The following is a 72,089-nucleotide window of genomic DNA, read 5'->3' on the forward strand; positions in this document are numbered from 1 at the left end:
GGCTCAGGGCAGGAAGGGAGGTCCCACCCCTTCCCTTTCAGTCCTTATCTTCCTTTCCTCTATCTATCTTTCCCTTTCGCTGTCCCTTTCTTTCTCCTCTCTCTCCTCTTCTCTATGAGAGGTAGGAAGAGGAGAAGGGACTCAGGGCTGGAAAGGAGGTACCACCCCTCCCTTTCAGTCCTTAGCTTCCTTTCCTCTCTCTTTATCTGTGTCTGTCTGTCTGTCTGTCTGTCTGTCTGTCTGTCTGTCTCTCTCTCTGGGTGATACAAACTTATGCGACATACACTCAACCGATCTCGGCGAAAAAACTTTTAAAGGAACAATAAGCGGTGCCAATATAGACCTTATACGGAGTTGGGTATCTGAAGAATTAAACTGGACACCTGTAAGATGTATTTTAGTATGCGGTATCTATGAAGTTTTTGGATGAAACAGCAACATCGAAAATCCTGGATAACTTAAAGTAGTCTCGTTATGGAGCTTAAGTACGTTAAAAGAAAATATGGAAATGAACAAACGTTCTGTGATAGCCTGTTAAATAGAATCCCCGACCTTAATACAACTCTAAGTACTGACAACGTACATACTCAAGTTCCTATATTTAGTAGCATTTTTACTGAGAGTTTAAATGAGTGTGCCCCATCTGCAACAAAAGTAATTACCCGGACCCCGGTTCCTTGGATAAGCCATGACCTTAAAATACACATTGAAAGCAAGAGACGAACTGCATGAAAGCGTCAAAAGGGATACATCAAACTCAGAATTAAGAAATACTTATAAAAACCACAAAAAACGAGTTAATCAACTTATTAAAACAAAGAAGGAAGAACATTTTACAGATAAGTTTAAAATCTGTCTTGGTAATTTGTCTACTTAATGGAATATTGTTCAAGAAATGATCTCTGCCACAAACAGTAACGGAAGCATCCATGATTATAAAGATAAGAAAGATAAAGCAGAAGAATCTAACGAATATTTTGTAAATGTCGGTCGACAGGCCTCCGAAAATTCTCAACAAGCCTTGAATACAAATAATAATCTGCCCACATTAGATACTATTATACCCCAAGGTATGGCTAATAACCAGTTCAATTCTTTTCTTAATCTATATCACTGATATGTCTACTTCATGACAGGATTGTCTCTTAATAGAGTATGCAGATGACAGTCAAATCCTAATCACCGGAACAATAAAAGAATGACAAATCTTAGAATATGCTAAATATTATTTCCAAAGTAATGGATTAAATGTAAACGAATCGAAAACTCTCAATATATTTTCCTTGGCTCAAGACAATACATTTCTTAAATTCCTGATAATATAGTTATAAATTTTAATGGCCATGCTATTAGAAAAAGCGACCATGTAAAAAACCTTGAAGTTTACTTCGATCAGTACATGCTTTTTGACGTTCATATAAATGAAGTCAGTAGGAAAGTGAATGGAACACTGATTTACCTAAACAGAATAAAAGACAGATTTGAAAATGAAATGAGCAAAATGGTCGTTCAGTCTCTTGTGTTAAGCATAGTAAACTACTGTTTGAAGATATGGGGCACTACGTCTAAACAACAACGACATGGAATACAAAAGCTCCAAAACTTTGCGGCAAAAGTGACTGATAGGAAGGCAAAGAAATACGGTCATGTAACCCCAATTTTAAAGAAATTGGAATGGCTAAATATAGAACAAAGAATACAGTACGAGGTATGTCTATTAGTTTATGAAATATGAAATAACTTATTACCAACATGGATTTTTCCTCTGACACTAGTTGGATTTAGAATTGACAGGACAACAAGAAATAGCAACGATCTTTACATTCCAAGGACAAATACCGAGTGGGTAAAAGATCGTTCGTTCACTGCACAGGGTCCTTTAAATTGGAATAAGCTACCAACAGGTATAAAAGCAATACTTAATATAAATTCTTTAGAATCAGCGCTATACTTAATATAAATTCTTTTGAATCAGCGCTAAAGAAACATATTTGCCAATAGGTTGATAACTCTTTATACTGTAACATCATTGCATTTCCAGAAGTGTAACAATAGGAGTACAACTTTCTAAATCATGCGTGTATTAAAATGCACGTTATCCTTGTAAGATGCAGAATAGCCAGTGTAAATATTGGAAATAAAGCTTATTATTATTATCTCTCTCTCTCTCTCTCTCTCTCTCTCTCTCTCTCTATCTACTATCTATCTATTTCCCTCTCTCTGAATCCTTCTTGCTTCCTTTCTCTGTCTCTTTCTCTTTCTCCTTCTCTCTATGAGAGTTGGGGCAGGAAGGGAGGTCCCACCCCTCCCTTTCTCTCTCTCTCCAAAAATGAAATGACTGTTAAAAGAACTCGCGAATAATGTAGAATCTTAAAGGATATTACATGGCCTAATATTCCGACTTATTACCAAATTAGCTTTATTTCCAGTAGTTAAGATCACCAATTAGGGCTGACTTAACATACAAACGCGACTTGAAAACAAAATCACACGTTCATCAAAACCACAAGCAGTAAAACTACAAGCAAAAGATTTCGACCAAGACTTCAAACTGAAGATTATTTATTTTCAAGGAAATATAATTTCGATTTCTTTTTAAAAACCTTGAGTGAAGGTGTAACCTTAATATTAGTTGGGATGTTGTTCCAGACTCTTGGCCCCTTAATCGACAGCGATTTAGCTCCCATGTCAGAAGTTGCTTGTCTTACAAAAAGGTCGTTCGACTGACTAGTAGGTCACCCATGGTTGGGAATTCAAGAAGCCAGTCGGGAATTAAATGATTGCAAATTTTGTAAGCATACAAACAAAGGTCAAAAGTGATTCTAGTTTCAATGTTCATCCATTCTAACTCTTTCCAAATTGGTGTCACATAATCATATTTTCTAGCCCCGCCATAAGCTATTTTAGCTGCGAAATTCTGAGCTGTCTGAACCCGGTCTATTTGTTCCTTAGTTGTCATTCCCTATATTCTGCTGCAGTAGTTGATTTCGCTCAAGGCCAATGACTATGATTGCTAAGCTCTATGATTGTTACTGATGTGGTGATCCATAAGGACGCCTAGGTTTTTTACCGTTTGAGATGGCACGGGGAAGTCCCACCCATGGGCGCCCGCACGTATGGGCAAGGGGGAGCCACTTGCCCCCTGAAATCCTGGGCAAAAATTATATATAAATATATATATATAATATATCATATATAATATATATATATATATATATATATATATACATATATATATATAGATATATTATTTAATATATAATATATATATATGATATATATACATATAATATTATATATATATATATGTATTATTATATATTAATATATAATTATATATATATATATATATATATATATATATATATATATATATATATATATAGAATAATATGTTGTAAAAGACATGTTTGTATTCCTTCCATTCTACAGTAAATTCTTTCAGTTTAAGCTAATTAAAGGTACCCATATTATATTGTATAACTACGTTATTCTTTCAAAAAATGTTTGAATTTAGTTGAACAGTATAATGCAACTATTAAAAAATTGTAACTTTCCGTATTTTTTCCTTTTTCGCATCTTGTTTCACATCGCAAACCATTGCACATAATATATATATATATATATATATATATATATATATATCTATATATATATATATTATATATATATATATATATATTTGTTTTACTTATTAGATAAATGCAGGTGCTGATGTTGCTTTTGGAAAATATGCTGGGGGCGCCCATGCGGTTCATCTTGATATAATATGTACTAATAAATTTTTTTTCTCTTTTTCTGTGTGAAATACCCCGGCACGAAATACAACTTGCCACGCCAATGCCAGTCCGTTATGATTAAGCAGCCGTTCAATCTGCTATAGAACTGACAATCTTCGTAAAACTAGTCACATCAAACGGGATTGCTCGCTCATTCTGTAGCTCCCACCCCACTACTGAAGGGGATGGGGGTACGCATACAATGTGCCTTGAGTGGCGCACTGTAGACATTGTTTGCATCGATCCTAAGTATCACCTATCATTGAAGAAAACATCCTTACTATAAAAACATTTCTGCAATATGTCAACATCAGCATTGACGAAGATTTTGCTCAAAACTTCTAGAATTTTTTTTTATGCATCATTCCCTCTCTTGTGTAATTTTTATTTCCGCTTAGAATTAGTTTTGGTTATGTTGTATAGGAATTTCCCGTATAAAAACCATAAGAAAAAGAGCTACGAAACTATAGAAAAAAGTCTACAGAGTTTTAGTAAAGAAATCGTATGATGAAATACGAGTATGTCCTTAATCCGAAAGTAATCGAATGTCTCATTCACATTTTGAATTTGTAGAATTTACAAAAAACCGCATGCGGGAGAACAATTCCTCCTCCTCCTCCTCCTCCTCCTCCTCCTCCGCCTCTTCTTCTTCTTTTTCCTGTTCTTCTTCTTCTTCTTCTTCTTCTTCTTCTTATTCTTCTTCTATAAAGGAAAGCAATTCCAAAGCATGGCACTTACTCAGCGCACAATATGGAGTTCACTACAAATCATTTCTAATTCTTCCTTTCCAACTCCCGCATCTCTCTTAATAATTCTTCTTTTCCTCTCTTCCTCCTTCTGAACTTCTTCCTCTTTTTTTTATTAATCCCAAAATCTCCGTTAATCGCAGGAGCGATTTCCTGAGTGCTAGTTAAGTAGGGCGCATGGCATGTTATTACAGCCATCATTAGCATTTCTCTCATTATATACGCCCGGTGCGAAAGTCATTTACCATTGCTAAATGAAGCATTTAGCTATGCTTCCTCATTTGTATTCTTATAAGCTTTAGCCTCCAAACATATCTCTGGTCCTTAGGCAAATATTTTTCTCTTTAACAGAAGAAGTTGAATATTTTTGGTAAACACGATAAACATGTACGTAGCACAGAATTTAATGTAGGTCTTTGTTATATGAGTGAATGACAGAATTTCTTGAGTAAGACTTATATGACTGTATGAGTAACAGGATTTATTTTGAGATTTTGTTATATGAATGTATGAGTATGCAGATGGCGAGATTATGTATTATATATATATATATATATATATAAATATCTATATATATATATATATATATATATATATATATATATATATATAATATATATATACACACACACACACACACACACACACACACACACACACACACACATATATATTATATATATATATATATATATATATATATATATATATATATATATATATTCAAGTGTACTACGTACATACGTTTTTATAAAGCATAATCATGTGTTTGGCTTTTCTTGTTTTGAAGTGCCGTAACAACATTCACATTTTTGTTTTGCATTTTGCCAATAGTATTGCTATTTGCTCATTGCATAACAAGTTCCTATTCAGCATCACACCAAGGTCTTTAACTGTTTCCTTATTAGTGGTTGTCTCGTTATTAGGTCCCCTATATGCATATAACATTCCTTCTCAGTAGAAGAAGGGAGGTTCCACCCCTCCCTTTCAGTCCCTAGCTTCTCTCTCTCTCTCTCTCTCCTCTATCTCTCTCTCTATCTCTCTCTCTCTCTGTCTGTCTCCTTCTTTTTCCCTTTCTCTGTCTCTTTCTCTCTCTCCTTCTCTCTAATACAGGTAGGAAGAGGAGAAGCAGCTCAGGGGAGGAAGGGAGGTCCTACCCCTCTCTTTCAGTACTTAGCTTCTTTCTTCTCTACTCTGCTGATGACTTTCCCTGTGTAGATGACGCTCTTGACTTTTTGAATACAATGATGTTCTCAGCTGGTCTTCAATCTATACCTAGGACTTCGGGCAAATTTGTCCGCCGACCAGTTCCCTGGTGGACACGTAAATGCCAGGAAACTCATAGAAATATGAGATCTGCCTTCACCAGATACCGCAGACGAAAATGTGAGTATTATCGTGTAGAATTTCGAAAAGCGAGAGCTCATTTTCGCATGGAAATCAAAAAAGCACGAAAAGAATCTTGGACGATATTCATATCTTCACTAAATTCGAAAACTCCTCTGACTCTAGTTTGGAAGAGAGTTAGAAAAATAGCAGGCAAGTTTACTCCTTGTCAACCTCCCGTTATCAAGGTGAATGGTTGTGAGGTAGCAGACCCCCAGTTAGTGGCAAATGAGTTTGCTAATCATTTGCTAATGTTGCGAAGAAAAATGATGATAGACCCTATTCAGCTCAAAGACGGATAATAGAACAGGTCGAAATTGATTTTAATACCTTAAGACATGAGCAGTACAATGCTCCTTTTACTATTAGAGAATTTGAATCAGCCTTGAATAAAGGTAATGAATCAGCTCCTGGACTGGACGTATAAACATATTCAAGGATAGCATACCCTGAAAATACCAGACTTTTCATATTAAGCCTAATTAACAGAATTTACAGAGAACATATCTTCCCCAAGCTTTGGGAGAAGTTGAAATTACTGCCATTTGTGAAACCTGGAAAAGATCCATTCAAGACAGAAAATTATCGTCTATCGCATTAACTTCTTGTTTGTAAGATCATGGAAAAAATGGTGAACACACGATTGATGTGGTACTTGGAAAGAGGTAAATATCTGTCGCCTGCTCAGTGTGGTTTTCGGAGTATGCACTCCACAACTGATGTATTGGTACGAATGGAATCTTCAATATGTGAAGCTTTTGCCAACAAGCAACATCACATCACTGTTTTCTTTGACCTAGAGAAGGCTTATGATACAACATGGAGATATGGCATTTTGAGGGTGCTTTATGAATGTAACCTGAGAGGCAGTTTGCCCCTCTTTATTAAGGCTTTTTTAAAAAATAGGATATTTCAGGTTCAGGTTGGAGCAATAATGTCAGATGTATTCAATCAGGAAGAAGGAGTACCACAAGGAAGTGTTTTAAGTGTAACCTTGTTTGCCTTGGTAATCAATGGGGTTTCTAAAATAATTCCCCCAGATATAACATATACCCTTTTTGTTGATGACCTATCGATTTCCTTTGCAGCATCAAGGATGGCAGTGGCTGAACGCCGCCTTCAGCTCTGCATTGATAATATAATAAAGTGGGCTGAGGTTAATGGTTTTAGATTTTCCGCCAGTAAAACTGTAACTATGCACTTTTGTCGTATAAGGGGAATCCACCCTGATCCAGATCTATTCATTCATAGGCAGAGAATTCCATGTGTTGGTGAAACAAGGTTTCTTGGCTTGATTTTTGATAGCAAGCTGACCTGGATTCCACATCTGAAATATATTAAGGCAAAATGCTTAAAAGCAATGAATTTGCTGAAAGTTGTGTCTCACACTTCGTGGGGTGCAGACCGAACTCAGATGTTGAGATTATATAAAGCCTTGGTCTTTTCAAAATTAAGTTACGGGTGTGAGGTGTACACTTCTGCAAAACCAAATAGCCTTAAAATGCTCAACTCAATTCATCATGGAGGAATACGGTTGTGTACTGGAGCATTTAAATCATCTCCCACCGAGAGCATGCTTGTAGATGCTGATGAGGTGCCACTGGATCTTCATTACAAGCGTCTGCTGGTTCGGAGCTGGTATAGATTCCAGAGGCTACCTAAGTCTTTAACCAGCATTTGTATGAGAAATGTAAGGCATTGGCAGTTTTATGAAAATCACCCAAGCAACCTCATCCATTCGCTTTTAGAGTCAATACCATTGTTCGTGAATTAAACATGCCAAGGGTCGAGATTTTACCAGCAAAATATTCAGTTAGTCCCCCCTGGAACTTCCCAGAGGTAAAATTCTGCAGATATTTCAATTTTACCAAAACAGAATTGTCCAGTGAGGCCACGCGGTCAATATTTTTAGAACATTCCTTGCAACATGACGATTCCACTGCAGTTTTCACAGACGGCTCAAAGTCAGATGCTGGCGTCGGCTTTGGTGTAGACTTCCCTGATGTAGAGAGGAGTGGCAGGTTATCATCTGTTGCATCAATTTTTACAGCAGAGTTATATGGAATTTTAAAGGCTTTAAAGGAAGTTTTAATTCGGAATGAAAGTAATTTTATTATATATTGTGACTCAAGAAGTGTTCTCCAGTCACTGGAATCTTTTAACCCTTTAAACCCTCTGATTTTAGATATATTGGAATGGCTGCTTTTATTAAAAAGAAGAAGAAAAGAAATAAAGTTCTGTTGGGTGCCTTCTCATGTTGGGGTGGCTGGGAATGAGAAAGCTGACCAACTTGCAAAGTCTGCGGTCAGCTCCCCAGAACCCACAAGATGCCTACTACCATATCGGGATTTGTATCCTCTAGTAGGTCAGAGAATTAAAAAATGTTGGCAGTCCCAGTGGGAGGATATTTTAAACAATCAAAAAATGCGTAGTATCACATCTTCAGTGTCTCCTTGGTCATATCCATATTTGCCAAGGAGACAAGAAACGATGTTGTGCAGATTGAGGATTGGACATACAAGACTCACCCATGGGTTCTTGATGTCTCGTGAAAATCCTCCGTTTTGCGAGAACTGTACTGTGCCCTTGACTGTGAGACATTTGCTGGTTGAATGTCCCAGACTTGGGAATTTGAGACATAGGTTCATGTCTTGGGGTCGTGACAGAGTAGGCCATTTTATCCTAGCTACAATTCTTGGAAAGGATTGTAATATAGAGCAGTTATATATTTTATGAGGGAGGCGGGCCTCCTTAACCAAATTTAAATTATACATAGATTGTCTATGTAAGAACTTTTATATTATGAAAAAAAAAAAATTTCTATATATATTTATAGATTTTATATGAAATTTATCAAAAAATTTAAATTTTTTTTATATTTAATTTATTTCGGTGTCAATTACCCAGATGTTGTGACGCCAGATATAATACACAATCAATCAATCAATCTTTCTTCTCTCTCTCCTTCTTTCTTTCTTTCACTGTCTCTTTCTCTCTCTCGTTCTCTCTATGAGAGGTAAGAAGAGGAGAAGGGGATCAGAGCAGGAAGGGAGGTTCCACCCCTCCCTTTCAACCCTTATCTTCTTTCCTCTCTCTCTCTTTCCCTTTCTCTGTCTAATTCTTTCTTCCTTTTTCTGTCTCTTTCTCTCTCTCGTTCTGTCTATGAGAGTTAGGAAAAGGAGAAGGAGCTCAGGAGAGGAAGAGAGGTCCCACCCCTCCCTTTCAGTCCTTAGCTTCTTTCCTCTTTCTTTCTCTTTATCCTTCCCTTTTTCTGTCTCCTTTCTTCCTTTTTCTAGAACTTTCTCTTTCTCTTTCTCTCAGGGTAGATGGACCATACTTGAAAATCCTACTTGGGACTACCTTTTTGAAAAATTCTACAAAACTGAACTACAGATACATTGCCGACAACTAGGATTTTCGAAATTGTGGGTAACAAAAGATAAACTAATAGATATGATAATGGGGCATCATTATCTTTACATCCAAGAAGAGTACCCAGCGAGGACCAAGAAATGGACCGGCTTGAAAAAATCCAATTAGAAGTAGAGGAAATAGGAGAGCTCATGTATAAGAAAGACCAGGAACTAGCAGAATTGACCACTGCAATAAAATCAGCTCACGTAACTATTAACAAGCTGAATGAGCGTATCCCTTCGTTGGAAGAGCAAGTTCGGGAAAAAGAGGAGAGAAGATCGAAAGTGCCATATACATCAGGTGAAATAATTCTACTGATTGGCGACAATCAGTAGAATTATTCTACTGATTCTACTGATTGGCGAAAGTTTGAGTGATGTCAAGAAGACGGATTTTGAGGACGACTGTGCTATCAGAACTATACCGGAGGCTAAGCTGGAATTGAAAAAATGTTGGGTAGATGAGAAACTTTCTTGGACACCAGATAAGTGTATAATATATTGTGGGTTACACGACTTGATGGAAAATCGAAATGTAGATATTTTATTAAATAAATTGGGTTCTGTAGTCACTAAACTAAAAGATGAAATTGACATTATTGTAATAAACGTATGTGAGCTTGTGCCATCTTTGAATGTTGATCTAAATTCTGTTATAGAAGAATACAATGTAAAATTGATAGAATGGTGTTATGCAAATGGGATTTCAGTAGTTAAGACGAATTTAATGTTCGAATTTGGCACAGGAGGCATTGATGAACTATGTTTTAAGGAAGGGAATAAAAATTCCAGAATATTTATTAAATAGGATGGGGGTAGTACGACTGCTTTTTGTACTGAAATAACAAGTTGTTTTTTGAAAGTAAATACTAACAGCAATGCAACCTACAAACCAAAATTGCCACCTAGTCGCTTTGATAATGCAAATACACACCAGCAAAGGCGTACACCTTTGTATCCCCGAAATCAAAAACAGCAAATGTAAATAGGGCAAACCTCACCGATTACCATAGTAAGCATGATATACACAGACCCTCCAAAAACTACCACAGCATAAATAGCTCAAGAAATTTAAAGCAAGGGAGTGTTGATAGAATTGGTTGTTATAACTGTGGAGAGCTCACCCACAGAGTATCAAACTGCAGGTTTGATCATACGATTTAATGTAATAACTACAACGCTTTTGGTCACAAGAGAAAATTATGCAATAACTATGTCTATTAGGTTAATGGCCAAGAAGAATGCGCCGTAGAAGGTAGCTATAATAAATCAAGAGATTTTGTGAATATATTTTTATCTAAATGCACAATCACTGTTGTACCATAAGAATGAAATAGAGACTATGTTAATGGATTTGAAGGTGGACGCTTTATGTGTCAGTGAGACATGGCCTCTTCCGTGCATGGATGATGCCTTTGTAAACATTCCTTTATATAAGATGTTTCGTTATGATCGAGGCCGCGGTGGAGGTGTTTGTTTATATGTTAAGGATTATCTAAAGTGACCGAAATAAAAATGAATATCGAAGGAGTTGAAGGAATCGAATACATATGGATATCTGTTCAACATCCTAAGTTGCTCTCCATTGTGATTAGCTGCGTATATCGACACCCCAAAGCGGATGCGACCTCGTTCAATTATATTTTAGAGACCATTAAAAATGCTGTTTTACGTAACAAGCCAATGCTTACATTTGGTGATTTTAATGATGATTTGTTGTCTGCAGGTAATAAAATGGAGAAAATTATACGTAACGTCAAACTTCATCAGATTATTAACAAGCTTACTTGTAATTCTACAACGCTCATTGACCTTTTGATAACTAATAGAACTGATATGATTAAGCACTTTGACGTGGTCCCCTGCCCAATAGCAGACCACTAGGCAATTACTGCTATTCTAAATCTGCATAAACCAAAAGGAGAACCTGTCTTTAAAACTTACCTATGTCTAAAAAATTACTCTTCTCAGACACTATGCGACTTGTTACTAAATAAAGTCGCCCTGTTAAATGAAATACTAAACGCTGATGATGTAAATTGCCAGGTGTTTATTTTAACTGAAGTATTTGTTTCTTGCATTAACTAATGTGCTCCAATGGTGACTAATAAAATCAAACGACACCCAACCCCCCTGCCCCCCTGGATAACCCAAGATGTAAAAAAAGCGATGAAAGAAGAGATCTCGTGCAGAGAAATCTTAAAGCAATATGCACTACTGGCAGAAAGTTTTAGAAAATTGAAGAAAAACGTAAAAGTCATGATGGACTCCAGTAGAAAAGAACAGCGCAGACAAGAATTCCAAGATACAAGAAATAACTACGTAAAACATGGAAAGTAGTTTTAAAAATGCTCCATATTGTTAGCAGCGAAGCACAAATACCTGAAAGCAGAAGAGTTTAATAAGTATTTTGCGAATGTAGGAAAACTAAACGTACGAGAAAACTCAGCAGGTGGCATCAGCAAATCACTGGTCAATAAATCTAGATAATCCACGCGGATTCAAACTTTCTCCAGTAGACTGGGAGACAGTTATATTAACTATTAAGGATTTAAATAACTCGAACGCATGCGGATCTGATGGTATTACTCTGAAATTTATCAAGGATACACTATTTATAATACATTTTACATTACAATAATCATCAATACTTCCATCGTAGCTAGCACCATTCCTGATCTATGGAAACACCCTTTCGTTATTCCTGTTTTAAAAAACGGAGATAGAGATGATATAAAAAACTATCGGCCAATCTCACAGTTACCTACTCTGTTAAAGGTACTCGAAAAGATTATTGCTAATCAATGAACACCAGCATGGCTTTAGGCCTAAATTATCTACTGAGAGAGCTCTTTTGAAGGTAACTGATCGAATATATAACATAGAAAATAAAAAGATATCACTGCTCCTCCTACTGGATATCTATCCAAAGCCTTTGATAGCGTGAATCGCAAAATCCTATTAGAGAAAATTGTATAAACCTAAGAATAGATCCATCTTAGTTTGATAGTTATCTCACCAATCGAATCCAGTCAGTTAAGTTAATGGACACGTTGTCATCTAGATGTGAGGTAATATTTGGGGTCCCTCAAGGATCCCTTTTAGGACCAATATTGTTTGTTAGTTTTGTTAACAATTTGGCGGAATCTCTACCTGGTATTTTCATTATCCAGTATGTTGATGATACACAAATCATATTTGAAGGGGACATAAGCAACATAAATGATTTATTAAGAAGGGCTGAAGCAGTTTTGGAGAAGGCCAAGACATATTTTCAGAGACATGGCCTTCCATTAATCAAGATAAAAAAAACTCAGTGCATTCTTATAGGGTCAAGACAATATATATCGGCCATAGATGATAATGTGAGGGTAAATTTCAATGGCAATCTTATCAAGCCTATGAAAGTTGTGAAAAACTTGGGCGTCTATTTTGACCGTTTTATGACTTTTGACTCTCATATTGATGAGGTATGTAAAAAGGCGACGAGCATACTTATTTACTTGAACAGAATAAAAGATAATTTTGAACCTTCCACGCACCTGATTGTCGTTCAGTCACTAGTCATGAGCTTCATCCACTATTGTTTTAAGGTATGGGGGTACACTGATAATGTCCATCTTTAGGAAGTATGGTCATATTCCTCCTGTTCTGAAAAAGCTGGAATGGTTAAAGGTTAAAGATCAGCACGTTTACGAAATTTGTGTGTTTACTTTTAAAGTATTTTACCGGAATGGCTGTAACAATTTAATATGGTTAACTCAGTAACTGGTGTTTATACAGCGACAACAGATATCGGTTCAATGGAGCTCCCGTCTAGGGGCCCTTCCCTGTGGAATAAGCTACCACAAGATATCAAGGATGCTGCCACTCTACATTCTTTTAAGAATAAGTTGAAGAAATGTCTGCTACATTAGTATTCACTTACTATGAATTTATCTTAATGGTGATCTTTCGTTATTCTACCTATATGTATATATATACATTGGAGAATAACCAGTATCAATTGGAAATAAAGTTATTATTATCATTATTATTATTATTATTATTATTATTATGATTATTATTATTATTACGATGAGAGGTAGGAAGAGACGAAGGGGCTCAGGGCAGGAAGGGAGGTCCCACCCCTCCCTTTCAGTCCTAAGCTTCCTTTCCTTTCTTTCTCTCTTTCACTCTCTCTCTATCTTTCCCTTTCTATGTCTCCGTCTTTCTTCCTTTCTCTGTCTCTTTCTCTCCCTCTCCTTCTCTCTATGAGAGGTAGGAAGAGGAGAAGGAGCTCAGGGCAGGAAGGGAGGTCCTACCCCTCCCTTTCAGTCCTTAGCTTCTTTCCTCTCTCTCTCTATCTCTTTCTCTATCTTTCCCTTTCTCTGGCTCTTTCTCTCTATTTTCCTCTCTTTGAGAGGTAGGAAGAGGAGAAGGGGCTCAGGGCAGGAAGGGAGGTCCTACCCCTCCTTTTCAGTCCTTAGCCTCCTTCCTCTCTCTCTCTCTCTCTCTCTCTCTCTCTCTCTCTCATTCTCTGTCTCCTTCTTTCTTCCTTTCTGTGTCTCTTTCTCTCTCTCCTTCTCCCTATGAGAGGTAGGAAGAGGAGAAGGGGATCAAGGTAGGAAGGATGGTCCCACCCTCCCTTTTAGTCCTTAGTTTCCTTTCCTCTGTAATGCAAGTTTATTGCGTCTCCTTTTATTTAATTGTAGGCCACCTTTGTGATAACTTATTTTTGTTACTAGTGTAATTGCTTTTATTCTTTGTCTTTTATTATTTATAGATTGTAGATTCTTATAGTCTCAGGATTCTTGTAGTCTCAAGATGAATGTAGTCTCAGGATTCTTGTAGAAAGTCTTTTGAAGTCTCAGGATTCTTGTGGTAATTCTTTTAAAGTATCGTGGTCACTTTTCTACGTGACTACTAGGTCCATAAACAATCGGGTAATGAACCACCATACACATAGTTAAATAAACCATAATTACTCGAGCCATACATCTGCTCAACACCCATCAAAATAACATGAATATTCAAAATAACAGAGCCTTACACTTACACTAGAGCCATAGAACTGCTCAATACACATCATAAATAGCATGAATATTCAAAATACCTGGGCCACATACTTATCCATAGCAATATAAAAAATAATAAGGTCCTCGAGGACGACCATGGAACACTTGTGAAACCTCTCTCTTTCTTTTTATGTCTACTATTATTCTCTTTTAAAATCTACACTATTTTCCCTAACTAATATTACATCAGTCGACCACTACCATACATTATCCTCAATATTTTGATAATTATACACAATAACAATGGACACAATAATAACTAAATTGGCAACAATTGGTAATGATGGACACAATTCTAGAAAAATCTTTCCCCAATGGTGAGAAAAAAATAAGCATATCAAATTATTACAATTATCAGCAAGTAAAAAATAATGTTAACATAAATTGTTTATCACGGTTCATTCATTTTAATTTCTGCCAGTATCCCTTGTATTTTATTAATAATAAGTCGCCTTCTATTATGATAAAGAAAACAACAGCTACGACTATTACCACTAGATTTACTAATGATAAAATTGGTGATATAATTTCCTTGTAGTAAAAGTAGTCATGAACATAGTTCAAGTTTTCAAGTTTTTTAATTCTAATTGAGACCATTTGAATTCTTTTATCTTATATGAGTCATTTTTATGACACATCTTTGTTGAATTCATATGTCGTGAAAACATTAGGTTCCTATTACAAATGGTTGGCTATTATCAGTTGACATGATGTTGTAAGAGATTTAACATTTTTAAACCTTATTTTTGTTTGTCACATTATTACATTTAATTTTGCTTACAACAGACTTTAGTGAAACCACAATAATTTCTTGATCAATTATCAGTGCTTCAAGTTTTATCATAGTCTGTGATTGTACATACATAATTTTTTTTATTTTGATTAATCAACATTTCTTGGATACATGGATATGAATCTGTACTTTCATACAAACTATGAGAGTTAAATGTAAATTATTCTAGTTTTAGCAAAATACATTCATTAAATTCTTTGTTAGTGAAAATTTACAATAGCAGAGCGTGCTTTTCTAATGCAAATAATTTTATAATAAAGCTCTTTGGCACTTGATAAATTGTAATACATGAACATATCTTTCACAAGTGCTTTAAGATGTTTCTCTACTACAAAAAATTTAATACTGTCTTCAAACTGAGGAGTGATTAGTGTTAGGCTCAAAATACCTTTATAAGCAAGCAGAATGTCATTTAATGGGTTCTTATGTTCTTGCAATATCACTTTACATCCTAGTGCGAATGTATTTAAAAACTGAATGTTTTCCAATTTGTTTAGTTCTTTTGTTACTTTCTGATTGACTTGATTTATAAGAATTTTCAGTTTTTCTATTTGTTTGGCATTCACATTGTGTGAGGTAATCACTTTGTTTATCACTGTAATTCTTTCTGCTGCCCATTTTTCTGGTCTGTCTATTCTTTCTTTTTATGTTCTACATATGCTTCGATGACAACTCCAAAAATTGTGTTCAAAGCAGTTCGAATGAAGGGCAAGAGGGATCTCTTAGACCTCTTGTTCACTGTATTTTCTGTATCTGTTTAATTTTTCTAACAAATGTTTAACACTATTATCGTCAGCCTTCTGTATTATTAACTTCATATCTGTTTGGATTTTATTTCATGTTTATTCATCATTTAACACTGTTGTAGAAATTATTCCAAAGCTACTGATTATTTTGACTTTTCCATGACTTTTTATCAATGATCCTTTTCTTATCTCCACCTCGGAAGAGATGAGTCCAATTATAACTAAGATTACGATGGGCCTCATTTTGGATCTGTAAGATTAGACTTTTATCAGATTCTCTTTATGTAAGTTTCACAAAATGTTTTATGCGGATAATATTTTCAGCCTAACACCAATCTAACATTTTATTTATTTTACGCATAATTGTTTCTCTACCTCTGTCGGTTTTGGAGATTATATCTATTATTTACCACCAACTCATCATCTTCAACAGCTTTCTCTTGTCTCATGTTATCTATAAATTCACTGGACCATGGGTCTGCTTTTAGGACTTTTATATGATTCCAGTGGAGTACTTTTTCCTTTAAATCACTTTCATTTATTACTCTATATTTGTTTAATTTCAGCAATTCTATATCTATATGGTCCAGTGAACTTAGGGGAAACCTTTACATTTGGTCCCTCTTGAATGTGATTCTGTACATACGTATATTTGGGTACCCACTGTAATTTCTGGTTTGATGGCGTTTTTATTATAATATTTGGCATGAGTCTCATGGACCTCCTTTAGTTTAGCCCGTGTTTTCATGATTGTCTCGTAAGTACGTCTGTTTTTCCGTGCAACATAATCATCATAGTTATAAGTATGACTGGGTGGAGTTGCATCGTCTAATTGTGTTAGGCATTCTCTTTTGATAACCATATTGTCTTATTTACAGTATTATCCAACGTGAATTGTACGTCTCCTAGTGATAAGTCCCAATCTTATGTCTGTGGACCCACTAAAGTTTTCAGGATATCATTTATTTTACGATTAGTTCGTTCTACTGCTCCATTAGAACTTGATTTATAAGCAGTTATTTGAGATTTATTTATTTCATAGAATTCACAAATTTTCTTTAAAATATCACTAGTAAATTCAGTAGCATTATGAGAAAGAAGAACTTGTGGGCATGAATGTCTTGTGATAATTCTAGATTTAAGAGCTTCTGCCACTAGCTGCATCTCTGTTTCTTACTGGTATTATTTCTATATATCGTGTTAGATAGTCTAAGAAGACTAATATTTGCTTATTTCCTCTAATAGTACTGGGAAATGGACCTAAAAAGTCCATAGTTACTACTTGGAATGGATTTAATTCTGATGGATATTTCTCAAGTGGAACTTTAAGATTTACGTTACCCTTATGTTGATTAGAAACTATACAGTTTTGTACAAAGTTCTTGGCATCTTCACTACAGTTTGGCCAAAAATAATTTCTGGTTGTCTTTTCAATTCCTGCATGTCCTGCTAACTTATATGATGTGTTAGTTCTAAAACGTCTCTGGTTAATCCTTTTGGGATGTATAGTCGAGAACAACCATTTTTCTCTGTCGGGCTTTTCTACAGCAATTCATTTTTAATTGAAAATTAGGTTTTAAGGATTCATCTAGTAATAACTGTCCTAATATTTGTCTGATTTCTGCATCTCTTTCTTGTTGTATTTTTACTCTCTCTAAATCTAAATCTATTACTTGACAACTAAAACAAAAGGTATTAGTTGTAATGCATTGTTCTGTTTCTTTTTGAGATCTGGATAATGTTAAATTTTCCTGGAATATATCTGAATTCTGAGGCAAATTCTAATACACTAATGAACCACCTATTGAATTTCATGTTATTGGTAAAGGCTCTCTTTTTAAACCAGTCACAAATGGGTTTGCGATCAGTAAGCACATTAACTTTATGACCCAAAAGTATATGTCTACATTGTTTTGATTCTTCATTGGGAGCTACTTGTCAATATCCACTAAGCAAATCTAATAGAGCTAACATATCTTGAACTACCGCCATCGGCTTTCTATCTGAAACTGCTATAGAATTTAGCTATCTATAATCTATTACAAGTCTCCAACGGCCATCCTTCTTTGGAAAAAGTAACAATGAAGAATTATATGAGATTTAGAAGGAATTACTACTCCATCTCTTTTCATTTCCCCTATCAAATTAACAGCTATGGGTCTCTGGCTTATTGGTAATCTGTAATTAGGAATAAAAAATGGCTTGGCGCCATCATCTAACAAAATTCTATGTTGCAGAACATTTTTGTTTTTCCTAGTTTATCTACTTCTACAGCTATTACATTTCTATATTTCTCTAATACCTGAATTAACTTATTTATATTTTCTGGAAAATGTGTTTTATTCACTTCCTGATTTATTTTAGAGTTTTGGCCATTTATTGAGAAAAATGCCTTTTCTTCTACCGTTAGTAAAGGAGTGTTAATAGGGATTCCTATGCTAAAATACAATGCCCACGTATAGTGTTATTCTGTTATTTGAATAGTTTTGGATATAGACTTCGCAGTTACCACCATTCATGTGAACTAGTGAATCATCCATTCTGACAAAGTCTGGCAGGTCTTTATTCATTAATAGAATATCTTTATCTTTTATATCCTTTGACCGCAAATAAATTTTTGTTAAACATTTTGGATACAAAGTTACTCTTCTATTAAGTATAAAGTTTACTTTATTAGCACCAGCTGTGCTAACACAACATATTTTTTCTTTTATGTCTGAAAACTAGAAAAGTTCTGTATCTATAGTTGTTTCTTCTGTTACTTCTTTTATACTATTTATATCTGATTTATTTATTTCATTTAAGAGCAATACCTCATTTAATACTTCCCTTCACTTTCACAACTCCTTACTACATTACTATACGCTACTACATTTCTATAGGTTACTACATTACCATAGTTATAAGTATAGGCGCCTTGATTTTCGTTAGATTCAGTGTCTTGTCATCAAAATTATTCATATCTTAGTAATTATTTATATCTGAGTACATATCATCTGTATGTGCACATCTCAACAATTCGGTATTCTCTAATTGTGGGAATTCCCCTTTTTCATCTGTTTCCACCTTATCTTGCTTGTTCTTGTTACTTATCTGTTCTTCCCGTATGTTTGTCTCGCTTGTCGAAACTGTCTCAGACAAACTGATCAGATATGGGTGAGACTTTTCTTCGTCAAACGTAACACATACGCTCTTCTGATTATCCTGTTTCAGGCTAATTTTTCCTTCACTACTATCTAATATTCCACATCTCATTAAATCAAATGAGAACAATACTTGCACGGGAAAAAATGTGGCCTGTAAAACTAGAAAACTTTCAATAAATTTGTGTGAAAAAATATCTATTTCTAGTTTCACATTCCCCAGACCTTTAACCTGTTTTCCTGTTATTCCCTTATTACTTTACTTTGACCCTGAATCTGAATTTCCGCAATGCCTAAATATCTGGTTACAGTTATTTTATCTATGCATAGAAAATGCAGATGAACCTTCATTTCCTATTATAACCGTTTCTGCTTTTCCTCTTTCATCGCCCTGAAGGGATTTACTTTCCTTTCTCTGTAAAGGGGTTAATTGTCACCGATTTGATGACTTATTTGTATTTGGGTGATTGTTACTATTATCGACCATCTCCCCATTGGCTTTCTTAGTATTAACCAACAGTTTTTAATTAAATGCCCGACCTTTTTGCAAACTAAAGATTCTAGGCTTCAGCTGTATTTGGTCTAGCTACTTGAGCTTGATTATTCACTGGCTTTGGATTATTCGTGTTTGCATATTGACCATTATTATATCTTATGGGTGGACCGTTTCTTTATTGAGTCTGTCTCCCTTTCTGGGCTGGATTCCATTTTTTCCATTATTTTGTGTATATTTCCCTTGAAAGAAAGTTTGTCTATCCCTAATTGTCCGGAGTTATCATTATACTTGCTACTTCTTTTATATGTATCATTTATGTTTCTGCCCTTCCTTTCCTCAGAAAAGTCTATCCATTTCTTTTGGGTTTCTCGTCTCATCGATATTAATGCTGTAAGGCTATCACTCTTTGGATCAATTTTAACTTTCTTGAAAGCTTTCATTTCTTTTTATCCAAGGGCATTATACATGGTTCCAAATGACAAATAATCCAAGACATGTATTAAGGTAACTAAATCATCCTCGTCATCACCGAAATCATCCTTCCTTCTTATTGTGATGCTAGTTTTCTTTAAATCTTCCACTACCTTGTGTATCGATTCTTCGACATCTGTATGAAGATTTGCTATTGTGTGACCTACTGGTTCCCATATTGATAAACAAATTCGCTTAAATTCAGCATGTGTGGTTATTTTGCTGAATCTAACTGAATTCAAAGTCCTATTTGCATCACCTCTTTTTGAACTAACGAGAATCAAAACTTTTCTAATTTGCGCTCTTCCATTCGTTATTCCCCCTCTAGATATGCGACTGTCTGCATGAGCTAACCACTGGTTCTGTACAGAATATGATTCTAGTCTATTTTTGTCAGGTTTGAACTATCTACTATTCCACAGAAACGAGTGGCTTGCGTAATGATTGCTGCTTGCAGCATTGTTCTAAATTTAAATGTGTTAGTATTATTAATATTATTATTATTATTATCATTGTTATTAATATTTGTGTTAGTAATATTAGTACTGCCTTGAGTTAATGATATTCGTGAATTCGGCAGTGAAATTCGGCTACGCTTGTCTGATGTCGGTTGTAAATTGTATGGGTTAATCCTAACAGTATTCAATCAGTCTTCAAAAAGATTTGCGTGGTATTAAATATATCTATCTATTAAATATATAAAAAAAAGTAAAAAAAAATTGAGAAAGAGAATAATAAAAGTTTTTTATACCTCCTTACAGAAAGAGAGAATAATAATAAATGTTTTTATACCTTCTAAGAGAGGGAACAAAAAATAAATTTTTCCAACACGACTTACCTTACTGTTGTGTCGTTGGTTTTAACTGTAGTTTGTTATCACTGAATTCTCTTGAATGCTTCACTTTTCCCCTTCCGCGACCAACACTGGAACTCGCTAATTGCCACTGATTATCCCATCTCCACGTTTACCTTCTTATGTACAATGTTTTTCTTTTCACTTCGGGGAATATTATTTATTAGCCATGGGTTTTCTAAGTGATAATGTTTATAAATTCTATTTCCACTACCCGCTGCTTGTTGTCAGTTTCTGTAAGTGGGAATGTTTTCGTCGATGTGCCTCGCCGTTCACATGTTATGATTCGCCTTTGTTTTCACTTCACGAGTTGTGACTCGCGGTTGTTTTGAAATTCTTGAGCTCTGTTTTGTCAATACGCCTTGCTGTCTGTAATTCTTGTACGTCTCGCACTTCACTTGTCTACGTTTTTCTTCGGATCCTTTTCAACTGCGCACCAATGTAATATATTTGTTTATTGTTACGTTCTTTTATTTATTTGTAGTCCTCCTATGTAAAGTAGTCTATTATTACTTTGCCAGTGTAAAGAACTTTATTGTTATTTGCTTTGTGTCTATTTATTATTGTTTGTAGATTCGTAGATTCTCTGGTTTCTTGTAGTCTCAGGATTCCTTCAATAATTCTTTAAAGTCTCAGGAGGCAAGAAAGACTCAGAGCAGTTTTTCTTATTTCATTCACACCAACTGAATATACACAATTGTTAAACATACAAGTTCAGTTCGTACTGAGTGTGGTACGGCTCTGTTATTGTCTGTTTGAGGCGTGGTGTCGTAATCTGAAGACATGTCGATGTTTGAAGTTTTTCTTCCCCACCACCGGTAAGGCAAACCACCTCACCCTCTGGTTGCTGTTTTGCTTCTCCCTTCTCTGCTTTTCTTTCGATATTTCCTTAACGAAAATTTCTCCTGCTTTGGTAATACGCAGTCTTATTCTGTCGCCGCCTTTTGTCTTCCTCATTGGTAGGTGAGTAATGATGATGTTCAAAGTACCACCCTTTTGGGCGGTAATTAATTCAACACCTTCCCTGTTGGGTGTGATTAACGACGTCACTGAAAAGTGTCTAGTTTCCGCTGCTGGTCAAAGGTTATTTCAGAGCTTTATCGCAGAGCCGCTAAATGCATTTTTAATTGCCGCTAGCACGGTAAACACTTCTTGTTTGGGTTATTTGTCATCACCGGAAGTGTCTGGTTTCCCCCGGGAGGTCAAGAGTTTTATCATAAAGCACGTCGATGGATTTTTTAATTGCCTCTAGGCTGCTAAACGCCTCTGCTTGTTTGGGTTATAGTACGATAAACACATCTCTTTCTCTCTCTATCCATCTGTCTATCAGTGGATTTATCTCTCTCTTTTTATATCTATTCTTTTCCCTACACTAATATTACACAAGTAAGATGAAGGAAATAGAAGTGTTAGGGAAACGTAGACAAGGAAGGCATAGGAGAAGAAGGAGAGATTGCATCGCATGAAGATACGAGAAACAGACAAAGGAATGAACGAAGGGAGGACACAAAGAGAAACAGCAGGAGGAGGGAGGCTGATGAAAACACCCACACAGATTATGGATTAACCCGAGAAGAAGACAAAGAAAGAAAGATAGAAAGAAAGGAAGAAAGAGAGAAAGGCGTCTGGACTCCTGGATTGGCAGGGGACGTCAGAATCCCGTCCTCTCTTGGAACCCCAAACCGAGAGGTAGTCCTCCGTCAGCGATTCCTTAGAGGGGCTTCTGACCCACCACACGGGGTCTTCCTCTTAGGACTTATGAGCCGAAAACTACTCTCGGGGCAACAAATGTTGTTACGGAGTCAGAAATCGGCTCCATAACAAATGGAAGGCCCAAGGGTAATCCAGGAGTCGAAGTGAGCAACATCCTTTGGATGACTAAGGAATATTAGCTTTGTGTTTTGAAAGAATGTATCATTTTATGTAATATTTATGACAATTTCAGTTTCTCTGGAACTGTTTATGTGTTTGTTTGTATGGTGTTTTTACGTTGCATGGGACCAGCTGGTTATTCAGCAACGGGACCAACGTCGAACCACGTCGAGAGGTAACTTCTTTCACGAGAAGTACCCCTCAATGGAATGCCTAAGAATCAAACTCGCGACCACCGACGTGGCAAGCAAAGACCTTACCAAGCACGGCGCTGAGGCGCTACTGTTTATGTGTGTTATGGTTAATATACAACCTTTCTTTCAGGCCAGATATCATAATAAATGTAAAGGCGTTTTAAACGATTTATAAAAACTAAATATATCCATATCGATAATCCTTTTGAGGTTTCTTGAAGCCTCGATAACGTCATGATGTTGCCAAATTGACTTGCAATGACTCCGGAAATCGGGAGAAATTTCTAAATCGTTCATCCCCTTTTCTTTAAGACAGTGGGTTATCATTTAAAAATCAATTGTTCGTGTTTTAAAGATATGTTACGTTTTACTTGAAGCATAAATAACATATCTTTCTAATACAAGTAATGAAATTATAATTGGTAAAATATTTCTCATAAAAAATATTACCCAAATAAGTACTCGCGTAAGCGCCGTGCTTCTTATGAATATCTTTAATCATCGTAATTTAAATTCTGATATTAAGTATACGTATTACACAACATTATTTAGAAAGCGTGGAACATCCCGTAGGCATCAGGGCGCAAAGGTTTTCTGATGCCGCCTAGGCTATGTAACGCTAGGCAACCTCACCAATCAATCAATAAACATAAAGTAAACCTCATTCGAGTAATTCTCACTCTCTAAGGTCTACCCTTCCCAATGGTTGGGTGGGCCTTGGGTTGTCTTTGGGTGGGTCACCGAAACTCCATTTTTTCTCGTCTTTCTCTTTTCTCACGAAAATCTCTTGAAGTCGCCGACACAATTGTTGGGATATTCCTTTAAAGTTCATTGCTAAAATACAAACCTAAAAGTCTTTATTTATCGTTTGCATATCTATGCGATTTTTCTTTTTTTCTTTTTAGTCTTAGTTTCACCAGGGGAGGTATAAGTTATTATTTATTTATTTATTTATTTATTTATTTTATTTGCTAGAATTGCTTGTACTCTTATTTTAGTTATTCTTCCATTTGTGAATTATTACATACATTAGTCATATATATATATATATAATATAATTATATATAGGTATATATATATATATAATATATAATATATACATACATATTATATATATATATCAATAATATATATATATATATATATAATGTATATATATATATATATATATATATATATATATATATATATATTATATATATATATATATATATGTAGATAAAGAACTACAGATGTCCTTTAATATCTAATTCGCTCTACCTCGGAATTAATATATATTCATAAATGTTTAACCGAGGGGGAATTCATTAAGCGATAATAGAATTGGCGATCGACAGGCGCGAACCATCGTCCTCTCAACTCCAGGACTGTATATGAATCACGGTAATGTGATAGACTTATATATATATATATATATATATATATATATTATATATATATATATATATATATATATATATATATAAATATATATATATATATAATTGCACTGAATATAATCGATGAGGGATTCGTACTTTTGAGGGCAACCGTTCCATTTTTTGTTTCATCCCGTAAAAATATTTAACATAACGGAATTGGATTATAACATCATATATTTGCTATTATGATTTTTTCTTGGAAAGTAGAGTTTTTCTTTTCCTTTCATTTCCATTGTGCATTTCTATAAGAAAACTTCTTTTCTTCATGAAAATTTTTAGTGTTGGCGTTTAATAAATGAGAGAGAGAGAGAGAGAGAGAGAGAGAGAGAGAGAGAGAGAGAGAGAGAGAATTTTTGGGAGAAAAAGAACTGAGGAGGATTTCGGAATGCCGTGTCCTAGGTAGGAACTGCAGCCGAAGGTCATGGAAGTTGAACACCGGTCAACTTCTATTGTAGTCTCTCTCCACTGGAATTGGATTCTGCTTGTGATTCTGAGGGGAAGGAATTTCATATTTATTCTTAATGTTTTTCTCCTTTTGTTTCGTTAACATTCCTTAAGAGTGTCTCTGCATTTAGTTTTAATTATTTCCAGACCTGTCAACCCTACCTGAAACTTTTGCTGGAGATTATAAAAATAAAATGCTGGAAATTTACAAAAAATGCAGGATCTTCATAAATCTAAGGCAAAATGTCAGATTTTAATAAAATTCATCTAATAATTCTCAATATATTGCATTTTATCTAGCTACTAAGAAAATAGATGCATAATTTCATGAATAAATACACCAACTTTAAATAAAAATACATATTTAAATCCATATGACAAAACGGCTGTGTTTATAGCCTGTTGTACATATTATTGCATTTTATTTTATGGGCAGAATATGACAGGGTAATGTCATTTTTGAAAATTAGTGTGTGCTCGCTTTATAGCACATGTTGCTGACTTAGCTTTCACAAGTAATTCACTTTTGGTTTATACTCACAGCAAGCCTTATGGGCGAACTCATTAGTTTTAAATATTCTTTAAATTTCGTAGCAGCGAAGAAATGGAATAATAACTTCACATCCTTGGAGTACTCCTGTGATAGCTCGGCGAATCTACATCATCGACGACTCTAGGCTACAACCATGAACTGGTCAATACAGCAGAGAGCTACAACTGCCGGTGGTTTCCCTCATTATCTCGTTAATTACAAGGTGAATTCCGTAGTGAGCTTAGCAATTGTTTATCTTTGGTTAATTAATTCGCTGCACTCTTCGTCCTCGCTTTAATTGTTACTGGACACTTTATCGTATATTCATGCTCAGCTACGTACTTTTTTCGTGTTCACTACGCTATTGATTAATTTAATATTGTTTAGGGATTTGAAATTTTATTAGTACCTGCAGCTGAAGTGTGGTTTTCATATTTGATTTATTAAGTGCATTTTGTGCGTGAATAAAATTTCCTTAGTTAGGTCGGGGAATGTTAGGTTTTTGACAGGTGTGTAATGTGGTATTTTCTCTGGCTATTATACCTCTTAGGTGTTCGTGTTTGTTAGTGAACCTGTCAGTGAACCTGGAGAACTACGTACTGCTCATCTGCATAGCCAGGACCAACCATTTGTAATTTAATCAAGTGAAGTTTGTATTCGTCTTATTATTAAGGATAATAACAGAATATATGATTAATTTTAGGACTAACTTTGATTAAAACCTTAATTGAAATTATAACTCCAGTTTTTTACAACAATTGTTTCTCAATATTCCGAGAATGTCCCTTCAATATTAAGACTGGCTCTCTGAGAGGTGAAGGTCTTATTAGCAACACTGCTTAGCAACGTAATAACGTTCGTCGTTTAAATATATTATTTTTGTTGAAAAAATGATTGTGTTGAACATTTTCATTAAAATATTCCAGGAAATAATTATGAATAAGCATTAGTAACAATTACGGACTTATACAAATAAAGTTCGGGAGATTTTATCTAAATGCGGGAGAATCAAGTACCAATGTGGAATGTGGGGGCTATTTCCAAGATGCGGGAAACTCCCTCAAAATGCGGGAGGATTGGTAGGTCTGTGATTCATGATTCATATTTTATCACTATTGGCAATTTTCCCATTTGTGTATGAAAGAATTTTTTATGTATTAAATAAAACTACTATTATTTCATGATTGTAGTTTTGCAATTTTTGTAGAAGGAAAATTCATCTGGTGTTTTATTCTATTATTTTGTCGGCATTTTTCTCCTCTAAATTTTATTTCTTCTTTGAATATAAACTTTGTCCTCTGATTTTTGTTGTTGCAATGTTTAATTGAACCTTTGAATATTTCTTTGATCGTTACTGCTGTGACTATTATTAATCTTACTTTGAAAAGCCCTGACGAAATTCTTTTTTATTTTTGAGCTGACGGTTTCCCCTCCCTAACAAATGATTAGCTCATTTCATGCCAATAAAAATGTTTTTATCTTTAAACTACTGGTCTCAAAGAAAAAAAAATAGTAATATAACGTTTACATACACTGGCAAAATAAGTTTGACTAAAAAGTCGTTGTCTTTGGTTCCATTTTAAAGAAAATTTGATATCACAAATAGTGTTATGTCCTGGCAAGTGAGGCTTATACTTCTTTCCTTGCCACGTCTTTATCAACAGTGAAAAATAAACTACATTTATGAAAACATTCAACCTGTCGAAGTGAAGGATTTAAACCTTAAAGCTTGATGAATTACCAGAATCAATTTCAAGCCTTATAGGAAACTAAGAAAATGAGGAAAAAACCTAATCTGAAAATAAATACATTGCTAAAACATAATTTCATGCTTTGCTAAGCATGAAATAACGCTTTAATTAATGAATGACCAAACTTACAATGTCTAGCCTCTTGGTTAAGATGTACTGAAAAAGCATGAAGAATCTCACCTTCTTGTCTTATCACTTGCCAAAACTTAATACGGTCAACTCTTGGATTCGTAGTACCACAATAATACTTTCTTTGATGTTAAAACATCGTAAGTTTTGCGTACAAGGTTAACAGGTGCAACTAAAACTTTTAGAGCTTAATACTGCTTCGGTTGTAAGCCTACTATAAGCGTTTGAACTTTCTTGGATTCCTCGACATCTTTTACTGCAAAATAGCACTCCCTCTGCTGCAGGAGTCCAGTGAAATCCTCTTCTCCCTCCTGGAACACCGGAAGATTCATTCCAGACGCCGTCGTGAAATTATTCATTGTAGATAAAACTCAGTTTTTCTTCGTAGGCAAAAAGAAAAAAAAAAAAAAAAAAAAAAAATTGGATGCATGCAATTTATACTTGGTCATTGTCTGAAAGTAGGCTTGTAAAAACGAGTAGCTAAATCAGAGTGTGTCCATGATTTTTAAGATTTATTCTACTATACTGCTTACAAAACATACATAAGGTACACGGCAGATCATCATAAGAATATTGCGTCTCAATAACAGAACAATATGGATCGGCCATCCAGTACCGTCATAGCAATATATATAGAACCACACACAAACAAGTGCATACTGGTGATCAAATCTATGCCTGTCACCTGACAGTAACATATCAGTGAGCACGCACTTGTTGACTGCTACTATCTAAAATGTTCATATGAGTGAGGCGGGAATGCCCGATCCTCAGTCAGGTTAAAAACAGCCTCAGTCTTTCTGTAGCTATTAAAATGTGTTGCCCGAAGGCTAACATCAACCGTAATGGATTTCTATTTCTTAATACTTACAAGGAAGGGGTACAGCCACCTCTCTTGCTACTTCCTTAAAATTACTGACCTAATTGGACTTTTCATAGATTTTTAAAGACGAGTAATCGTTCAAAACGGCTTCTTTCCCTCACTGTCTACTACTCATTACCATGAGTACCCGCATAAGAAGCAACCCAACAGAAATAAAAAGTTTTGTGAGACTGGAAATATGAAAGAGTCACTCTTGAGCTTTTTTGACTAAAGGGTTGAAGCTTTCTATCGGAAAATGCAATGCAATCTTGAATCACAGTGGCATAAAAAAGCATTTTCCCTCATCATTCAAAATGAGTTCGGAAGCTTAATTGATGCAGTCAATTCTGCATTTATACAGAGGAAAAATCAAAGTGACTTGGTAACATATGATATATCCTTACTGATTACAGCCCAGAGGCCTCCAACAACATTCTCTGACTTCGAGCATTACGATTAGTATAATGTTGAAGGAATTTAAAGGTTTCTTCTTTTATGGGAGAGTTATTCTGTGAGAAGGATCTTGGGTACAAGAAAGCATCAGCTGTGATACAAGGTGTACACGAAGATGGTGAAGTTCCTCTGTCCTTAGCCTCTTGTCAGAGGGTTTATTAAATAACACATTTAATCTGTGTGAGTCACAGCTTCTTTTAAATGCGTCAAGGAAGGATCACTTGGGGAATGTCCAATTCTACACCAATACTGCAGACCCTACTCCTCCCTTTGCTAAGCAATGATTCATTATTAACCACTCGAGCGCTTTCAACAGGGGAGGTTTAAATAAACATGAGCATATTCTGAGGCCCATATTGCTTACAACACCGACTTCTTTTGATTTAGTTTGACATGCCGAAGACAATATTTAATAGCCACATGCTGGGACCTAAACAGAGAAACATCATTACTAATGATTCATCTGCTCCCTGCTTAAGGCTGAGTACGAGTTTTAAATTATTTCAAAATTTTAACATTGAATTTTACGCCAGCAGTGAGATTAAACCATGTGAGTTTAGAGTTTAAAGTCATTCCCAAAAATTATACTTAGTTTCCAAAAGGGAGAATAATACCTTTTTCAAAGTCTAAGTGGGTGCTACTTCAGTAGAACTAGTACATCTGGTAAATGGTACAGCGGTAATCTTGGATGTTAAAAGAACCATTCTCTTCAACCTGTAGTATACTGATGTCACTGACTGATTTGAAAATATTTATATGGTGATGGGGTTATTATATCTAGTGCAGTCATATATATATATATATATATATATATATATATATATATATATATATATATATGAAAAAACACGTAGAGCAAGGCTGCATCCCTGAGGAATTAACTTCTGAGTAAATGGCTTCGAGGGAACATTTCCCACTCTCAATTCAATCGATCTATCTCATAAAAAAAAAGTCTGTGAATCAAATCACGTTTCTGAGAGTATACATTTTCATAACTAGTTGATGGACTGTCATATCCTCAAGCAGTATTATAGGCTAATAAAAGATCTAAGAAATCCATTGATTTGACTATGCTTAAAGAAACTTTGCTGAATTTGGCTGGAAAATTCAAGCAGTGGTCTAGAGTAGATCGAGTTTGTCGAAAATCAAACCGTGATAAAAAAAAAAAAAAAACAGACCTCCATATTCCAAATACCAGACCAGCTGGTGTTAACTAACTTTCCATTAAACTGCCATTGTAGTGAAGTTTTACTTTATATAAGGAAATAATAATTATTAGTGGGAAATCCTCAATACAATTGAAGGTGAGCACAAGACACCTTTGTTTACTTTCGATTCTTGTAACTGAATTTTTCTTTTTTCCTCCCCCCTCCAGCCTCCTCAAACCAAGGAACTCCACCCTGCATACCTCGCTTGTGACAGTGATCTTCCCAAGGACGCGGGAAAAAAATCGCATGGGAACCCCTTTTTTTTTAAAGATAAAAATCGTTATAATAATGACAGTAGTAGTAGTAGTGGTAGCCGTCGTCGTCGTGGTAGTACTGGCAGTAATAATAATGAGGATGGAGGCGCGTACAAAAAAGCTCCGTCATTTGGCAAAAACTGAGCGACCTTCTCGGTCTGATCGGATGGGTAACAGCATCACCAGCCCTTCCCATCGCTGGCCATGAATGTTCTGGGAGACGCGTCAGTTGATGCTCGATTCTGAAATGTGTCTGAACTTGGGATATCTTAGTGGTAAATCTATATATTTTTGTTAACTAGCATAAATATTTTTTTCTTTCTTCCTGGTCCATTCAGCCAGTGTCACTCACCAATTCCACCACACTTAGAATCCCTGATCACCCGTGCAGTAAACCTGAACGTGATGCCTTTTCAAATAAACTAATCGTTGAATGAGAAATTCATCTCTTCTACTATAGTTTTCACGATCATCCCCATTCCTCACCTGTCATCTTTGTATGTGTGTCACTTATATTAGATACTTGAACAAGGTAAGACCTCTGCACCTGCTGGTCGGGGCTTCTTAACCTTTATTCGGCCCTGTTTCGAGCGCAGACCTGTTCCAGAGTAGATTTGCGGCTCGGAAGTGCTTGCCAGTCTCTGGAGACGAAGGGTTGGACTAGACGCGCGACCTTAAAAACCTTGAAGGAAAAGGACCGCCAAGTTGTGGGCTTCATTGCGTGACTAAGTCGAAGGGTAACTGGACTAAATGAACTATAAAGAGTTAAGTGTCATTTGGGCATTGTAAAGTAGCTTGTTAAGAAAATGAGGAAGGATAACCACTTGAATAAGACCTCATTCGTCACACACAAATCTAGGAGAGAATTTGTTTCATAAAGTAAGCGTCAAATGGGGAATACTGCAGGTCTATATTTGGCAGGTAAGTTGAAGCGGAAATGATGAGAAGGTGTTCACAGGAAATCCTCTGCAGGAGACGGGAAAAGGTCGATCAAGACTATATCAATCAAGTCGATATAATTTCTATGTCAAGGAAATGAAATTTCTCTTCAGGATGAGTTTAGAAAGGTATAAGAGGGAAATTACGATGAAGTTTCAATATCTAAAGTAGTTCTCCACATCATATATCGATAACACACACACACACACATACACACACACACACACACACACACACACACACACATACTATATATATATATATATATATATATATATATATATATATATATATATATTTATGTATATGAATATATATATATCTTCGTTGGACGAGTGGTTTTCGCGCTCGGCTGCCAATCCGGTGGTCCGAAGTTCGAATCCCGACGCGGCCAAAGCGGAATCACAGGAATTTATTTCTGGTGATAGAAATTTATTTCTCGATATAGTGTGGTTCGGATCCCACAATAAAGCTGTAGGGCCCCGTTGCTAGGTGAGCAATTGGTTCCTAGTCACGTAAAAATATCTAAGCCTTCGGGCCAGCCCTATAGAGAGCTGTTAATCAGCTCAGTGGTCTGGTAAAACTAAGATATACTTAATTTATAAAATCTACATAAGAAGGCGAGTGAAAAACGGGACCTGGAACAAGTTCATATGTTAGTGTGTCAGTGCTTATGTATGTCCGGAGAATATATATAAAAATGGACCGCAAACTCAGTAAGAATGTTAACTTTGCTTTCGAAGGGACAAATTCCTTCCCTTTCAAAAGAAAGAGGGAAGTTGTCCGATTTATTGGTATATATATATATATAGATATATATATATATATATATATATATGTATATATATATATATAATATATATATATATATATATATATATATATATATATATATATATATACTATGTATACGATCACAATTAACACGTGAAGATTGTATATCAAGAGCCAGCAGGAAAAATGAAAAGCAGCAGCATCATTTTTCCTGCTGGCTCTTGATATACAATCTTCACGTGTTACTTGTGATCGTATAACATTATGGATACCAGGCGAATCTTTACCATCTTTGCTGCCTTCAAGATCCTACACCCTTCACTGGAGCTTACTGACAATTTTTAGGTACTTCTGCTTTTCCTTTTTTTTCCCTGCTGGCTCTTGATATATACATATATATATATATATATATATATATATATATATATATATATATATATATATACACATATATACATACATGCATAAAGTGAACGATAGCAGTGAATAGTGCAATTCATGTATGGGGTTTGATGCACTTGTGTGCTGAGTCTCCTTCTATTTGTTTAAAGCAGCTGGTGCCATCTTCCACACAAGATGCACATCTACCATTTAGTATTCTCCTTTCCTTTCTTGGGAGATACCCATTTGTTAGGGGGAACGGCTTAATCTTGTATATATATATATATATATATATATATATATATATATATATATATATATATATATATATATATATATATATATGTTTGTGTGTGTGTGTGTGTGTGTGTGTGTGCATTTATTAATATATATGCGTACACAAGCATAGACTTGTACACTTATGTTATCACACTTGTAATTATGTATTCAGCGCACAGCTGACAGAAAATAATAAGAAGTCACACAGACCAGGACGATCACAGAAGTAACAGAAGTCAGAGGCTGAAGAAAGGTATTAGCTGAATTAAAAGTGAAACAATACGAAATTAGCATCATAGAAAATATATTAGAAAATCCATAATGCAAGATGTCAATTACTAATACAAATCAGGAAATCAGCATGACAAAATATCAATAGCAAAGTCAAAAAGTTATTCACTATGGTAGGGACGTTATTTCAGATAATTTGCACAACCCACAAATTCATTTCCCAGTAAACGGGGAATTCCTCACATAAGGTGACTCTGGTTGACTAGTTTGAGCTGAATGATTTTTAAGTTGATTATTATGATAACAATAAGTAGGGCACCTTCATGAAAAAAGAATTAATCATAGTATTAAGAATAATGGAGAGTTCGCCATCATCAATTAATAATATGAGCAACAATTGATGAATTAATTCTGCCATTGAGAACATTCCCGGAGAAAAGAAGCGAAACTGTTCATAGCAATAATCCCAGCTTCTATTAAATGGCATTCCCATATTTCCTCTCTCCCCATTGCCTTCTATCAGCGAGGCTTTCGGTCCTATTTTGGGAAACCTTCCGTTGCGCATTGAGGAGGGTTCCGTAAACAAGCAGGCGCTCTCGGAACTCTTTTCAGGGAGGCTTCACTTAATGAAAACTCCATCAAAGAGCTTTCAGTTTACTTTCTTTAGGGTCGGATTCTTTGCGAGTCGTGAGTCCGCTTCAACTTCCTTCAGTTCGTTTTTACAACAACTGTATCAATAGTAAAAAGCTCCGTTGGAAAGAAATAAAATAATGATAAACAATTCGTAGATAATCAAACGGCTCCAGTCAAAGTCTCTTCTTTGCAAGACCAGACTAGAATTGACCTAAAGCGCCGCATTCCAATCATATGAATAATGACAACGCCCCCAAAAAATGACGAATGAGGATCAAAAACATAATACGCACTAACAGAATTAATTGCCTTTTGGCGGACAGATTGTCGTTTGAAGGCTGAACGGTTAAGACAATGAACGTATCCAGAGAGAAAATTGTAATTGTGAGTTAATATATATATATATATATAATATATATATATATATATATATATATATATATATATATATATATATATATATATATATATATATATATATATATCATATATATATATAAGACAATGAACGTATCCAGAGATACTAACTCACAATTACAATTTTCTCTCTGGATACGTTCATTGTCTTAACCGTTCAGCCTCCAAACGACAATCTGTCCGCCAAAAGGCAATTAATTCTGTTTGGTGCATATTATGTTTTTGATCCTCATTCGTCATTTTTTGGGGGCGTTGTCATATTTCACATGATTGGGATGTGGCGCTTTAGGTCAATTCTAGTCTGGTCTTGCAAAGAAGAGACTTTGAAGTTAGCATTTCTCCTCTACGTTTAAAGAAAGGTTCTCCAGGAAACTGGTGGGAAACATTAGAAAAACAAGGAGCCTGGAGTCCAAGATGTCAGACAGAGATGAAGGGTAAAGCAGTCCAAGGGGAGGGCCTTGCTGTTATCTTAACAATAATGGCTTTAGTCTTAAATGTAAGCTTGGTGGTGAGTCATTTATCTGGAATACAGGTTGTATACTTAGAATTGATATAAACTTTTCTCCACCATAACAGTTGATTAGCAAGTTTGTCCCTAAACTCGTGACAGGCAAATGTAGAACTGAGTCGATATCGACTTATAATTCTCTCGATGGTAGAGGTCTAAGTGACTGACCGTCTATCGTCGTTTCTAGCGAAAGCATCGGTTCGAATACTGCCACGGACGAAACAGTCTCTCTTGGTTGTCAATGATTCCGAGGTGTATGGTATTAGGAATTAAACTACATTAGGATCCATGAATCTAAATAATCTCGTGGGTGCATGTGAAACTAGATACATATCACTACACACACAAACACATATCTATATATATATATTTTATACATACATTATGAGTGTATATACATATATATACACAAGCTGACCAACCTGGTGCTGCCCGGGAAATCTCTGATTACAACCAATAAAACGTCTCTCTCTCTCTCTCATGCCTGTTAAGATAGTTGCTTCTCTCCACCCTTCCTATCAGTGCTGAAATTGGACGTAAAGGGTATTAACCCTTAAACGCCGATTGGACGTATTAAACGTCGAGTCAAAATGTCTCCCGTATGCCGAATGGACGTACCATACGTCGACTCAAAAAAGTTTTTTTTTAAAAATTCGCGGAAAAATACTTATAGGCCTACCAGCCGAAAACTTTTGAATCACGCGCCTTGGTTGGGGGATGCTGGGAGTTCACGGATCAAGGCGTTTGTTTTGTTTACAATCGTTACGCAGGCGCGCAAGCGCGAATTTCTTTCTTATCGCACTAAAAAGTATCAGTGACACATCTCAAAAATTATTTTGTCACTTTGACATAATTTTTGCACCGTTTTTAATTATCCGTTACATGAAGTATTATATATGAAAATGTGCTCAATTTCATTTAAAATACAACAAAGAAATACTCATGATTGTAGCTTTTATCAGTTTTGAAATATTTCCATATAAATAACGATAAGTGCCAAATTTGCAACCTTCGGTCACTTTGACTCTACCGAAATGGTCGAAAAAACGCAATTGTAAGCTAAAACGCTTATATTTTAGTAACATTCAACTATTTAACCTTAATTTTGCAACAAATTGGAAGTCTCTAGCACAATATTTCGATGCATGGTGAATTTATGAAAAAACTTTTTCCTTACGTCCGCGCTTGGTAACTCTTCCGAAAAAATCATACATGCGATTGTGGTAATGTTTGCACCATTTTAAGATTAGCCGTTACATAAAGTTTATATATGGAAATGTGCGCAATTTCATGCACAATACAACTAAAAACAACCCATGTTTGTAGCTTTTATCAGTTTTGAAATATTTTCATATAAAAAATGATAAGTGACAAATTTTCAACCTTTGGTCAATTTTGACTCTATCGAAATGGTCGAAAAACGCAATTGTAAGCTAAAAACTCTTATATATTAGTAATATTCAATCATTTACCTTAATTTTGTACACCAAATTGGGAAAGTCCTCTGGAGCAAAATCAATTTTCGACTTTTCTTTGGTGAATTTTATGAAAAAAATAACATTTTCCTTACGTCCCGCGCGCCGGTAACTCTTCCGAAAAAATCATACGTGCGATTGTGGTAATGTTTGCACTATTTTAAATTAGCCGTTACATAAAGTTTTATATATGAAAATGTGCGAATTTCATGTAGAATACAACGAAAAATAATTGAAGGTTGTAGCTTTTCTCATTTTTCGAAATATTTGCATATAAATCACGATAAATAGAAAAAAAACCACGTTCGGTCAACTTTGACTCTACCGAAATGGTACAAAAAACGCAATTGTAAGCTAAAACTCTTATATTTTAGTAATATTGAATCATTTACCTTAATTTGCAACAAATTGGAAGTCTCTTGCACATATTTCGATTTATGGTGAATTTATGAAAAAAACTTTCCTTCCCTCCACGCGCGGATTCTCCGCCATAAATCTCCGAAATGCGTACATCGCATTCTCGGAAAATTTGCTCCGTTTCATAATTAGGCATTTCATAGTTTTATATATGAAAATGTGTGCAATATCATGTAAAATAAAAGGAAAAATATTCAAAGGTTGTAGATTTTTCTAATAATTCCGAAATAATTGCATATAAAAAAAAAAATTATAAAAAAATTTCGACATTTGGTCAACTTTAACTCGTCCGAAATGGTCGAAAAACTGCAAGTTGTAAGCTAAAACTCTTACAGTATCGTAATATCCATCATTTAACCTCATCTTGAAACAAATTCGAAGTCTCTATAACAATATTTAGATTTATGTATGGTTAATTAAAAAAAAAAAAGATTTTTACGTCCGCGCGTTACGAATTCATGCTTCATTTGTGATAATATTTTCTCTGTGTTGCTTTTATCGTTTTACAATGTGTTATATACCAAATTGATTGCAATTTAGTGTACATTACAACAAAAAAAGTAACTTGTACCTTTAACCATTTTGCGCACAGCGCGATTTGAAAAATACAATTATATATGAAATTTCGTTTTTGTGCTATCATATATTGCATTATTTATATATGGATAATGATATTTTTTTTTCATTTCTAATGGTTGCATACTAAACTTCAGCCAATGACAAAATAAGGAGCCAAAATGAACTCTTAATCTTGAAAAACTAAGCGCGCTGGGTTTTTTTTTGAAACAAATATTTTTTCCGCTTCCGCACTCATTCCGAAACACCTCCAGCACACGGTAGACAATTTTTTTTATTTTTTTTTACCGCTTCGGAAGGGTTAAGGGGTAAGTTCACTATTTATCTCAGTAACCTCCAAAACTATAGATTAGACACTACCAGCTGTTGTTTTTTTATTATTTTTACATGTCATGCCCTTTCCATCCCATTCTCAACCCCCCTTATTGGGGCTGAACTTGCCCTTAAAGGGCATCGGGAGGGTCACTATTCTTCTTAGTGACCTCAAAAGCTATGAATTAGACACCAATATCTGTTGTTTTAGGTTATTTTTATGTCACCCACTTCCCACCCCTTTTCACCGCCTTCCTATCAGGGTTGTATTTGGACTTCAAGGGAATCAGGAGAGTCACAATTCTTTTCAGCGACCTCATAAACTATGGTTGAGATACTAATATCTGTCGTTTTTGGTTATTATTACATGTCACCTCTGTCCCATCCACTTCTCACCCTGCCCTTTCTATCAGGGGAGGACTTGGACTTGAAGGGCATGGTAATGTCACTATTCATCTTAGCAACCTCGAAAACTATGGGTTAGACACTAATGTCTGTTGTTTTCTGTAATTTTTATATTTCACCTTTTCCCACACCTCACGCTTTGGTGCCAATGATGTCTGAACCCCACAGTGTTCATTCCTAGATAGTAAGTAGCATGTATACCCAGCTTGGTCAAAATTGCTCAATGTGCTTCAAAGTGCATGTGGAACACACACATTCACATGCATACATACATTTATATATATATATATATATATATATATATATATATATATATATATATATATGTGTGTGTGTGTGTGTGTGTGTGTGTGTGTGTGTGTGTGCGTGTGTGTGACTGTAAAACAACACAATACCCTCTTAACTTCTCGAATTCTTCACATTTTTTGGATATACTTGGCACTATAAAGCATTAGATCCTAGTGCAAGAAATTTATATATATATATGTATATATATATATATATATATATATATTATGTATATATATATATATATATATATATATATATATATATAATATATATATATATATATATATATACATAGATGTGTATATATATATGTCTATCTATATCTATATTTATACTATATATATATATATATATCTATATATATCTATATACTATATATATATATATATATATACTTTGGGTTCACATTCAAGCTTTGTTTTCCGCTCTCTATTTACTAATACGAAACAATTGAATAGCATGATGCAGCCATTTCTGCAATGAGAACTTTGGTTTCTCCAGCAGAAAGTGCCAGCAGGCGCGTAGTGATTTTATTTTTCAGGATGTGAAGGATTACTAAAATAACTTTGAACACACGATCTTACAGAGGGGAGTTAAAAGAATACTTGCCTCTAGGTTTTACATTTTACAAATATACGTACATAATTTCTCTATGTATTACCTTTCTGATTATAATTGATTTTACCACGTTTCTTATGTAATTTTACTATAGAATTATCGACCATTTGCATGATTGTCGTATTTTCTCTTTTTGATTCTGCCTCATATTTGATGATTATTTACTGAACGTTTATTTCGATATTTTAACTTTTGGATGAATTTTTTAATAATAGATTGCTCTTGTAACAAGGGACATGCTGAAGTCTTTGACCTTAACTTTAAGATCATTATGCAGTTAATGAGAACATTACGAACAGACGGAAAACTACGACATTAATTCTGGAATTGAAATCTGTTTTTTTTTACACCGCTTCTGCTCATTATTATCATTAATTTACATCTTTTGTTGTAACGAGGTAAATATGGAACACGAAACAGTAGTTCAGTGATGTGGGTGAAGGTGCTGGTTGATATTTGAATAGTACTTAACACTCCAAAAACCTATCTCGTGTTATTATTGCACTAAAGGTGGCCTACATATTATGGTCCTTAACTTCTCAGACTTATTCGCGAAGTTTTATAAAAACCCGCCAGTATTGTGCGTGTCTTCATGTATTTTAGCATACTTGCTTGAACGTCTTGTTTTCTTATACTAGCTGATACACTCTTGACAAACGTACGCACTTTTCACCTCTTTGATTCAGGCAGGCAACTTGCGAACACACACCAGGAATCAAACTACTTTTGAAATGACTGTCTTCTACTTCCCAGGAACAATAAATCTCAATCGGATATCTTTTATAAGAAACCTCCCCAGTCACACGGCTCTTCATTTATCTCATACCCCTGACATTAAACTTATCGCTTCCTCTCTTCTATGTGATTGCGTTGTTGAACTTGACGAGGGACAGCGCTCTTGATGCTTACGGAAATAGGTCTAGAGAGAAATTTCGTTTTCTCTTATTTGGCCTTGTCATTTGCATCCTAAGAAGGTTTCTTGTTTTGCCTGTAATGTGAACTTTATCAGAGCAGACGTTGAAAAGCTAACAACAGCAGTATATCTCATAATTGCTTTTTCGTTTCAAATATTCTTTTGGTAAAGAACTGCTGTGACTGCTGCCTTTCGCACAAGAGACGATCGATTGGTACACTTGAGGTTAGAAATCACACATCTCTCCTTAACCTTCATCGTGGCAGCTTTCGTTGTTTGGCGGGAGAATAAAAGGAAGATACTTATTTTGTGCACTTGGCTGAGTAGGTTCTTGATGGATGGTTGTTTTTGTGTTTGCAAGCGTGATCAAGTAAAGAGTTCCCATAGATGATCCTAAAGTGAGCCAATAGTGGACAGAAAAATCTCATTTGCTTTGAACGCACAAATCGTGGATTCTTATTTATTTATTTATTCATTTTGTTCTGTAAACCTGTTTTGCTAAACCTTTCCCAGTGCTTCCTGGATGGTATGATGTCATTTGCAGTTTAAGCCATGAAAAAAGTTTCTCATGCGACAACAGCTGCCGTCCACTTTATTAGAAACTCCCCTGACTTTGATGATAATTAAGCAAGGAATAATTAAGAGGCATAAGCAATTTTGTTCCACGATCGCGTTCTTCAGCTCAGACTTATTGGTTGGTTAACTGAAATGAGATTAACCTTGAAATTAATTGCTTTGAAGATACGGCTTACATATCAAAGTTAGAGTTGACGTACTTCATGATTCTGTGGAATGAAGATCCTAAATTCCATGATAACCAAAACATGAGTTTTCTTTTAATTTAGTTAGGTAAAATGCAGTGATTCCTTTGATGGGGCTTGGTGTTGTGGATTTTTCCTGCCTCCTGTTAAAGAGAGAGAGAGAGAGAGAGAGAGAGAGAGAGAGAGAGAGAGAGAGAGAGATTCGTCGTTTATTCAAGCGCCTGTTTTTTTAAGTCTCTGTTTCGCGCTGCCTTTTCAAATCAAGCGAAGGACAACCGCCTTTCCTTTCATGAACAACGTATCACGATATTTTTCCACTGATCTTTTGGTCTGCGATGCCTTTGTGGCGCAGGTTCTCGCTATTATGTTGACGAGAAATGCGACTTCCATTACGAGGGCAAAACCGAATAACTACTTCTATTACTACTGTTACCCAGAACAGAGAGGACTCTTGTACGGGGGCAAAATAGCGAGGCGGTCGGTCCCTCGATGGCCTAGCGACAGTAGAGGGTCTCAGATTAGTCCTGGTTCATAGCAAGATATTTTCCAGATCGTTCGAATAACTAAAACCTTAGCCTCGCCTCTCTGGTAATGGATCTGCCGCGTGAGGTGATTGGGGGGAGGACGGGGGGAGGGGAGGGCGTTGGGAGTTGTCAGCCAGCTCAAATGACGTACCCACTCCGTGGTCGCTTCAAGGTTAACCGGGACGTAAATATGTAAGTGTTAATAACATACAATGCCAATAGATTAAACAAGTCATCAAGAAACAAGTTATATGTGCAGCTAAATTTCTTGTTTATATTTTATGAAGTTTGGAAGCTAGACACTTTCACTTTTTATAATGGCAGGAAGGCGTCCCATGCTCCCGAACAGATTGGAGACCACACTGGAAGAAGAAGAAAAGAAGAGGAGGACTAGGAGGAGGACGAGGAGGAGGACGACGAGGAGGAGGAGGAGGAAAAGACCATGGAGAAAAAAAGCAGATCCTCTTCTCTTAGCTTCGTGGACGATGCCCCTCTCCACCGTCTCCTCGCCCCCTGCCCAAGAACTCGTTTTTTTTTTTTCTCACTTGCATGTCGAGTCTGCATTTAAAGGGCTGTAGCTCACTTCACCTCTTAGTTTCTATCGAGACCACGTGAAGGGAACGAAGTGACTTGGAAGAATCTTTGAGGTTCTTTTCAGCCATGCTGCGTTTGGTGAGTCTCTTTCTGTGTATTAACGTACGCATTTCATTCGTTATGCGGGTTTCTTTTTCCACCCCGCCATTTAATTTCCTCATTATTCGCATCATCACTGTTGAAAGAAAACAGAGACAATACCCACTTAGGGGCAAATGATGTGAAACTTGAGAGACAAGAAATTAATTTTATTATTATTATTTTTTTTTTTAAATGAGACGCTGAGCGAAATTGTCATTTAAAAAATAATTTTTAAACTTCGGCTGATTGAGTAGATCTCGTATAATGTTGTGCATTAGGCATTTACAGAACTGTAATGTGATTAGGCACCTACATAAAAAATCAATGTGAAATCCTGAATTGGCATTATCGAAGTCAACTTTGAAGGATATAACTTAAGTGTTCCTGATAGTACGACAACGGATGGAATTCCAACGAGGCATACATGGGTATTATGGTAACCTCCTGAGAGTGACTTATTAACATTATATTATATATATATACTATATGATAGATATATATTATATATTAATTTATATTATATATAATATATATATATGGAAGCCCAAAACCTCCTGGTAATGAGCTTTACGACAGCGAACGTAGTAAACCGAGAGTAAATGACTTCTTGTTGTAGAGGCCAATAATGGATTTTTGAAGGAGCCGGACAGTTTCAAGGTGAAGTTTGCGAGTGCCGTTGTAATGACTGTCTGTTCTTCTGTTGCAGTTCTCCAGTCATGCGATGTCCGCCGTTTTCTTGTCATTTCTGGCAGACTTGTTTTAGAGAGGCACAACAAAAAATGCTCTTCGTTAGGAATCTTGTTCGTGAATTTCTTTGTTCAATCTCCTTGACGACGCTCCCAGTTTGAAGTGAACTCAGGGACAGCTTTACTTATGGAATCGCCCCCAAATATTTGTCTCAAAGTTTGCAGCCGTAAGGTTTATAATTTGTCGTCACTTTGAGAAGGTTTCCGTCTAGGTTGAGTTGACTTTGCTCTCTGTTTATGATATTTAGTTTTTTGTAAAAGAAAACTACTGAGATGGCTACTTGTCTGTACGTTCGCACTTTTTCTGTCCGCCTCAGATCTTGACAACTACTGAGGCTAGAGGGCAGCAAATTGTTATGTTGATCATCCGTTCTCCAATCATCAAACATATCAAATTGCAGCCCTCTAGCCTCAGTAGTATTTATTTTATTTAAGGTTAGGGTTAGCCATGATCTTGCGTCTGGCGTCGCTATAGGTGCCAGCAACACAGGCCACCACCGGCCGTGGCTGAAAGTTTCACGGGGCTTGGCTGAGAGTTTCATTCAGCATTATACGCTGCACAGAAAATCGATTGCGCCGACGAAACCTGGGGGCTTCTCTTACTTGCTTTCATTAAGTTTTCATTTTTTATTTAGCGCCAAAGGATTCCGTAAGAAATTGTCTCTCGTCTCGATTCAGTGCCCGAATTTAGTGCAGATGGGGTAGTTTATTTGAAGGGAATTTTCTCAAGGAGCACCAGGTCCCATGCGAGTAGAGACGATCGCGCAATATTTATAAATAAGCAAAAAATTGAAGTGATATACTGTAAAAAAAATCGTAAAAAAATTGGATAGAGCAGTATTTGGGCTTATTAAGATAAATAAAGAGTAATTATACAAAGAATCATCAGCTGCGAATTTTAAAAATGTTAAAAGTACGAGAAGACATAAATAATCTTACATGTTCACAAAGATAATATTTCACTTATCACATTGCTAAAGAGCAATGGAAAGTGAACGCTGCAAGACGCTGGAATTCACCCACTTTCCTGGATCCGCCCTTTTCTCCTCAGATGGAAAAACTCCCACTTTGTTGTTGACCTTCACCCACTTGATCAGCATTTATGGGGGATGTGGCAGATTCGTTTTTCGTTTTCCAGTTCTGACGGTTCCTTTACTGCTCCTGAAAATGTATGAATAATTTTCGGGCGCACATACAAACATACATAAATATATTCATTCATTTATATATATATATATATATATATATATATATATATATATATAGATAGTATATATATTTATATAAATATAAGTATATATACATATATATATACATACATACACACACACACACACACACACACACACACACACACACACACACATATATATATATATATATATATTATATATATAATATATATATATATTATATATATATATATGTGTATACATACACCAGATGAAGCATAGCTGCTGCAAGCAGAGCAACTTAGATGTCAAAGACCTAGGAAGGCCCATAGCTAGGAATACTGATACATTATATCCCTTTGGGGGAGGATCATAAGACTAGGGTTAAGGACCGTGTGGAAAATAGATGCCTTTAACAGCTCAGTCTCCTTCTGCGATGCCAGCAGTGGTTATATATCGCTACTAATGAGTGCTGGGAATCAAAGCAATAACATTATTGTTGCTTTGTGAGCTGTAAAGCTCACCAGATGAACTCGACTGAAGTGCCCTATAGGGGAAAATTGCGCTGATTATGAAATGGGAGACGGTGCAGTGTAGGGATAAAGTGAAGGTCCAGAATGCCCTGTGGAATAAAGCTTGTGAATGAATAATCAAATTCTGTAAGAGTGGTGTTGAGGATCTTCAGTAAGATGGTAGTGAAGAGGCTATGAAACCTGTTTAGGAATATTAAGCTACTCATTTGTCTCCGTGGATGCCTCATCTTGATTGAGTGAAGATTTCATGGACAAGGCATCTACAGAATGAAAGGCGGTTTTCCTTATCTTGTAGGGTGAGTGTGAACCTGGCTTCAATCACAAATCTTATACCCAAGAAATCGTTTTTAAATGCTCAGAGGGTTAGATATTCAGAGACAAAAAGTGGGTGTAAAATGTGTGTTACACAAGCTATTTTCCTTTTTGGGGGTGAAAGAGGAATAACGGAAAAACAAATTCGTTGTGACGTCGCTTTCCTTTGTATGACGTCGCTCTCCATTTATCAAACGAATTTCGTCGAAATCCAGGACTGCCTGATAACTGGGAGTGGATGTTACGGATAGTCGTAGAATGAAAATTGAGGGGAAACAAGGTACAGGCGAGGAAATGGTTTCCGTGGCTCTGTAAAATGAAGTAAATAAAGGATGACTAGGAAGGTAAGGTTAATTAAAACTTGTGAAGGCATTTCTAAGCTGAAGGTATAGTCTAAAGTGAACATAAAGGGCAGGATGGGGCAAAGTGTTTTCAAGCTGGTTCAAGCGAAGACTGATATTGTTGGAAACGTTTCAGAACAAGAGACCTCCACGATTCAGGAAGCAGAGATTGCTGGCAAACTAGAGGTAATTATATCAGTGCCTGCAAGAAGGTCAACATCCTGCTGATGATTCAGTATCGGTGCATGAAAATGTTGTTAGACTTCGGAAGTGTTCTTGTTTTCTGCCTAGTTCATTTTTGATCCACTGTGCAAAGCTGATCTGCGTCCTGGTTTTCGTGAAGACTTTCCATCCCAGGGAAAATTATTCTTTGGTAAAAGATAAAACCATATCACGGTAGAGCATATAATTAGAAAAAGTATTCATAGTATTAAAGTATGACACATGCTCAGACATATTCAATAATCAGCGGTAAATAAGTGTCAACAAACACAAGTTACGAGTTACGGTACACGTCTGTCACTGCCCGCGTTACTTATCTGAGCGATAATCAATGCTACCATCACCAATGCAAACACCTAAATGGAAAGGGAAGAAAATCCTTGATATTCTGAGACGAACTGCGGTCACGGCACAGGACCGCAGCCAACAAAATCTTTCGATCAAAAGAATTTTTAGCGATGCTTTCTAACCAGTAATGGAAATCAGGTCATCATTTCACAAAGGGGCAATTTGTTGACAATTATTTAGCAGGAGCGTACATTACTGCTCTATTTTCTGTTCACCTTTTTATTTAAAAAAAGAAGCTGTAATGTAATCCTTTGACGATGGTATAGAAACTTCCAAAAAATTTGTCCCTCTATCCACCCGGTCTTCGCGCTCGTTGGAAACAGCGCACGCTGGTTTCAGCAGGAAGGGAAGCCGCTCTACAAACATTTCTCGTCAGTTGCGACGACGAGGAAGACGCCTCTGCAGCTCTCCCGCGATTCTGTGCGGCGAAAATGACCTTGCGGGTCATCATCGCAGGTGTGTGGCCAGAGTCACCTTCAGTTCCAGATCCAGAACTCATCATATCGGGGATCTCTCCCGAAGAGAAGAAAAATAAGGATTAAGGAATAGACGTTCATAAAAACTAGTTTGCATCGTGTCCTTATTAGGGTCAGCGTAAAAAGTCGGCCAGATCCGTGACCACGCCCACCGACGCCATTGTTCTCAGTTGGAACCAGGAAACTCGAACAGGTAAACGCTACGGAGGCGTACCCACTGGCTCCGCTGCCGCGTTGGAGTGACCTTGAGATATCATCAGTAGAGGTCAAAGCAAGCGTTCAACTTTTTACTGACTTCTTTATTCTCCAGTGTGGCTTTTTCTTTCCCTTTTTCCCTCGCTTCTTACCTGTTCTTACCTGGCCTTCTATTTACTGTAAAGGCAAGGTCAGACGCTTCGGAAGGTGTCGGTTGACTTTTTCTGTCTTTTGATGTTACTCTATTTTAATTTCTCTACTTATTTGTTTGCCGTCACTTTATTTGCATATATATTTGTAGGTTATTCAAAATTCTAGTCACTGAATGCGATCCTTTCTGAAGCGTTTTGTAGTACATGGGTAAGTTATAGTAAGCACTACCGGTCATAGGGAAATATGCTCATATATGGAAACTCAGGAAATCGATGAGAATTGTTTGTTGAGCAAAGTTGTTACTTTACAAGCTTAGCTTGGTCTTAACACACAAGCACATGCGCACACAGATATTTATATACACACATACTTATATATGTATATATGCTATAGATATATCTATATATATATATATATATATATATATATATATATATATATATGTGTGTGTGTGTGTGTGTGTGTGTGTGTGCGTATGTGTGTATGTAGTATATGATAGGTGCATATATATGTATATGAATATATATACAAATATACCTATATATATATATATATATATATATATATATATATATATATATATATATATATATATATGTGTGTGTGTGGGTGTGTGTGTGTGTGTGTGTTAGTGTGGGTCTGTGGGTGTGTGGGTGTGTATGATGCATGCCGCGCAAGGAATGAATATATGCAGATAGTTTAATATTTATGGTGTACGTACAAAGCGATTGCCCCTAGTGTGGGGGAATAACTTAGAGTAATGGTGGGTCAGGGATTGTGGTAAAAATTAAGGCCCGTAGACTAAAAAAGAAAAAAAAAAAAAAAAAAAGTTGCCTTATAAAATCGTTGAATGATGATATGCACAAGGGCAGACTGAAATAGAACTATGGAAGTATACACGAACCTACCAACAGAAATGAAACTGAGCTGGGAGGCGTGACAGGCAGAGGTGTCTTTATATCCACTGTAAGAGACCGTTTGTCAAGGATAACAAGAATATTTTGTCTCGAAGGCGAACTTTGGACACGGCTTTTGGCGCCTCTTTAGCTGTTCACTGAATCATAAAATAAACAGTTGTGAACAGCTTATTTTCGGTTCTTGGGGAAATTGAAGAGAAGCTCTAGAATAGATGCTGGTGAATGAGTTTGAATCTGTTTGGAAGGAATGACAGATAACTGCTATTAAAACTTGATAGGTGAAGAAAGCAAGAAAGATTAATGGTATAAGATTTTGAGTGATATGGATGATGTAAAACGTTAGAAGAGACCTTTGCGAATCACGTGGGACAGAGGAATATCTTTTGAGGAAGAAGTTGGATGCATCGATGGCCGAACTGACTCTCCTTTTCTGAAACCAAAGGAGTTATCATTAGTTTCATTAACAAAAAAGGTGGAGACCATTGAGATGAATCGTTTTCATAGGGAAAATGAAACTGCACACGTGACTGGCGAGTTAGAAAAAGGAATCCGAAGGATAGTAAGAAGTTTTTCCACGGAAAAAGTTAATTAAATTTTAAGTTTAACCAGACCACTGAGTTGATTAACAATTCTAATAGGGCTGGCCCGAAGGGTTAGATCATTTTTACACGACTAGGAACCAATTGGTTACCTAGCAACGGGACCTACAGCTTATTGTGGGATCCGAACCACATTATATCGAGAAGTGAATTTCTAATCACCAAAAATAAATCCCTCTGATTACATGTTGGCAGAGAAGGGAATCGAACTTCGCCCTACCGAATCGGTAGGCGAGCACGTAACCCACTCGTCCAACGAGGAACCTGAAAGAATAGAATAAGAATCACTGGTAGAATAGAAGGAAGGAGGCGAGGAAGGTAGAAGCGTTAGGTAGACAAATTCGTAATGTGTTATTCATACCCAGATGGACTAGAGTGGGAGTCAGAATGAAGCGATGTGAGTGAGTGTCGTGGGTGAATCATCTTTGTATTTGAGTGAAGGGGTGTTGGTGAGGCAGTTTCTGTGCGGTAGACTTCTCTCTCTTTAACGGTTGAATGTTGTCATGACTGCTGTCATGTTTTCCTCAGGAACCATCAATCTTTATTGGAAATAATGTTCATGATAATAGTAATTACAGAACTAAACTTACAAGGGCGAGAGATTACGCTTTCAACAAGAGGCTTGACAATATGGCCGCCTCCTGCCATCATTTTCTACCTTTCCCACGGGTGGTCGAAGAAACCCCACAACCACAACAGACGCCAGAAAAATGCTCCAGGAACAAACCTTTGCCTTCTCTTTTAGATGTCTCGCTATGGAAGGAAAACGCCATTCCTCAACTGGTATGTCAAGGTTCGGATCCTTCTCGCCAACGCTAAAAGCATTCTCCGCCCACACCGTTAGAGGGGTGAATGACGCCCGTCGGAAAGTGAAGAGCCGACCCCACCCATCTTTTTCAAACGAACAACAAGGCCAAAGGAATTTCCCCGATACTTCCAAAGCCGCAGCCACTCATAATTAGGCTTGTCTGACGTCAGCCTACGGATCGACTGACATGACAAGTTCCTGCAATGAGCTAGTATGAATCCAGTTAAAAGAGAAAGACAGAAATGAACTTTCCAACTAGATCGAAGTCCATCATAATATAAGAGGTCTCAGTGACTTGGTTTTCAGTTTATAACAAAGAGAAAATAAATAAGTACAAAATGCGCCGAAGTTTCTTCGGCGCAATCTAGTTTTCTGTATAGCGTAAAATGCTGTGAGAAACTCTCGGCCACGGCCCATGAAACAATAAGCTACTGCCCAGTGGTGGCCTGTGTTGTTGTCACCAATAGTGGTGCAAGATGCACAATCATGGATAATCTTAATCTTAAAAAAAAAAAACTATTGATGATTGGAGAATGGATGATAAACATACTAATTTGCAGCCCTCTTGACCCAGTATTTTTTAAGATCTGAGGGCGGACAGAGAAAGTGCTGACGGACAGACAAACAACATCTCAGTAGTTTTCTGTTACAAAACTAAAACGAAGCAAAGTCTGAAAAAGGCGGACTCCATTTTCTATTCTGTGTGAGTGAATATATCTGTGTGCATCTATAAATTCCATTAATGTTGCATTTTATTCAGTATTTGGTTTACTAGCAATATATTATTTGTGAATAAGTTAAAAGACGCTAATCAGCTGGATGACTGCAAGATGTAATCATCACAGCAACTGCAACTCTCTGCATTTGTGGGATAGAAAGAAAGGCTGTCGCGTGAGCGACAGTTTTTCTTTCTATTCCACTAAATAGCGAATTTTCGTACTGTTCACGGGATACAGTGTCCATGTAACATAGTTGTACTGCATATATATATATATATATATATATATATATATATATATATATATATATATATATATATATATATATATATATATATATGTATATATATATATAGTCGTAAAGCTGGAGGAAGGAATGAAAGGAGTTGACCGAGCGCTTTCGTGTATTTTTTTTTTTTTTTTTTTTTTCACACCTCTTCAGGGTCAAGTGATACAAAATTCATTATTCGTTACAAAGACACCTCTGTGGCAGCAATACATAAACATAAAAACTATCGTACTACTATTTTTTTTTTTAAAAAAAAAACTAATTGTCTAAAAATGTTATTTACAAGTAGTTCATCCAGTTTGTACATCCCGGGGCTGCTGTTGATCAATTCTACGCGATTTTTCTTTTATTATACATGATTCAACAATATTTCGTTTTATGATGTCTTTACAAAACATGATCTCTTTTGCTTCTTTCCAATTCATAGTGTGGTTGCATTCATTCATATGTTGAAACAAGCTGCTTGCATTATTCCCTGTTCTAACATTATATATGCTGTTTTAATCTTGTTTCGAGATCCTTTCCACTTTGTCCCACGTACATTTTCTTGCACTGATTGCAAGGGATCTCATATATGCAGCCACTCTTCTGTAGAGGGGAATTCCTGATTAACAAATTCTTAAGTACATAGTTCTTAAAAATGACATTAACATTAAATGGTCTCAACAGCCCAGGGATGGCCATAAACTGGTTACAGTATGGTAAAACAAGGAGGTTTTTCATATTAAAATCACTCTTACGACTAACTTCATAAAATGTTTTTCTTGCTTTACAAAAAGCCCTGTCAATAAAATCACAAGGGTATCTAAGGTTTGTTGCAATGTCTCGGACCTTCTGAAGCTCAGCTTCGAGGAAGTCATGGCAACTGACCCGCAGTGCCCTTAAAAACATAGACGAAAATACCATCATCTTCGTTCTCGGATGATGGTTAGAATAAAAATGTATGTAGGAATCTACATTTGTAGACTTCCTGTACACAGAAAATTTAAAATTTCTATCATTCCTCACAATTAAAACATCTAAAAACGCCAACTTGTTATCTACTTCAGTTTCCAAGGTAAATTTTATAGAAGGTACTAGGGTATTTAATGCTGTTAGGAAGCTCTCTTCATTTTTGTCAACAGGCCAAGCACAAAATATATCATCAACGTACCTGACCCATAGGATACCTTTAGGAAGTATCCTTGGTAAGTACTTACTCTCAAAAACTCCCCATGTAAAGGTTACTAGTAATGGAGATAATGGATTGCCCATTGCCATGCCAAAACTTTTGTTCATAATATCTTTCTCCAAACATAAATTTACAACCTCTAACACACAATTCTAATCAGCTTAATCATAGAAGGCCTGTTCCAAGAAGAGAAAGTATATTTTTCCATTTCTTCCTTCATAAATTCAAGTAGTTCATCCACAGGTACCTTTGTAAACAATGAGCTGACGTCAAAACTGATTAACTTAAAATCATAATTAAATTGAAACCTTCTTAACCTGTCTATAAAATCCACATTATTTTTCACGGACACACCTGATATGTTACCAAGCATTGGAGACAATTCGTTAACAAGCCACTTTGATAGTTTATAAGTACAAGAGCCTACCGAACTTATAATGGGTCTAACAGGATTATTTTCCTTATGAGTTTTGATAACGCCATATAAATATGGAAGAGTTGGATTTACAGTGATGAACTTTTGTAATAATTCCTTATGGTTTTTCAGAATACTCTTGATGGTTTTGTTGAAATGAGCATTGACATTATCTAAAGGATTGTTTCTTATTCCTGTGTAGGTTTCTTGGTCTGAGAGTAATTCTAACATTTTGTTATTATAGTCGACCTTGTTCATGATGACCAATGTGTTCGATTTATCAGCTCTAGTAATATGTAAATCTTTATCTTTTTTCAGTTTTTTATATGCATTTAAGAACCTTACAGGAATATTTGCGGGTGATTCGAAATTGGCGATCCCATACACTACACCCTTACATATATTGATTTCTTCTGATGTAATGTTACCATACTTTTCAAGTTTACAAAATGCATTTCCAATTTCAAGCCAATCTGTATTTGTTTTAATGGAGAAATTTATGCCATATCCTAAGGCTACTAAGGTGATGCTGTCTAAAGTTTTATTAGATATATTACAAACGAAATCATTATTAGCATTTATTGTCCAATTACTTTGTTGAATTAATCTGTTTAGTTTAATTTGGTGTTTTCTGCTTATTTTTGTACATTCTAAGCGTAATTTATTGTAACAAAAATCAAATGCAATATTAATCCAGTCGTTTGGAATTACATTCAATAGTGTTCTTTTCTGCATTCTGAGTTCCTGAAAAGCTGCTTTTTCTTCTATTTTCGCCAGTTCGATATGTTTCTCCATTAAAACAAATACAGATTGGCTTGAAATTGGAAATGCATTTTGTAAACTTGAAAAGTATGGTAACATTACATCAGAAGAAATCAATATATGTAAGGGTGTAGTGTATGGGATCGCCAATTTCGAATCACCCGCGAATATTCCTGTAAGGTTCTTAAATGCATATAAAAAACTGAAAAAAGATAAAGATTTACATATTACTAGAGCTGATAAATCGAACACATTGGTCATCATGAACAAGGTCGACTATAATAACAAAATGTTAGAATTACTCTCAGACCAAGAAACCTACACAGGAATAAGAAACAATCCTTTAGATAATGTCAATGCTCATTTCAACAAAACCATCAAGAGTATTCTGAAAAACCATAAGGAATTATTACAAAAGTTCATCACTGTAAATCCAACTCTTCCATATTTATATGGCGTTATCAAAACTCATAAGGAAAATAATCCTGTTAGACCCATTATAAGTTCGGTAGGCTCTTGTACTTATAAACTATCAAAGTGGCTTGTTAACGAATTGTCTCCAATGCTTGGTAACATATCAGGTGTGTCCGTGAAAAATAATGTGGATTTTATAGACAGGTTAAGAAGGTTTCAATTTAATTATGATTTTAAGTTAATCAGTTTTGACGTCAGCTCATTGTTTACAAGGTACCTGTGGATGAACTACTTGAATTTATGAAGGAAGAAAGAAATGGAAAAAATATACTTTCTCTTTGGACAGGCCTTCTATGATTAAGCTGATAGAATTGTGTGTTAGAGGTTGTAAATTTATGTTTGGAGAAAGATATTATGAACAAAAGTTTGGCATGGCAATGGGCAATCCATTATCTCCATTACTTAGTAACCTTTACATGGAGTTTTTTTGAGAGTAAGCACTTACCAAGGATACTTCCTAAAGGTATCCTATGGGTCAGGTACGTTGATGATATATTTTGTGCTTGGCCTGTTGACAAAAATGAAGAGAGCTTCCTAACAGCATTAAATACCCTAGTACCTTCTATAAAATTTACCTTGGAAACTGAAGTAGATAACAAGTTGGCGTTTTTAGATGTTTTAATTGTGAGGAATGATAGAAATTTTAAATTTTCTGTGTACAGGAAGTCTACAAATGTAGATTCCTACATACATTTTTATTCTAACCATCATCCGAGAACGAAGATGATGGTATTTTCGTCTATGTTTTAAGGGCACTGCGGGTCAGTTGCCATGACTTCCTCGAAGCTGAGCTTCAGAAGGTCCGAGACATTGCAACAAACCTTAGATACCCTTGTGATTTTATTGACAGGGCTTTTTGTAAAGCAAGAAAAACATTTTATGAAGTTAGTCGTAAGAGTGATTTTAATATGAAAAACCTCCTTGTTTTACCATACTGTAACCAGTTTATGGCCATCCCTGGGCTGTTGAGACCATTTAATGTTAATGTCATTTTTTAAGAACTATGTACTTAAGAATTTGTTAATCAGGAATTCCCCTCTACAGAAGAGTGGCTGCATATATGAGATCCCTTGCAATCAGTGCAAGAAAATGTACGTGGGACAAAGTGGAAAGGATCTCGAAACAAGATTAAAACAGCATAAAATATAATGTTAGAACAGGGAATAATGCAAGCAGCTTGTTTCAACATATGAATGAATGCAACCACACTATGAATTGGAAAGAAGCAAAAGAGATCATGTTTTGTAAAGACATCATAAAACGAAATATTGTTGAATCATGTATAATAAAGAAAAATCGCGTAGAATTGATCAACAGCAGCCCCGGGATGTACAAACTGGATGAACTACTTGTAAATAACATTTTTAGACAATTAGTTTTTAAATAGTAGTACGATAGTTTTTATGTTTATGTATTGCTGCCACAGAGGTGTCTTTGTAACGAATAATGAATTTTTGTATCACTTGACCCTGAAGAGGTGTGAGAAAAAAAAAAAAATACACGAAAGCGCTCGGTCAACTCCTTTCATTCCTTCCTCCAGCTTTACGACTACATGAGATATCGCATGTTTTAGCGATAGTTCGTCAGTATATATATATATATCATAATATATCTATACACACACGCATATATATATATACACACACACACACACACACACACACACATATATATATATATATATATACATGTATATATATGTATATATATATATTATATAATACATATATATATAATATATATATATATATATATAATATATATCATATATATATATATATATATATACATATATATATATGATATATATATATATATATATATATATATATATATATATATATATATATAATTATAATATATATATATATAAACTTCCGCACGGAGCTGATTCCTCATCAGAGCATGGACTCCCATCCTTCATATGGCCTACAATTTTTTCATGACACCTTTCTAACAGGGACTTTTTCGCTGCCACGAAGCTTTTTAGAGGCGCACAGTTGCCACATTGTAAACAAAATGGTAAATTGCTTCATTTGCTCTTAAGGTGAGTTTATACTAGGCTTCACCGCACGCTGCATACGTAAGACACATCACCAACTCCTCCCAAATTTTGTTAGCCCTGCTTACTTGACTGTTTATTAGGGTGAGTTAGTGGTGTGGCGCGAGTTTTGATGATCAGTCCAGTAGGTGGGCCTAACAAGAATTTAGCAGGAGTTGGTGATGAGTCCTTTGTATGTAAACTCACCATTATAGAGTAAGTGCTGGAAATGACACTCTTCTCTTCGAACAGAGTAGTGGTTGCTTCCAGCAGGCAAAGTAGTCCATAAAAAAATACAGGAAGATTTAGATGCACTATAGAAATCTGAGCTTTTATCGGTGTGATTAGTAGATTACAAGTATACATAACAATGCGTAGTAGTAGCCCGAGCACATGTTTAGAAGTATAATTTATAATGCTAAGTATAACATAGAATACATCTAGAATACTTCTTATCACTGACCAAAAGCCTATTTCCAACAGTTGATGTGACTTCTGTTTTCATTAGCAATTCAATTGATGATGTATGTGCAATAAGACCATTTCTGTGGCTAAATACGTTTTCTGAGGTAAAATCTCAGTATTCGAAACAATTGTCCTCATCTCTTTAAATGGAAACCACAAATTTGTGCAGGCTCTCATGTCCCTTCTAACTCGTAGATAGGCGTTCATTAAGAAGTGTTATTTTCGTTACGTACAATGCTCTGACGAAACTTCATGGCAAATAGCTATAGGATTCTTCCACTTTTGCAAGGAAGCTTTAGTAATCTTATTCATATGTATTCTCCGAAACATATGCAAACAAAGATACATGATATACAAGTAAACACCCATATATAAATGAATGGAATCTACTGGGAATTTTTTACCAGATGCCTATGTATCATTCCCTCGTATCAATTCTCGATTTCTTCACTCTTTTTGGAGACACTTTTCTCTACAAAGCCTTGGATCCATATAGAAGACCATGAAGAAATTCTGACGTTCTGAGCAGGATTCGTACCTGAATCCGGGATGTCAGAGCAGGTCACGTTATCTACCTCACCACTAGAAGGTGGTCAGGTGAGAAATTTCATCTGGTTCTAATACCACGGATGAGGGGTCGAATCCTGCTAAGGACGTCAGAATTTGCTCATAGTGACAACCATTTCAAAAAGTGTGAAGAAGTCGAGAATTTATACGAGGGCACGGTGGTTATCATACATAGTACATTCACGAGAACGAAAGACCCGAGAACGTAACCATGCAACAGAAAACACGAACACAGGCAGCAGAAATGGAAACAATGAGACGGTCATTATGGAGGCCTGAAATGCAAGATGACACCCTCTAATGAACTATTTCTTTATTTTCCAGATCACCTGCTGGATATTAGTGTGCGCCATGTACTTTGCCGTGGCCCTGGCTGAGAGAGCCACCAACCCGTGGTTGATTCTAAGCCACCTGCTACAGGGCATCGACCCCTCGGGACCTCCCAGGCTCATTGACGACTATGACGACGACGAAACCTCCGACGACGTTGAAGCTTCCGACGACGACGACGTCTTCAGCTTCTTCGGGTGACTGGGTGGTCACGAGAGGAGCAAGGTCTCTGCCGCCGAGAAATCGTCTCTAGCGTCCCTCCTCGTTCCTCACCCTCCTGCACAAAATTGTTTATTTTTATGATACTTTTGTTTTTAGACACCAAGAAATGTCACATTTTTTCTCGTTAATTTATGAGTAAGTTCTCGATGAGAATGGAAAGGTCAAAATAGACAAAAAGCGTAAGACGGAAGTGATCTAATTTGTTATCGTCATTAGTTTCTTTCAGAAATGAGTGCAATTACTGATATTTATATCTTATGCCTGTTATGCGTGTGAAATGATACTTAGTCTCATTCAAAAATTTAGACTCTTTGATATAGTACTCGACAGGTTTTTTCTTGTTTACTTTGCAAAATAATTTCAACTATATTCTTTGATGAAATAAAACCAAAGATAAGGCCCAGTCTTCCCAGATAAAGGAAAGCTAAATGTCTATTTCGACGGAAACACATGAGATATTGTGATGATCCGATATCCATCAGTTCTGAGGAACTTTCGTAAAGTACCAAATGCAGAATATTTTATATATCCATTTTCGTGTCTGTTATAATGTCTTGTGCCTGATTGTGTTGATGTAAATACAACCATGATTATAGCAAGAGTTTTTATCCTATTCATAAGTCTAATTGGTGATGTATGGAACGTCCTCTCTGTCTGACAATCTGTCTGTCTCTTTACAGTTTTCAGGGTGCCATTCATTAGGATCCAATATAGTACTTCTACTTCAATCTTGCACCTGAAAATATGAAAATTATGGTGATATTCCACAACACACACACACACACACACACACACACACACACACACACACACACACACACACACATATATATATATATATATATAATTAGATATTATATATATAATATATGTATATATATATTATATAGTATATATATCATATATATTAGATATATATAGATATATCTAATATATAATATAATATATAATTAGATTAATATATATTATCTATAGATATAATATATTTAATATATTTTATATATTATTTATATAATATATGATATATATATATATATATATATATATATTAATCGTAAATTTTTTCAGTGATTGATGCTCATCAATTATATTTCAGTTTGTAACATTGCCCAAATCAGTAACACGTATCGCTAGCTATCTCATTCTTCTTACGGTTGAAAATACAGCATTTCTCCTGCAGTCCTTTGCCGGATAATTTTCTCTGGTTTGTCTCTCTTCTCTGGCAAGACTGAATTTCTGGTCCAGTTGTGATCGATTAAACTCTGTGAGTTAAAGAATAAATTAACAGAGTTAAAAAATTTTTCTACTCACTATTGAATACTCAGGGCGCTTTCAAGTCAGTTTACATTTTTGCAGAAGGAGGTTAGCAGTCAAATGAGAAACGAGATATCATCGCCGTACAATCTCTCAGAGAAGGATGGAATATCATGAAAATACTCCATGTTACCTTCACTGATCCGAGCAAACATGCAGCTATTTTCGTCACTTTTAATTGCTTCATCAATTCAGTGTTTTCTTTCGATCTAATATCATGTTCTATATTCTTTTTGTATTTCTTAATATTCTCAAGAGTTCATTTCGGGCTAGTCCTTGTACTATGCACCTGTTGCGACATTTGTCGTTATTACAATTTCCTTTTTTCTGTAAGTAAGCACTTTCTGGACAGACTTTATCATAGTCCTTTTGTGCATTTATAAGTTCAACCTTCTTGTTAACTGTCTTGCGTTGTGAACACAACCAGAGGCAAAGTATAAATCTGAACACAACAGTCATTCGGCAGAGTATTCGCCGTATCATTTCTGAAGCAGATGACATCACCGGTTTGTCATTACTTGTTAACATTTTGTCGGTCTTCTCGACTCCCACGATGCCTTCATTGAGTACTGTCTGTCTTACTTTTGCAGCATCTGTCATGTTGACTCTCCAAGTATGTATTGTACATTGCATCGCCTCAGCTATTACGTGGCATTTTCTCCACACCCGAAAAACACACGAAAAAATTTTAGATGAAGAGGCTTATTCGTGCCGAACCCATTTACTTTCTCGTCTTGAAGGATGTGAAATGTAAATTAAAATATGACGATGATGCAGTTCATTTTCAGACCTCCCTGTAAAACGTTTCAGTAACGATGGTTATGGATACACTGATGCTATTGTGCGCACCTTCTGTTCAACTCTTAACCCAAGCATATTGTACATATCATATATACTACGTATAATAACTTGCTCTCAACAGATCTCTACCATCAATGGTTTACAGTTCGCTTCTCGCTTTTAAAAACCGTTTTTCAATCAATACCCATTACTGACACCAGTCCTTCCTAAATATATTATGCATGCACTTGCCTCATCTCTCTCTCTCTTTCTCTCACTCTCTCTCTCTCTCTAAAAAAAAAAAAAACATGATTTCTCTCCACCTATCGGTCATTTAGGACTTTCGTCCGTTTATTCATCTAGTACAACGCTCCCTTCCCCGCCCCCGCACCCTCTCATTCTCTCTCTCAGAACAGTGCATGAAGTAGGTATTATTGATTTGCTTCGTTTCGTTGTCCCTGGTGACAAGGGGAAAACGCCACTTTATGAAGAAACAAGAATACGAACTACAGCAAAGTCCATATATCACGGAGAGAGGAGAGAGAGAGAGAGAGAGAGAGAGAGAGAGAGAGAGAGAGAGAATGTGGATTACAACATTAACAACGGTATTTTAGCAATAAGACAGCAACAGAAGAAATGCTAGAACGACGATAGACTGACAATGAAAGTAACATAAAGGTAACGATAATCATATCACAATGATAAATGCGCGAAAATGCTGGAATTCTGGTAACTGTGTACAGTTTCACCATGTTTAGCATGGGGCAAGTTCTATCTACGTTTATTACATATAAATATAAATATAAATATATATATATATATATATATATATATATATATATACACACACCACACACACACACACATATATATATATATATATATATATATATATATATATATATATATGTATGTATGTATGTATATATATATCTGGAGAGAAACTCTGGATAAGACTTATCCGATATTCACCATATTTTTTCAACAAGTGAATTTCAAACCATTATAAACCTGACTCTCTTTATTAAGTCTGAAACATATGCTACTTGACTCAGTGTCTGAAACTCAAGGTTGTTCAGTCTACTGCAGGGCATTGTTATTGAATTTCAGACTGTTGTCGCCTTTTGGAAAATAAAAAGTTTCAGCTCCATCAATTCATGTAAGGGAGTCAGTTATGTAAATTACAATGTACAAAGGGTATGGCGGTGAATTCTAAATAAATATTTATTTAATGATGAACTTTGGATAATATGACACAAAAGCAAGTGTGTGACCTTCTAGAAATGAGGTCAATGTCTCTCACACTAGGGTTAGATGGTGTCTGTCAGGGGCATAACTCAAATTCTCTGCTGCGTCGAATGTGATGAAGACGAATTATCATTATTATTTTTCGTGGGAATAGTAGTATCAGTTACATAGTAATTACAATAAATGGATGTGGGAATAATTGTGGTGGAAATAATAGCAATAATCCCTGTTATGGAAATGAAAACGATATTACCAGGAAAATGATAACAGTAACACTTATGTATTCGTCAGAAATGGAAATATGCATCTATTTTTGACTTCCCAGAATTATATGGTCTTGACAAAATGTGATGTGAGGCAAGAGCCACTCATTTAGCTACAGAGAAAGTAGCATCCGTATAAAAGTAGCTAACGCAACTACAGGTGGGCTACCAACCAGGAAGAGCAGCTAGTGTGGCTATAGATGAGCAGCCATTCAATATCGAAGGTAAGTATAGGTAAATAAAGATGTTCAAGAACAGTAATGAAACAACGATGACAGTATGAACGTCATCTTTCTGTGACGAGTGGCCCTTTGAAAATATTCTACAATCTCCAAGCTTTACGAAGGATTCTAAGTTACAACCCAATCCTGTCCTAACAGTAAAGTCAAATTTCTATGTTTAACTGCGTTTGGATAAAAGTGAATAATAATTAATAACATAACTTTACCCCTACATTACTTTCTCTGAGAGACGGTGGTACATAAGGCCAGGTGTATTCATGGGCTGATCACAAAATGCGAAGCGATTATCGAATGAAATTCATCAACCCGGGTCTACAATCCTAAAAAAGAACCAATGTAACATTTAGGCTCCGTCTCCCTATTTAGCGCAGAAACATGATGTAGTAATGAAGACTGGTGAGAAACTTTGTGGCTAACTCAAGATAAGTCAGCGGGATCCCTATTCTGAAACTGCCGCCGAGTGGCCTACTGACCAGACTTAACGTGGCACAACTTTACTGATCGAAAAACCAACAGTGAAGAGGACGTGTTTGAATGGCAAAGGGCGGCAGCAACTGTAAAGGGATTCAAATCATTCGCAACACTTCTGCTTGTCAGTGTGAATGTCTATCATAAATCTACATAGTTGTCTAGGTGGGTTTACATTTGCGAAAGCGAAATTTGGTCTGGTGTCAACGTTACTGTATGTAATTGATTCTGAGGATTTGCTCTTCATCCTTTTACCGAAAGGCATGCAAAGCTGGATCTTTTTATGTTATATCTGTAGCAGCATTTTCAAGGCTAAAGGAATTGTGTTGTAGATGATGCCAGAGTGGTAAGTGAGGATGATCCTTTTTTTTTTATTAGTAAACGAGGAGCATACTGCAAATGAAATTACAAATGATGTCCTAAATTAGCTGTTTATTGATTAACGTAAGCTTACAGGTATGCGAGCAGTTGCCTTTCTAAATAAAAAAAAATTAATAATCAGGGTAGTAAGCGGCATAGAATTGCAAGTGTCACCAATAAACTTAAACAGTTACTGACCAAGCAATCATAGGTTTGCTGATTTGTACAGAATAAGTATGGGAAGCGTTGGTCTGCAGAGTGGTAAACATGGTAACTAAGTAGATAAGGCGGTGATAAGGAATGGACATGGCCTTTGACTAAATTCTGTCAGAGAGGGAATGTAAAGAAAGAAGCTCCCCGTAAGAGAGAATTTACCTGGTATAAAGATATGGTAAGAGGATGAAAGCTGAGAGAAACGAGAAGTTGAATTATCTTTTCATCAAGATGACGGAAAAATGAGATGGGAGAGAGTATAGAGAAAAAGACAGACACAGTCTTGCGGACATTCCTAAAGACAAATAAAGACTACCGGTGTGAGACTGAGAGAAATTCAGAAGAAAGCTGTGAAGATGAAAGAGAAGAACAAATCAGATGGAAGAATGGAACCAAGAAAAATGGCGCCAGGGGTAGAAACAGGAGCAGAGTTTATGCTATCAATGACAAATATAATGTTTGAAGTGTTGGATAGAGAGGCAAAAAAGTTAAAATGGAAAGGTTTTTTTTTCATTTTAGCGGATTTTGCTCTGTGGAGGCTATATGAATTATCCCAAAGGAAAGAGTTGGAGTAAAGTATCAATTGCTGTTGTGGATACGCAGTAGTTTCACTAAACAGAACCATATTTTGAATATCTAGAACAACGCTGCTTCTGAGAAAATGAAAAAAATTGTTGAGGAACAATTTTCTCTAACAGCTTATTGGAGATACTCTGGTAAATAAATGTACCAGTAACAGAACAACAGAGGTTAGTATTATCAAGAAGCTCGTTAGAGGTACAATAATGTTACTGAACAATGTATCTCGCATAACGTTAACAAGGTGTCGCAACTACGCAGTCAGCCAGTAGGCAAACAAATGGAAATGAAGCTGGTAAAATAGAAAACAATAATGGGGAGAGAAAGGATAAAGAAAGGTGAGCCTAAGGCGATATTTTCCTTGGCATTTTCATATATATATACGTCGTAAATGAATGAAGACGGTATGGCACACGTCTCGAACGAACACTTTCCCAACTCCATTCTTGCGGCAATTTCCCTGGCTATGATCATAATTTATATTCTGATTAGTGTTTTGGAAAGAAGCGCACGAAGTTCACGTCCTGCATCTTGTTTTTACCTTATTCGTTCGTTCAAATTCTTCGGTTTGAACCTTTTCATATTCTTTGCTGTTTCGGCGGAAAAATTCTCGAAAGTCTTGAGACTTCACCGATATAGCATGTTCGGGATTTAAACATTTTATCCGCGAACTACGTCAGTTTCTTACTATTACGTTGTTCACGTGTATCTAGGGGCAGACTTCATTACAGATTAATAGGTATCTTCCGTCGCTATTTTCTCATTTTAACACCCAGTTCTATTTCTAGAAGGAAAAGGCTCGTATAACAGAGGTCTAAGTAGTCGACGAGTTGCTCCGACTCAAATGTGATGCGTTGCAGCATCTGTGAGCGTAATCACAATTTCTGGGCGACGTCAGGAACGCCTGGTGAGTAGTTCCGGAATTTGCATTTCTATCATAAAATTGTATACAAATGACTCAATGATTCCATCCCGACGCCCCGGGCGAGGTTGTCACCACTGCGGAAGGAAAGAGTTGCCTGCGAGTCAATAAATACAACAACGCTATTCATTTTTCCTCTCGTCTTCTCTCATTTTCCTCTCCTCTCGTTCGCTTGTCAAGGGCGCCATTCCTGATTATGGACGTTATTAGTTTTTTTTTTCCCGGTTTCACGAGGAAATTGATGTATGTTGTAAACGGGTCAGAATTCCTCCCTCATTTTTATTTTTTGCCACTTTCAATGTATTTCAATATTTTGCTACATTTTAGTTTTAATGCATGCATGAAACCTTTGAGTGACTAATATAATTGCGCTGGGGCGGAGTCTCTCTCTCTCTCTCTCTCTCTCTCTCTCTCTCTCTCTCTCTCTCTCTCTCTCTCTCTCTCTCTCTCTCTCTTCAGTTTTGGTTATTGTATCTCTCACAAAGACTTGAAGACAACGCTGAAGGATTATTTTTCAAAGATCTTTATGTGTGGGAATGTGACTGAGTAAAAATAAAATGTAAAAAAAAAAAGATAGAATTACAGGTAAATCAGTAATAAAAAAAACTAGTAAGTAAAGGAAGAAAATAACCGCCACTTGAATTAAAAACTTTGGCTCAAAGTTAGCTGTGTGTGTGTGTGCATCTGGCATTAAAGAATTAGAGCGTGACTGAATGTTAATGAATTACTAAATAGACTTGGCAGACTATGTTGATCTGGTATGGGCAATGATAATGTCATGAGGACGATGGAAACTGCACAAACATGAAAGAAAGGAAAGTGAAAACGCAAACGAATGTGAAAAGTGTTTTAAATAGATATGAAAGACTCAACCGGATGCCAATAATTTGATCAAGAAATGGTTTTGTTTGTGAAGGTATGATGATTATAACAAGATAATATTGATTCTGGCTCTTCTCTGCTAAAGTTAACCCCATAGGGGCGTAGCTCCCTTAATGCATCTCCTGTGGTAATCTGTATAGGTATTACTTAAGGTTCTTTGCAGCGTGCCTTCGGCCCCTAGCTGCAAATTCTTTCGTTCCTTTTACTGTGTCTCCTTCCATATTCTCTTTCTTCCATCTTAGTAGCTACTTTCTACCCACTGCTAACAGTTGATTCATAGTTCAAGTGCGAGGTTTTTCTACTGTGACACCTTCCAAACCTTTTACTGTCAATTTCCGTTTCAGCACCGAATGACCTCATTAGGTCCCAGTGCTTGGCCTTTGGCCTAACTTCTATATTCAATTCTACTAAAGTTAAGGTAGAAGTGTATTTTAAATTTTGTTCATGTACATTGAGAAGACGTGTAGAAAATGCTGAGTACATATTATATGGGGGAGGCTGTAAAGACCCTGCTTGAATATTAGTGAAATATTAGGGTTTAGAATGTTATAAACAGGAGTGGAGTACCTCTCAAATATCGACGTTGGAGAGTTGTCAGTTTGTCATAATCACCGGGTCAGAAGTCACTTACATGTGTCTTAAATTGTTATAAATATAAGACGCTGGCATACTCACTCCTCAAAGAAAATGCATCGTTATTGTGCTGTGCATTACGCATTCGTAGAGTTGGAGTTTCATTGTGGTCTTCTTGAACAGAGAGAGAGAGAGAGAGAGAGAGAGAGAGAGAGAGAGAGAGAGAGAGAGAGAGAGAGAGAGAGAGAGAGCCTTCATTCACTTTTGCTCGGTCATTGTAAAAGTGCTTCCAGACTCAGCGCAGATTCGTGTACGATAGTGATTTCATTCGTCTAATTACATGTTCGGATCTTTTGACTACCGTAACTAATATAAATGTCATTCTAAGATTGAGTAGTCTTATTTTAACTACTGTATGATCTCTTGCTTCATCTGCTATTTGCACTTTTATCTAGTTTCTGTTAGTTGATATTATTTATTTATTTTGTTGCTTATGTGTGTGTTTATTTTGCCATTATTACTATTAAAGTGATTATTACTATTCGTTGTTAATGTTTATAAACAAATCATTAATGTTTGTTAGCCACTTATGTATTGCAAGTCCTTGGTAAGACCTGAATTAGCAGAGTAAAGATTACAGCCTCTGTTCCGACACCTTAGTAAATCACGAAAAATAACCTTGCACATATAAAAACTGAATTCTTAATTCCCATCGTAGAATTATAATTGAAATGCCCTGTGGTCGATTCTAAGGGATCAGACATTCAGACCTCAGAGCCATCTGTGAAGATGCGTGACTGACATGAAAAGGAACGATCAAGATGACTTATTTAGGCTCATTGCTGTCTTGGGAATTGTGAAGTGAAGCCCCTGGAATGTGTGCTAGAGTAACTTTGGAAGTTATGTCATTCTAATCCAATCTCAGGTACAGCGTAGCATTGAGAATTCAGATTGAGCCCTGACTGCGAAAGAAGATAAAATTATTGGCTTTTCGTATAATCAGCTGCTTGTATACCATTTCCGACGAAAACACACCAGTTCAAATTCTGTACACAGAATATATATGTATATATATATATATATATATATATATATATATATATATATATGTTATATATGTATATATATATAATATATATATATATATATATAATATATATATATATATATATATATATATATATATATCTATATATATATAATATATATATATTATGTATTGTATGTATGTATGTATGTATGTATGTATGTATGTATGTATGTATGTATGTACGTTATGACCTTTCAGAGGCCGCTATGTGTGAACTTACCTCTACGAGGTATCTTAGTAACGTTGGCCCACCTCCATCGAGCGGCGCATTTTTTCTTGTCGTAGTATCGCCCCCCCACCTCTCTCTCTCTCTCTCTCTCTCTTTAGACCTAGTATTTGTGAACGAGGTGAATTATGTCAAAGAAATAATAGTTTATAATGCGAGTATTTCAGACCATAATGTCATAGAATGAACAGTCCATTCCAAAGCAAGTGAAAACAGAGATAAGCAAGAAATGAAAAAGTGGGAAGGATAAGGAAACTACAACTTCCACAGTAAAAATATAAAATGGTCAGAAATAAATGAAGAATTAAAAAAAGATTAAGATAACATTTTCGTAAGTGATGATATAAAGGTAAATACGGAGATATTATATGAAATATTAGAGAAAATAGTGGATAAATATATACCGAAGAAGAAAAGTAAACATCGGTCATGCATTCCAAAAGACCGAAGGATCTTGTTCCAGAAAATCAGAAAGTGGAAAAAAAGTCTTGCAAAAGAAAAAAATGCATGGAAAGTGATAGAACTAAAAAGTAAGATAGAAAATGCAGAACAAAAGATTATACAATCAAAAGAAAATTAAAAACGGGACTTGGAAGAAAAAACCCTAGTAAATATCAAACAAACCCCCAAACTATTGTACTCGTATGCGAAAAAGATGAATAAAAGAAGAATAGAAATAGGCCCTAAAGAATTAAAGGGAGATTAACGAATGAAAAAAAGGAAATATGCAACATATTGGCAGAATGATATAAGAGAGAATTCACCCCTAGAATTGATAATGAAGATAATGATATAGAAGTAAGGGATGAGAATAGTGAATATTTAGCAGACATAGATATTAATGAAGCTGATATTGTGCAGGCTATTAATGAAATTAAAAATGGAGCTGCAGCAGGGCCTGATGGTGTCCCTGCTATTTTGCTAAAGAAAGTTCATTCTATCGCAAAGCCACTTGCAATATTATTAAGACAAAGTGTAGATACAGGCAAGATTTATGATGTATAAATTAGCATATATTACCCCTACTTTCAAAAGTGGATCAAGACTAGAGGCAAGTAATTATAGGCCTGTGAGTCTAACATCACATATTATGAAAGTGTATGAAAGGGTAATGAAAAAAAATATTATGAAACATTTAATAAAAAATAATTTGTTTAATATAGGACAACATGGTTTCGTACCAGGAAAAAGTACACAAACCCAACTGTTAGTCCACCGTGAGATGGAAATGAAACAGATGTGGTTTATCTAGACTTTGCAAAAGCTTTTGACAAGGTAGACCATAATATATTAGCGAAGAAAATTAGAAAACATAATATAGTGGATAAAGTAGGAAGATGGTTAAAAGAATTTTTACACAACAGAAAACAGATAGTTATTGCAAACGATGAGAAATCGGATGAAGCTAAGGTAATATCCGGTGTGCCACAAGGTACGGTGTTAGCTGCATTACTGTTTGTTATTATGATTGCAGACATAGACAGTAATGTTAAGGAATCGGTAGTGAGTAGTTTCGCCGATGACACAAGAATAAGTAGAGAAATTACTTGTGATCAAGATAGGAACGCACTACAAAGAGACCTTAACAAAGTATATGATTGGTCAGAGGTAAATAGGATGGTATTTAACTCTGATAAATTTGAATCAATAAATTATGGAGACAGAGAAGGAAAGGTATATGCATATAGGGGACCTAATAATGAGACAATCAGAAATAAGGAAGTAGTTAAAGACCTTGGTGTGATGATGAATAGGAACATGTTATGCAATGATCAAATAGCAATTCTATTGGCAAAATGTAAAGCAAAAATGGGAATGCTGTTACGGCACTTCAAAACAAGAAAAGCTGAACACATGATTATGCTTTATAAAACATATGTTTGTAGTCCACTTGAATATTGCAATATGATATGGTACCCACACTATCAAAAGGAAATTGCACAAATAGAGTGTACAAAGGTTCTTTACAGCTAGAATAGAAGAAGTTAAGGATCTTGACTTCTGGGAAAGACTACAATCCTTAAAATTATATAGTCTAGAAAGGAGAAGAGAACGCTACAGGATAATTCAGGCATGGAAACAGATAGAAGGAATAGCTGAAAACATCATGGAGCTAAAAATATCAGAAAGAGCAAGCAGAGGTAGATTAATGGTGCCCAAAACTATACCAGGAAAAATAAGGAAAGCACACAGGACATTAATCCACTACGCACCAGCATCGATAATGCAGTGTCTATTCAAATGCGTTGCCAGCTCATCCGAGGAATATATCAGGAGTGAGCGTAGATGTGTTTAAGAATAAGCTCGACAAATATCTAAGCTGTATCCCAGACCATCCAAGATTGGAAGATGCAAAATATACCGGAAGATGTACTAGCAACTCTCTGGTAGACATTAGAGGTGCCTCACACTGAGGGACCTGGGGCAAACCGAACAAGATGTAAGGTCTGTAAGGTCTGTAAGGTCTCTCTCTCTCTCTCTCTCTCTCATCCCTAACTAAAGGCATCTAAATCAAATCATGGATTTACAAAAATATAGAATTTATTCAGGAAATTTAACATGGCCCTGGTAATTAAAGAAACAGGTTATAACCCCAAAATTCAAATAATATGAAGTATTAAAATCAAAACGGAAAAATGCGAATTCAAACAGAACTTGAGAAACCAAACAGAAAACGAAAATCTCTTTTTTCCCCATCACCATTAACTGTCCTATTAATTATCCAAGTCTATGACACGTCATTCTTAGTTTTAGGTCACTGTTCCAGTAATACAACCCATTCTCCATCGGCCATTTTAAATGCTCATTTCAGCAGGATCATATCTTCCCCAAACCATCATGGGCCTATTGAAACATTCCAGGGGGCAAATGAATGAAACAATTGTTAAAGGTGAGTAAGTTTAAAGTTCAACATTTACAATCCGCAGAGGGATTCCCACGTGTTCCCATAACGTCCAGGCAGTAATGATTCTCTAAAGGGAATGAAAAACTCTCCACCGCAGCCCGCGCATCTTAACGATTTCGTAACCAACGTCTGCGCGTACTGACGAGTGATCGTATCTAAGTGCCCCAATCGGACCATGTCCGGGTCATTAGACTAAGAGAGCTGAGTCCGTTTCCGAATTTGACAAATCAACGAAATGCCCACCTGCAGTGCAGCTGACCCATATCTGCACCATAGAGCAAGCAAGCTCATAATATATGCGTATATTGTTCTTCCCATCCGTTACACCCGCTCGGACCACCAGCCCCTAGGAATGATAACATTCCAAGCACAAAATCACACAAACAAACGGTTCATACTGTCGGAAATGTGTCATCGACACAGTCATACTTGAGCAGGCTCATACATCACAACAATATACAATTGTGAATGCTGTTCTTCCTTGCACCTAAATAGTTTCAACATTTAAAATCAACATAACTTTAACAGCTGTAAATAAAGTCTAGGTACCGCGTATTAATACTATTACGTGCTCCAGGAATAGTTCAACATAGATGGCATCTACTTAAACATAGCATCGCTGGCGACGTTCTAATCTTCAATATGGCCCGCAGCAGAGCAGGCCTGTGCTAATTATGCGCATACTGCATAATAAATGATCGCTGACGAGCTGTGGATCTCCTTGCACACATCGACAACTTGCATAGGGACTACCGTGTATGCTCCATTCAAGCTGTGAACTCTAGAAAAACATAAGACTAAGTCGTGGCAGTTTCGTCGGTCTGTATCCTGGACGACCACCGCTGAAGACGTTTCTAATGGCTCCGCTCATTGGGGATTTTGGGACGGTTCGATAGGAACAGTTCGTCAGAGTCACATTATGGTCAACTAAAAAGAACTACTAACCATAGACCTCAGTTATTTAAAACCAACTATCTGTCAAAAACACATCTGTCACAGACTAATTAAACAACTGTCCCTAAATAATCACTGCTGACAAACTTGTCTATCTATCACCATCAATACACAGTTGTACGCGCTATAAAACAGAATACATTATACAACGGCAAGACTAAACACTACCAGGATAGAAAAAGTTGAACTCATCAAATTCGACCCTAACATCTCAAAAAAGAACAAATAAATTCAAAACACGCCCATGAAATGTAATCTCATGCAACATTAAGACGAATAGCCACCATTACAAAGATTTTCCCTAAATTATCAAAAATTCGCCATGCAACTCTATGGTATTTCTGCATACATTTCAACATCTAAATAATACAAGAGACCCAAATGGCACTTAACCTTCGTGTTTAAAAAAAATAAAGAAAAAACCAACCCATTATGCTAAACGCCGCGTTTGTTTAGAAAAAAAAACATAAACAACTGTTCATCCCAACTAATCATTAAACCTTAAACTATTAATCTGTCCTGTCGACCTTAGACATATGCGATTATCTAGTCATCCCCGTATCTTTATCCACAATAACAAACTATTTTCATCTAAAATAGCCCGGGATGGCCTTAAAATTTCAGAGAGAGAGAGAAAGACCTTACAAAAAAAGTCTCCACCAAAGAAAACATGTTTCTTCCCAAAAAACGATGAAACTTTTCTTCTGATACCTCTTCTCAGTTCCCAAACGTAGACTACCACTCATAAAGAACAACATCCAAAACCACTAGAATCAACTCCTTTGGCAACACAACCTGTGTAACATCCCTTCTATTCACACTACTCCCAACTTATACATAAATCTCCTTACCAACAAATTATCCTCTAACTCCAGACTTGAATAAGGCAAAATATAACCCTTTCTCACTAAAACATCTCTAAAAAAAAAAAAAAAAAAAAAAAAACAAAAAAAAAAAAAAAAAAAAAAAAACGGCATTTGCGTCTGCTAAAACTTCACCTCCATGCTACGTCTCCAAAAAACTAAGATCTCAATGCATAGATTCACAAGCTATAATGCACCCAAGATCACACTTCATGTCCAAAAAAGAACCATTAAAAGCAGCCGCTATCACATTTTCTTTGCCTCCAATATATCTAGGCTTTGCATCAAAATCTCTAATCATCAGAAAACATCTAGCCCCTTAGAAAATGATTTCAGCGTTTATCACATGTGAACAATATATATTGTGACAAAGTGCCAAGTATCTGGTTACTACACTTACCATTCATTAATTGCTACCTCACAACAGCCAGACACCTGAACCCTCTTCACAGGTACTAAACGACTGAATACTCTAAAGGAAACAGTGATCCCTTAACAACTTACCAGTATTGCAGAAAATCAGACTAAGTTCATCAAAACAGGTGTGAGGTAATCTTGTAAGTAATTAAATTAATCAAAGGGCATCACTCCATCAACAACTTTAAAAGTCTAAGTATTTCCCTGATTTCAAGTCTAATTACTTCCTTGGTTCTAAGTCACTTCAAGTAAATTGAAGGAAAACAGATCAATTACCACTCTATGTTTCTACCTAACATAAATATAATTATATGCTGGTGTGAAAATAAACACTTATAAAAGTTTTAAATACAAAAAATTATTATTAAACTCAAGATTTATAAGTGAAATTCACAATATCAGGGAAAATTACTGTTACTTGAAAACAAAGTAAAGCTTAACTAATTCTTGAATCAATTAAGCAAAATTAAATCAAATGAATTTATCACAAAATTCAAGAAAATTAATTCAATTGAAATTCAGAAGTGTTAGGCAATAATTGAAAATTTGAAATTAATTCACACGTGCTAAACAACAATAAAACTTGAAAAGAATTCTAAGTGCAAATTAATTCACAAGTGTTAAATTTAATTAAATGTGCAACAATCAAGCAATGAAAATAACTAAGTTAATTAAATTGTGAATGCAAATGAAAACACAGAAAAATGTGGAAAATACCAAAATTGTAAAAAGTGCTAATCACACAGAATATGAAATAAAAAGACACTTCAATAAGAAAATGGATAATTGCACAAAACATAAAAATCACTTCAATAAGAAAATGGATAAATGCACTTCAAATGAAACAAACACAAAACACACAAATTTGCAATGTATAAAAATGTAAATCTTTTCACTCAAACAAATGTAACTATTAGTTATTAGTTCTCTAAACCATAGTAACCAATAGTTATAAGTTTTAATCAAACCATCCTAACTATTAGATATTAGTTTCTTACCAAACCACTGTTCCTATTAGTTATTAGTTGCAACCAATAAAAATGTAACACACTTTACCTTGGTATACCAACTTCTTTCTTCAAAAAATTCACCAATTCACAGAAATAGACGCTGTTACACGCACTTGTAAAATGTTTGTTCAGATTCCGCAAAAAGCACTAAATAACTTTAAATAAACTCTAAGAAATATCAAATCTGAAATCTACAAGTTACGAGTGACCATTTTACGTTACGTTAATAACAATTATGGCGAGAGAGAGAGAGAGAAAGAGAGAGAGAGAGAGAGGTTTGAACAGAACGTGGTTTTAAGATGCAATGAAAATCTCTTCCTTAAGGAAGCTGGACAGTGGAGATGACACAAAACGTTTTGGGGAATAATTCTTTCTAGAAGCTTCAAAATCTGACGCAACTTTACAGATAAAATGTGAAATCTGCACGTGGTTTTCAGCAAAGACATACGCGTACAAGACGAGTATACTTTCATGTTCGTACCCGATCAAGACAGAAATCGAGCGATAATTCAGATTGACATGTTTTTAAAACCACAACGAAGACTCGAGCTCCCTAAATCTTGAGGTGATGAAAGTAACGAAAGTAACTGAAACAATTCTAGCTTTGAACGGACAAAGTTACTCTTTCTCTCTTTTCATACTACGTTATATATTCATTTTAAATTATGTTATGCGGAATCTGAACACACATTTTAAACATCCTAATTCTAAGCTAGCTAGGAATCTGAAAAAAATGTTGCCAAAATCTTCTACATAACCTTTTATACAGTCTAAGAGGGGATATATGCATTTTGAAAGTAGCAACATATAATATATATATATATATATATATATATATATTATATAATATATATATATATATAATATATATATATATATATATAATATATATATATATATGTATGCATATATATATGGATGTATATATGTGATTGTGTGTACATGCTACATGCACTTTAAAATGCTTTAAGCAATTTCAACCACGATTGATATACGTATAACCTACTATTTGGGAAAATACTGTGTGGGGTAAGACAATACTGTCACTAAAGGAAGGCATGTGGGAAGGGGTTGGAAAAGGGGTGAAACAAAAATAACTGCAAACGATAGATATTCATGTCTGATCCATAGTTTTCGAGGTGGCTGAGATGCATAGTGACACTCCCAATGGCCTTCAAGCCCAAATTCTGCCTCGACAGGAACGGCGGCCAGAAGTGGTAACAAAGATATGACATGTAAAAGTAACTGAAAATGACAGATTTTAGTGTGTAAATTATAGTTTTCAAAGTTGCTGAGATGAATAATGACACTCCTGATGTCTTTTAAGTTAAGTTCAGCCCTGATAGGAAATGGGGTGGGAAGGTGGTGACA

At 35.7% G+C, this 72,089-nt stretch overlaps 1 protein-coding gene and 1 long non-coding RNA gene across 2 annotated transcripts in view; one reads left to right on the forward strand and one right to left on the reverse strand.

The window, feature by feature from the left end:
* The window catches only part of LOC135221694 (G-box-binding factor-like), a 60,458-nt gene extending 38,770 nt beyond the window's left edge, over positions 1-21,688 (reverse strand). The window contains exon 1 of the mRNA XM_064259443.1: positions 20,869-21,688. The gene's annotated coding sequence lies outside the window, so the exon portion shown is untranslated. The remainder of the gene's footprint in view (positions 1-20,868) is intronic.
* Positions 21,689-40,978: 19,290 nt separating this feature from the next.
* Positions 40,979-56,004, forward strand: LOC135220699 (uncharacterized). Its single transcript, XR_010315762.1, has 2 exons — positions 40,979-41,129; positions 55,182-56,004. It is a non-coding gene; the product is annotated as an uncharacterized LOC135220699 (long non-coding RNA).
* The last annotated feature ends 16,085 nt before the right edge of the window (positions 56,005-72,089 follow it).

Source organism: Macrobrachium nipponense, chromosome 20 (assembly GCF_015104395.2).
Source record: "Macrobrachium nipponense isolate FS-2020 chromosome 20, ASM1510439v2, whole genome shotgun sequence".
NCBI lineage: Eukaryota > Metazoa > Arthropoda > Malacostraca > Decapoda > Palaemonidae > Macrobrachium > Macrobrachium nipponense.